Raw genomic sequence first — 72,089 nt, forward strand, 5'->3', positions numbered from 1 at the left:
TTCATGCATCGTGAGCCAAAATAAGATGTTTCTCACTCTCTTATTTTGTTTGTTATTGTTCTTATATTTTCTGCAAGTGATTATGAGTATAGTGCTAAAGATACTGGTGATGAGGCAAAGCACAAAATTTTCTCTTCATCTTCCTTCCCCACTAAAGTTACGCATCCAAACACCTTAAACAACAAAGATAAAAGGGAAAAAAATAAAGAAATAAAATGGATGAATGCATAAAAATTTAAAAAGAAATCTCATACATGTGATAAAGCAAACTAGTCATATATATACCAGTTATTCTATGTACAAGGAACTTGGATGTATAAACTTTGAGCTATATACAGCTCATGAGGAACCTAAAAAATGAAATTATTGATAAGATTTAAAGAATGTAATATTGACAAGGTAAGCTCATCTATGTTTTGCTGTACCAGTACTTTGAGCATCTTCTTTTAATTCATTCCCCAAACCTGCCATTACCAGAGATTTAGGAACTGTTAATGGAAACATCTATAATAATTTCGTTTATATGTGACTTAAAATTTGGAAGACAAAGTACAAATGCTACATGGTGTATAGATGGCACGAAAATGCAAAACTTTTAAGTCTAAAAAGTTGACCCAGAACACAATTATCATCGTTATTATGTAATTAAAATTCAAACAAGAGGTTGATTGATTGAATAAATTAAAAAAGCACCTGAATCTGTCCATCTGAGGTTCCTATTACCAAAACTTCTTCATTGCTGTCTAAAGCCATACAATTAACCTTACAATTTGTGCCCATTTGCAACGTGTCAACTCTATGGTGTTTCATCTTATCCCAAATTTCCACAGAACCTCCTTTGCACCCCAAATAGATCAATTCTGAGCTCACTGCCATAGCCCGCACTTCAGATCCAGTTTGCAGTGATCCAACCATACTGTAATTGGAATTGTTCCATATCTAACATTTATATATGCGGCAGTTAGTTAACTGTGATAATGGTAAGACATCCTTAAATTTAACACCAAGTAGCTCAAATGTTGTCTATGCTTCAGAATTCAAAAAATTATGAAGAGCCATATATATACCGCTATTTTTCTAGCAAGAATTGTAACTATTTTTTGACTTTTATATATACTGGCCCGCTAAATCATACGTGTCTAAGATACCTTTATCGCAGATCCATCTAAGGAAGCGCCAGCTGCATATATAAGTTCACCATGAATTTGCAGTGCATGAATAGGATTTGCTTTCCCAAGTAATCTCTTATAACCATTTTGAATAGTATTGACTGTTCCAGTGGCCAAATGTATCTCCTGAAATATCACGAGAATATTATTGCAAAATGTTGATATAGCATCACATTCTGTCTTGCACTTACAAAAACTTGATACCTGAACACTACTGTCATGACATCCACAGTATAGTTTTCCATGAACATGAGCCAAGCACTTCACATATTTACTAGAATTTAACAACTTTGATTCTCCATTCAAAGACAGAACCTGATGAGAGCGCAAAGTAATTTCAGTAGAAAACAATGTTGCTTATTTTAGTTAGTATGTATGAAGTATTTGTCAAGCATTTTCAGTACTAAGGGCGAAGCAGTAACAGAATCTGTTACAAAAGTTAATGGCCTGTAAATATCCCAACCGGGGATTTTGTTGTCAAAGACATAGTCAAATGGGAAGAAAATATAGTAAACGGTACAACGTGCAACTCAGAGCAATGTATCAAGCATATGTTTATGTGTACGAGTGATTGTGACAGAGAGGCATTCATAATAAGGAGACCAGTGTCATTTTACACTCTAGCATGTATAAAAGAAGTGATCAGACTCTCCCAACACCATTTAAAGAAGAACATGTATTCATAGTTTTAAGTACCTTGATACCAGTCCCCTGCGGAATGAAACAAGCTAAGCTATTGGTTACAATTAAATTATGAATCTGGTCCTTCATATCATGCACCTGTATACAATGTATTGCTGCCTTTCCAATAGACCAGACCTGTTCTTTAACGAAACAACACCTTTGTTAGTGGTCAGAGTCAGCTTGACATCGAGGCTAGAGTAACTGTAGAAAATTTTACCTTTGCAGTTCGATCAAGTGAACCACTGTATAGTCTGTCACCAGATTCTGAAATCACCAAGTTTGTCACAGCCTTAGTATGTTCTTGGATCTCTTGCAACAGATCGAATAAGTTATCCTTTAATGTCCAGACCTTCAGAAGTTACAAAGAATTTTTCAGTAAGGTCATAGTATAGTGAGTAGAGTTGTCATTTGCATCCACGACTTGAACATATTTGCCAATGATGAAGCATAACTTGGAATTTTTCCAGTCATTCAATCTTTCAAACTTGTGGCATTAAACATGCCATAAAGTACACTTTATTTTGTGACATATACATATCTCTATAATTTTACGCATTTAGGTCTAATTGCACTTAATTCTCTTTTATGGTAATAGCATAAATCGACAGTTTGATAATGTAATGATTTATTTTCCAGTAATTCTACAGAAACAAATATTTAAATAAACTACTATAGATACAATAAGAAATCTGTTTTCGTTCAGACTTAAAATCGTTATTCACTAGATTTTACAAGGCATTTAAATTCTAACTCAATTACCTTAATAGTGCCATCTGTGTGGCCTGAAAAAAATTTATCCTTAAAGCAAATGACAGACAGCACCTCTCCATTCTCGCTGCAGTCTTCTTTTATGAGCTCTTTATGTATCCAAATGTCCTGTTCCAGTCAAGAACTTTAAATCACCCACCATGCCTATACTAGAAAATGGTTTAAGAATACAACAAACATACCGCTTTAGATTCGTTTTCATCCACCAGAACCTTTTGCATTTTAGATGCTAAGGGACAAAATCTCTTTAGCTCTCTCAACCCTTTTAAGATATCCTTAGTGTAGGAAGTTAGATCGCCTAAGCCGTCTGAAATTCAAAATATAACATATGATCACCATTCACCATTGTTTTTTTTTCTATTTTGCATTACAATGACGTGTAAGAATTTGAAAACACAAATCTACAGAAAGTCTCATAGATTCATGTAGAAAGAAACTATTATGATCTTTTTCATTCCAAATAGTAGACTAATAAAGAATTCAACAATAATAATACACTCCTAAATCAATGTTGAATTTTTGTATTTGAGTGGTTTATCAGGCTTCAAGGAATTGCTGATCCGCAGTTATTCCTTCTTAGACAAGATTTTTGTTTGTCATTATCTAGCTGTATCAGATTTTTGAATGATGTAATGAATGGTTGCGTGGGTGAAACTTACCAGAGAAATGAAGAAAGCTATTGACAGCAAGCACAGAGAGGATTCTGTCTTCTACATCCTTAGCAGAATTTAATTTAGCTATGAACTGCTTCAACAAGCAGGCACGGGCTGCTACTTGTATCCCTGTATCTGGTAGAATAGTTAACATGTATATGAGCCATGTGGCTGATATAAAGCATGCTGATCGTAGTTCTGGATTTCGGCTCTTTATGCCATCTGCTAAAGCCTCAAAAAGAGTGCCAAACTCATGGCTAACTAGAACAGATGCAATTCTTCTTTCCCAATCATCAGCAGCCTTCTCTTCTTCCTGTTGATGTCAAGCAAAAAATAAGGTATCAAAGAGAATATTTGGCAAGCAAAAAGCACAAATCCAAAATACAGGAAGAATTTCGAATGACTTTACTGGAGTTATATCAATATCTGGGCTGAAGTTGCTGATCTGATCCACCTGTACAAGACTTGTGGAACTTTTTTTGATACCTGCGCGTTTAAGAAGGACTTCTCTGATTAGAGGGCTTCCAGCGAAGTCGAAACTCCCTTGCAGTGACATAATTGTATCAGCTGCTGCTAATTGGGTAACGGGGAAATCTGTGTTTCTCAGGCATGAAATAAGAGTATCCATTGCCTCTTCCCGGTATATGCTCATTTTTCTTGGCTCTACCTGAAAATGGCATGATTAAAATTAGGCCCCTATCACTTGTAAAACAGCATGTTATCATTAGTGATTTAAAGGAAGTAATACAAAGATACTGTAACAAGAAATCATACAACTAGTTCTTATATTTAAGATTTAGGGAGCATCTAAGATTCACACCAGAAGATCAAGTTGGAGTAAGAGGCCAGCCATAACTGGACATTGATCTTGAAGGGCTGTCTGCAGATAAATAAGGAGTGTATGCATTGTACTAAAAGGTCCTTCTTCCTTTATAATGTGGAGGATTTGTTCGTTAAATGTCCGCCTGTAGGGAACCCAATGATTCTATAAGGCAAACTAAAAAGTAGATAAGTTTGGTTAGTGCAATTATGAATATGGAAGATATATACCTATTTAACTTGACTAACTCAGTAAAAAATTTAATAATCTTGAAACGGTCTCCATCAGTTGCACCGATTAAGGTTTCCAAAAGAGGTGACAACTCTGCTTTCTCAGCAATGTTGTTCCTGCAAGTCCCATCTTCTTCCATGCATCTCAACAAAATCTCCACTGCAGCAATCCTCTCCTTTGCCAAGTCAGCTCCCAAACTGCCGACAATAATTCCAATTGCTTTTTCTGAGAAAAGGGTATTGACAACCGAAGATGCAATTATCTCTTCACTGCTTCCAATAATCCGTGCTAGTAAAAGCACTGAAGCTGTTTTGGGCTTTAAACACATCTTAACCAACTCTTCCTCTTTCTTATTGAAAACTGTTATGAGAGACTCCACTACTGCCATCTCTGCAAGGTCCATATTGGAAGGGTTTAGGAGATACAACAGCACAACAGCCTCTGTCAACCCGTTCTTGAAAAGAGCCATGATACACTCCATGTCAGTGTCCACACGTGTGAGAGTCTTAACAACAGCATTGTCCCTAGACCCCATTTCCGCCAGAAGGAAAACTGCTGCTTGTAGCACCTGTGGCTCAACAGAATTGAAAAGGATCTCCATAAATCCATTGATTATCGCAGGTTTTGATAGCATGCTATGGATATCCACTCCTAGATCCACTCCTCTCCAGAACTTCTCAATTTGAAGCACGGCCATTTCAGATTCCTGAAGAACCTCTGACATATACAGGTTATTGATTGCACAGCGTAACTCACTCATCATCCCATCAACTGTGGCTTGTGTTATAACGCTATTAGGAGAAGTTGAGGGCATTGTTGACTTCACTACTGCCTCGGTATCTTCGTATGGACTCTCATATGGCGGTGGGACCAAATGGGAGTTTCGTTCTTTCCAGCTAGCAATTAGTCTTTTGAGCACATAATTTGTTTTGGGTAGCTGGGTGTTTTGCAGATTCTGGCGTGTGATGGGACAGGTTGAGTTCCCTCTATTGAACCATTCCTCGATAGCTTTACGTTCATATGTCTGACCAGTTTCAAGAGTCACAGGATCATCAAATATGTGACTTGTTATTGGACAGACAAAGTCCTTGGGAGGTGCATGTTTCCCATTTCCATGCAGCGGGGTTTCGCAATCTGCCATATGATAATCTGGGGAACTACGAGTAGGAAGAATCCAAGTTAAAAAATAATGCAGCACACAACGAAATGAAGAAGAATAATGGTTGTTAAATATTGACGGTACCCCCTGGATTGTTTGAAGATGGTTAGCATTTGTTCTTGAATTTGGCTTTGTCGAGGATCCAACAATGCAATATTTTTGTCCTTTTCCTACAGGATATAGCTTTATCACTTGGCATTTCGAAAAATAAAACAACTAGCATAGAAAATTCAGTCCTCGTTGGAGTATTTTTTTCCCCTCTCGGTAGCATCAATTACCTCATTTTCTGCCTCAGAATCTGAAGAAGAACTCAGCAAACTCTCATCTAAAGAAAAATCAATTTCAGCGGTTGAGTTTAACTTTAAATAGACTGGCGTTGTCGAAGATTTTGAAGAATTCTGGGGTTTAAGGACTCCGGAAAAGACTCTTTGAGGATAAAATGGTGCGTGGGAAGATCTGCTGCTGGAACTGCGGCTCAAAAATTCAATAGATACTTCCCTTTCGGACCATATTGGCTGCAGCAATCAGTAGATAAAGAAAATGACAGAATGATCATGAAATGCAACATGCAAGTGCCTAGTATCGACAAACCTTTTATTCCCCTAACCCAATACACATCGGTAATGATACTCACATAGTTACATACTAGTTCTTATACATAATATTTTTATTTGTTTAAAAAAAATTTTTAAGTTCGTCATGAAATATTCACCGTGGATAGTATAGTAGTGATTAATCTCCTCGCTACAGCGGAGTCTGTCCTTACAAAATTTTATTCAATTCTACTATTTTTTATTTTTATAATTAAAAATATTTCATTTTAATTTCTATACATAATATTTTATTTATGTTAATTTATATAATTTCATAAACTTTATTTATGAATCTATATAATGTTAAACAATAAATAATAAAATAAAATAAAAATAATATGCATATAAAATATAATAAAATACTTTAATTATAAAATTAAAAAATAAAGTTTGTAAATCTATATATACCCAAATGATATTTAAATCTTTTTTAAAATACCTTATCGACACTTCTTTTTTCCTTTACCACGTATTTCTGTTTTTCCAGCAAATCATACTTAACATACTTATATTTTATTTTTCTCTCACTATGTATTTTGTCCAAAATAATTTTTAAATATATAATGAACAAATTACATTCTTAATATTTTTTTTCTTTTACGTATATTTCATATATACTTAATTATTTTCTAAATATTATAGTTAAAAAATCTTAATTATTTTGTTTATCTTTATTATATATGATTTACTTAATTGTCGAAATAATCTTCTATTTTTATTTTAAATTTTAAATTTAATATTTTCAAAGAAATTTTTGACAAATAAAAGTAACATTATATCATAATTTAATTATTTGTTATAAATCTAAAATATAATTATATATTTAAAATATTTATTTTTATACATGTTATTTTAATATAATTTATATATTCAATGCAATTATTTATTAGAAATCTTAATTTTATAAAAATGAAAAATATATCCTATACCTAAACCAAAGTACTAATTAATAATAATAAAATTAGAATATATACAAACAACACATCGAAAGTGAGTGAACATTATAATTCTCCAAATAATTGAAACCTTTGTTTTTTTTTAAGAAAAGCACATAGCATAAAAGATGAAAATTATGAAATGCTTAAATAAAATTTCAGAATCTTAAGAAAACAGAAATCATACTAGACTAGATGGAGAGAGGGGAAAATAATCCCACATTTTAAATAAATAGTTAAATTAAAATGAAAGTAAAATAATATTAATCTACATATTGTTGGAACAATATTTTCTTTAAATATTTATAGAAAAAAAATATTAAAAAAATTTTATACGTAAATTAATTTGTAAGTTCACTTTAAATTTTCTAAAAATTATTTTAATTTATGAATAAGTTTTTTTTTCTCTTTTTTCTTTCATGCTCTTACTATGCCCTAGGAAGACAAGCAAAACGGTGACGAAATTGATTTGAAAAGAGTAACGAAGTGGTAAACACAACATTACATTATACCGTCCGTTCGCCATCACATTCATCTGCGTCATCTCCTCCTTCCTGTCTTCCCTGCCGCTGCTCTTCAGAATCAGCGACGGTGGACTAACCGCCGCGTCACCGTTTTCGCAGGCCAAAACCTCTTTGAAGTACGTCGCCAGAACCCTGCAGTTCTGGTCCAGAACCTCCTCGTACTCCCTCTCCACCTCTCTCAGCTTCGTGGCCTGCTCCTCGCTCATCTTCGACAGCACCTTCGCGCAAGGCAGCACCACGGAAACGGAGTAATCGCAATCGCAATCGTCGGCGTCGTCGCGGCTGGAGGTGGAGAGGATCTGCGTCCTGTGGTCGTCGAACCATCGGAACACGGGGAAGAGGTGGAGAGAGAAGAGGCGCTCGTAGAGCGCGGGAGCGATTTCGGATCTGGCGAGGGAAGCGTTGTTGGAGTGGAAGATTCGGAGGAGGAATGTGGCGGATTCGGTAGGGCGGTTGCGGAGGGCGTGGATGAGAGAGAGGAGGAGCGAGGAGAGGGGGAAGTCGGGGAGAGGGAGGAGGAGCTTCTCGGCGAGGGAGAGGGAGGAGGAGCGGAGGGCGGGGCTGGAGAAGGAAATCGCGTTTTCGAGAGTGTCAGCGGCGAGGTTGAGGTGCTTTTGGTCGGAGGGTGGAGTGTGGCGGAGGAGAGTGGCGACGAGGCGGCGGCGGAGTTGGGATTGGGAGAGGAGGGCGGAAGTGAATGCGGCGGTGTGGCGGAGGATCTGTGCTCGAGTGGTGACCGTTACGGTGGTCATGGCGGTGGGAGATTGAGGAAGAGTTGGGGACGTTGGGTAAGGGTTGGTATATGAATATGACGTTAACGGATTGGATTCAAGCCTCGGACGGCAGCTTCTTAAATGACCATTCTCACCCTTGTTTAATTCTTTACTTTCCTTTCATAACTCAACACATTCGCTAAGATCGTCGTCCTTTTACTATTACCCTCAAAATTACATTCCCATGTTGCCAAAGGACACAGATAACTTAATGGATCTACAGTAACACGCTATATATATATATATATACGATTCGAGTTATGTAATTAGAAATAAATTATGATAGGCAGAATTAGACAAAAGCCAAAGTTAAAATAGCATCATCTCTCACAGCTGTGTCCTGTGTGTGTGCAATGGCCATGGCCCATGGGGGACATTTTGGTAATTCTCTTAGTTTGAAATCTGGCGGCAAAACATGAACAACGGGTGGGACCCGTTTTGCCGCCCAGCCGGCGCTGTTTGACGGTTAATCGCTACAGATCAGCACCACTTCATTATTTTGCTACTCAACACACTTTTTATATTATGCTTCCTTTTGGGCTTTTATTAAACTCTATTTAGTTTAAAATGTCAAATTTTAGTCATTTAAAAAGTTTATGAGATCTATTATCTCATTTTATTTAAGTTAAATAAATAAATATTTGTTATCAATATAACAAAATTATTATAAAGTGTTTAAATTATACATTTATTTATCTTTATAAATGATAATATATATATATATCATAAGTTTATTTAGAGATAAATTTATGTGATATTTAAACATCTTATTACAATTATATTTTAAATAAATTACATTAGACCATAAAATATGATTAAAAATATATTATGAGTGTCATATTAAACTTTAAAAATATATTGATATCATATTCAGTTTTTATAAAATGTAGTATACTTTTACTTCTATATTAGTGTTAAATTATTATAAATAGACTTTTAAACATGTTTAAAGACTAAATCAAGTTAGACTTTTATGTAAACTAAACTCATATTTTATATATATATATATATATATATATATATATATATAACAAATAAAGATGTCAGACTCAAGTAATGTATATTCAAATAAGATCGGGCCCAAGTTTAGCACTTTGATTATTTCCAACCCCTACGTATATTTTTTTTATCACAATTCTTTTTGACACAGTTTTGTCCATTTGATACATTCTTTTATATTTTTGCTCATCACATTTTATATGACCGGATTTCATTGTTAGGCTAATGGGCCTTGATACCAGAGCAGGACGTTGCCAGTAAGAGCAAGATTAGAATCCATTATGTAGAACATGGGCCAGGAGCCGATCATGTTATTTAAATTTGGCCTATGATATATACACTTCCTATTTTTATAAATATACTTCCATTCGTTTTTTTAAATAAAATTTTTAAAATATTCTTTTACCTAAATTCTTATTTTAAGTTTTTATTTTTAAACTTATTTTTTATTCATCCTCTTCTTTCATCATTCTTCTTCTTCTTTTTTCTTCTTTTTTTCATTCTCCTTTTTCATCATTCTAATCATTCTTTGATGATTTTATTCTTTTTCATTTTTCATTCTTAGTTTTTCTTCTTTTACAATCAACATAATCATATTTTATATTTTTATCTTTTAAATTCTATTTTTCACTTTCTACTCTATTTTTTCTTAAATCCTAACTTTTCATTCAATCTTCATTATTCTCTACATTCAATACAAGGTACAAATTAATATATTAAATTACATTCTATATTTATAATTTTTTTAACTTATTTAATATTACTTATGAACAACAGGAATATATAATTAACTTACTTCGATCGTAGACGACGGTGGTGGACGATAGAGATAAAGAAACACGTAAGTTAAATTTGTCATATTTCCAGAAAATAAGATTCGAAATGTTAATTTTAACATTCTGAAAACTACTTTCTGGAATAGTAAAATTATTGTTCCAGAAAGCATTTTTTAAAAGTGTGTTTCTTATATAATTCCGGAAAGAACTTTTCGGAACAGTAACTTTAATATTCTGGAAAGCACTTGTCAGAATTATGTAACAAAACATTTTCGGAATAAGAATTTACTATTATGAAAAGTATTTTCTTGAACAAAAACTTTATTATTCTAGGAAAGTACTTTTCGGAACAAAAATTTTACTATTCTAGAAATTACTTTCCGAAACAAAACAAAAAAGGAAGAAGATATTACAAAAATTGAAAAGGGTAGAAGGTAAGATAGAGATTAGAAAAGAAAGTGACGAAAAAAAGAAAAAAAAATAATAGAAAAGAAAGAAAAAGAAAGGTGTCCGGAAAAGAAAGAAGAAGGAATGTGCAGGAAAAGAAAGAAAAAAAATTCCAAAATATATTAAAAATAATTTAAGGATTTAATATATTAAAAAAAAAGTGTGTTTATATAAAAATGGAAATGTGTTTATCATCTTTAAATTTTGACTCAACACAACATAAAAGGCTCAGCCCGTGGTCACGTTTTCTTTTAATTATTTTTACATTAAATTTGTTGACAAAGCCTGAGTGCGTGTTGAAGTTCATATTGAATCATCTAGAAACACATTGAAATTTCAATTAACTTGATTTTAGAAATTGATTTTAAGTTAAAATAACTTTAGGCATTTTTTTAGTTGAATCAAAATCTTATAGTGAATTTTTTTATTAATTTATTTTTAAAATAAAGTCATTCAAACATATAAAATATAAATTAAATTTCATTTAAAAATAACTGTAACCTAAACACACACACACACCAAATAACCAAAAAAAAAAAAAAAAACAAAAAAAGCGATGGTGGATTGGAAAGTGAAATGAGTTGGAACATGTATGAGCATGTGATGTGACGTGGAAAAGAAGAATAATTAGGGTGTGGAAATGACACTGCCTCGCGTGGTGGCGATGTTTGGTAATTGCTCACCTCCAACACCATTTCCTATTTGCAACCATCATTACTTCTTTCTTTCAAAGTCATGCCAAGCCTGGACTTTCCATCATTTTATTACAAATTTCTTCTCATTTTGGAAAATACCCTATGTACACCACGCTTGCTGTCGGAGAACTGATTTATGCTTCTTTTTTTTTTTTATAATTGTAGGATTTATAATTAATAGGGTTATATTAAAACCATAATTATTTTTTAACATAGAATAATCACGTTAAAAAAATTAAATATTAAAACTTTCCAAAAAATTCAATGAACAATTGTTGCTATTAAGAAAAAAAAACTTCTTTTATACATAAGAAAAATAAACGAATATAAATAAGTTAAAACTATAAAGAAATAGAAAAAGATCGCACAAAATTTGTTAAGTATGATTTAACTTTTATATTTATGTTTATAAGAATGTTTATTATATATTTTAAAATATATTACATATATATCTTAAAAATCTTGATTTCAAATTTGTGGTTTAAATTTAAAATTTATTTCTCACACAAGTTTTATGGATGAAACTGTAAATTTTTTTTCATAAATTTCTTAACGAAACTTAGTAATCCTCTTTCTACAAGTTGGATAATTGTTTTATCATAAATGTCTATATTTATTGATTTAAAAAAAACAAATATTTAAAATAAATTATAGACAAATAATATATTTTATATATAAGAAAAATACCTAAAGATTTGAAATTGAAAACTTAAATCGAGTCTCAAACCGTTGACATTATTTAAAACATTTTGGTTGTGAATCCGTAGTATGGAATTATATTGTGAGTCTTGGTAGCTATAATAAGCGAGTACCATAATACGAACCATTTGGCCCTACTATACTATGTAGCTTTTCTTAAATTTCATAGCCATATATTGACTAGAAATATCTAGAGAGGTCATTTGGTCAACAGTTTAAGTAATCACATTCCCTACGTAACACCCGTTCCATCTTCTTCGAAATTCCTGTTCTTAACATTCTCTTTTTCTCATTGGCAAAAACCTATCAAAAAAATTTAAAAGTATATTTGAATACAAATATAAAAAATATTTTTAAAATATCTTTATTAAAAAATACTCTTTATTTTTAATTTGTACCGACTTGATTCTAATTATTTGTTTTAGGCGATTCTCTCTGATTCTCTTTCGAGCCTGTGCGGTAGTAGGGATCCCAACCAAGTTATAACAACCTCGTACTATAAGCTTTCTATCCAAATACTTTTATATACATTATTAATATGTAATTGTTATACTTTTTTTTAGGGGTAATTGTTATACTTTTAAAACAGTTTTAACGTCACTGTATATTATTATAATGTAACGTTGCAACTTAACAATTTTATGAGTGCTTTCGTTGACATTATTAATTATTCAATATATATATATATACTAGTAAAATTCAAAAGTTACAATTTTCAAATATGCAGCAAATTGTCACCGAGCTAATTAACAATGAACTTGCTAATTTAGATACTAGTTAGAAGTGATTTTCATAGTTTTTCAACGAAAAAATCTATATTTTTAATAATAAAAAAACTCCTAAAAATATTTCTTAATTCATATCCAAAACAAACTTTATGTTAATTGTTCTACAAGTCAATTTGATTTTAATGTATTTTGTAATCAGCATCTAACAATTTAAATTAATTGTATGAATACATTTAATTTTTGTATTTTTCAAGTTAACCTAGGAATGGGCTTATTCTTCCTCATACAAACGCAAATTTTTTTTTAAAAGGCAAAGATGCAATTTTATTAATTCATGCATCAGCAAGGTTACAATCAACAGAAGTGATTATAGAGATCAAAAATAAAATAAAATAAAATAAAATAAAAAAGAAACAACAATCACTACTACAATAGTTGCAAGGTTTTTTAGTTCTTGTATTTTTAAAATATGTAATCCAGTCTGCATGTAAATTTGATGACATAGGTGTATTATCGTGGAGTTGGAATGTTAATAGGTGTTGAGGTGAGTTCTATTATTTTATTGTTAGATTTTGGCTTCTCATATATATATATATATATATATATATATATATATATATATATATATATATATATATATATATATATATATATATATTAAAATGTATAATTTTGATGCATTATTCATCGATTTACTAATAAGTGTTAATTGATGTATATGTAACATTATTTTTTAAAAAATTAAATGTGATTATAGATTCAAATTTATGTAATGATCCATTAAGACCGTTATACTTCATGAAATCATTAACAGTAGCGAAAAAATTATTACTTAAAGTCATATATTTAATTAGAAATTCCTAGATATATAATATATAACATGCATGTATGTGTAAAAGCAACTATATAAATATAAAAAGTATATGTACAATCATTCGATGAGAGTCAAATATATATATGATTGAAGTGTCAATCAAACACAAATTATACAATTATCACGAAGGGGTAAACCCCAAAAACATCATCGTCCACTTGATGGTTTCTATTGTAATTTATTGCAACCTATATTTGCTCTGCACGCATATCAAATATGATCATCACAATTCACACTACATGAAAACAAGAAAGGGCACTCTAGATTTCAACAATTTTGGGTTTTGGGTTCACCTTTCTTGGAAACCCCAACTTCACAATATAGATTTCTTGTAAATCCAAAAACACAGTCACACAATCACAATTTTGATGATGATCAAACTACATGTAACTCAAAATCTAATGACAATTTGTGTTTTAACTTGACTTACCTTGATTTTGAGCTAAATCGAGAAAGTAGAAGAGGAAGAATGAATGTTGCAAGCTTTCTGACACTGAAGGAGAGGAAGAAAGAAGAAGAAAGTAACTTCAGGTTCTTTGTCTTGATATGCTATAACTCTCTGCCTCAACACACTAAGATGCTTCCAATAGTAAGAATTATGCTTTATTGATCTTGGGGTCCTAAGAGAAGAAGAAGAATAATGGTTATCAACTAAAATTTATCTACATCCAATAACAAGACTAAACATATGCTACTAAAAACCTAGTACTACAATTTACATATAAAAAGTTATTCTATTGTTTGTCTAAACTCATGTAGTAATAGGCTTAAATTAATTTACATATTCTCACTTTTTACATTTCCTAAACATTAAATTTCAAGATCTAATAAATGGATCAAATTTTAATAATTGAAAATATGAAAGTTAAAGTCAAAATATTAAAACTAACAAGAATAGAGTAATTAGAAATTTTATTCACATCATTGTCAATACAACGCCTAGGACTAAAATTGCCTAAGCAATATATTAGACGATAAAAAATAAAAGTTTTTTTTTTCTATATTCTATTTTCATTAAAGATAATCACACTTGTACCTACATAAGGGTACTCCGGTAATTTTGCTATTCTTGATGGGTCTTCGCCTTCCATAATGTATCCTAGGGAAAGAGAGGGGTACCTGTAAAAGGCACTCCAATGTTTAAGTCAGTCCTCGGTCTCAGAGATATCAATGCTAATCAAACTGGTTATCATGAAAACGTACCTTTCTTTGTCACTAATCACACTTATTTATCCTAACCTTAATGGACCTAGGCCCATATGTAGGCCAATAAAGAGGATCCATTAGTGTTTATCCATAATAAGCAGGTTATTGTAATGAGTCGAGGACTCTTCGTGTAATCATATTGAGGAGTCCCTGGTCTTTTTCTTATAATGTCGAGGACTCTTCGATCTTTTTCTTCCAAGTATTTAGTAATATTGCTAGTTAAATTAGAGTAATCTTTACTAGTTAATTCTTGTGTCATTGGTAAATTAAGTATAATAACTATAATGTGTTGTGATAATAAAAAAAAATAGAAGAATTAAAAAAATAAATCTTATTATTTTTTACATGTAAAACAGTAAAATTATTATTATTTGTTTATTTTAATGTTGGAAAACAATTTCACACTTTCTAATAATGATTTTAAAGGTAAAATTTATGTATTTTACTTTAAACTCTCTTAAAATTCAGCTTTAATTCTTATAAAATTTAATATGATTTTAGTCTTTAAATTTAGAAGAAAAAAAATACATATTTTCAGTACATGATAAAGGCGGATTAAAACAGTCATTTTTAATAAAATAGTCACTATGTATTATATTTTTAAAATATGTTGAAAAACTAAAACATATATTTATCTCTAATCTAAATATATTCTTAACTATTTAAAATAAGTTATTTTAACTTCTCACAATACCTGGAAAAACTACAAAGGCTAGACAAAACTTTTAGAAGGAATAATTAAATTTAAAAAAGTAAAAAACAAAAAAACAAAAAAACTAGGGTATTATATGTGGGCCCCAACTTTTTGCATTAAAATTGGGCTTTTTTTATGTATCACTGAGAAAAAAAGAAGTGTGGGTGTAAAAACCCTAAATTGGATGTTGATTTAATGGTTTCCATTTATTATTTTTCCTTTTTTAAGTTTTATAAAGCAAATCACGTACAAATGTTGGTATAGTTCTTAATTTTAATTAATTATATTGAGTTAATCACCTATTTATACACTGTCAGTATAAAGTTTTTTTACACTAACAACCAATTATATTTTTTAATTATGTCATGACACTGTTAAAAGTAAATGTGTTTATTGTGACATGACACAATTAAAATATATAATTCGTTGTTGGTATAAAAACACTTTATACTGACAATGAATAAATGATTAACTCAATTATATTTGTATGATGGAACTTTTCATCCTCTTACAAAGAACTAGAAATCCTAATTATTATTTTTTACATAAGATTCGAATATATATAAGATATTATTTAAAGAGATCAAGTTTATACTATTAATTTTTATTATAATAAAAAATTTGGTATAAATATAAATGTCAACAAATAATACGTATGACATACGAAAAGTACAGTTGCCTGTGTTACACAAATAAAACATGATTTTATATATTTTGTAAATGTATAACTTTTTATCTTATTTTAGAAAAACCTAGTGCGTTTTTCACGTGACGTAATTTTGTTCAAATTGAATTGGTTAACTATAGTCTATAAAACTTTATTTTGAGATATTTAACATAAACCCATGTTTAGGACTAAAATTTGATATTACGATTAAGCTAAAACTATCTAATGTCACAACTAGTAATTCCTGTAAATATCATTATATTTTTTTTTGTCTTCCAAAATTTTTTATTTACTAGTTTTATTCTTCATAAATTTTAATTGTCTAAAAATAATGTCTATTAATATTAATATTTTATAATAATGTAACATATAAGTCATCTATCATCTCAAAAGGAGCATTGATATTCCGTGATAATAAGTGCCATTTTAAAAATTCATAAAGATTAAAATTAATCGATATAATATATTAACTCAAACTAAAAATATATTAAGGTTTTCTTAATATATTTCTCACACTATTTCTAATTTTCATCTCTTCATGTAGAGGACAAAAGGCTAACAATATATCTTTATTTATACAAATTGTTGTATAGATAATGTGAAGACATGATTTAATTAATATTTAAAAAAAATTTCAAGTCCATATCGATTAAAAATAAAATAATTAAAAATATATAAGTTGATATAACACTTACCTTATAAATTAATTTGCATAGTTGAGTGTTAGATTAATAATATTATATATCTTACTCTTTATCTTGTTTACCCATTTCATTTATTATCTTAAAGAAAAAGTTGAATTAACAAACATCATCGATAATATGTCTTTTACGCACACAAACATTATATTATTATTATTTTTTTAAAATGTTGCTCAAGGGACTTAATGTCCAAAATTAAAAACCTCAAAAGAAAACTACAATTGAAATATTAGCAAGAAGTGGAGTTTGTATTCACAAGGGATATCTCTCAAAAATATGGAACTCATAACTCATGATTCCACCTTGTTTGACTAAAACATCAGTTATCTGCTTAGCTTCTCAAAAAATATGACAACAGGTCACTTTCGAATTTTAATTCACTAAACTTAAGATTCTATTAATTAAGACATAACAAGGGTGGTAACATCATTTAAAAGAAGAATCAAACTCAACTAAAACCTGTCCAAGAAGGCCCTCATGTTATTTTAAATAATATACAATAATATACATGATATATACTATAAATATAATAATATATAGTAATTGTATATTGATTTATAACATAATATATATATAGATATAAATATATTATAAAAAAATTGTTCAGGATAATAACTTATGTATATTTATAATAATTATAATTTTAAGAAAAGTAAACACACATAAAAAATAGTTTTTTATATCATACTTAAAAAATATATTTTACATATATTTTATAACTTGTAAAAAATAAATTATCTATATTAAATATTATTTAAAAAACATAAATAAACATAATTTTAACGAAATTATAACTTTGTAATTTGAAAATAATTTATATATTATTATATAGTTTGTTTTAAACACGGAACAGGAAAACAATAAAATTATTAGATTTGTGTCGTTTAAACACTAAAAAGAATTAAAATTTTATCATATATTTTTTATTATATCTGTACCGGAGAGACCGTATCGGTCACGTGGGTCAACACGTGCCATTTCGTCAGACACTCATGCATAGCCACGTACAAGCATCATCATCAACGTCGGCTCGGCATGAGGCCGAGAACCGACATCAGTCTGGTTAATGCCAATATGGACCATCATCACTCATCGAGTCGGCTCGGTCAAGTACCGTTCCGACATAGATCATACCGGAAGTATACAGGCTGCCGTATACGGACTAGACGGTTCGGTCATTTGCCGTTCCGACTAGTATTGAATAGCCGGCTCAGCCTCTTGCCGAAGGGTTAAACAAGTCATAACGGTAATAACAATTAAGAAAGGTAAGTACATGATTAAAGCCTAACGACCAATTAGTACCGTATTACCTAATTTGGTAAATATCTGAGAGGGCCCATCACGCTCAGGCCCATGTCAGATGCTATAAATAGGTCACACATAACAAGGTATGTCACTGTTCATTTATTACCCTAGAAAATCATGCTCACACTGACTTAAGCGTCGGAGTATCTTTTGCAGGTACCTCCCCCTCCGAAGAATCCACCTGAAGCTCTCGTTCGGTCCTCATATTCCCCTGAAGATTACGAGTGTACCCTCAGGCAGGTACATTTTGGCGCCCACCGTGGGGCCGAACCGATAGCTCTCGAAAAAGACGTATCCAGCACTGTTTCGACGTCATGGTGAAGACAAGGAAGACTAACGCTGAACACCAGTCCGAGGAGGAGCATCAGTCCGGGGCCGAAACGGTAGAGGAGACAAACTTGACCGATGTGGTACGACAGATGAAAGAGGAAATGGTTGCCATGAAACAGCAGCGAGAGAGAGATGCCGCCGAGATGGCTGCATTGAGAGAAGAGAATGCTGCCCTGAAAAACCAATACCGAGATCCCACATGGAAACCATCCGAGACGACCCATACTCAGGGGTCGTTTCATTCACACGGACACCACACCTCTGCCAACCACACCCCTGCCAACCACACCTCTATTGCCACCCCAGCCGCTCATGCTTCAGCTAGTCGGCCGATACTGCCGATGCCGGCCGGAGCACATCGGCATCCCTTTACATCAAATATCATGCAGACCGCGCTTCTTGATCATTGGAAGTCGTTGCCTCTCGACAAGTACGATGGGACCACTGATCCCGATGAACACGTAGATGTGTTCTTGACTCAAGTCACTTTAAGCACAACCGATGATGCCGCCCTATGTCGAATTTTCCCAACATCGCTAAAAGGACGAGCTCTGAGTTGGTTCACTCGGCTTCCGGCCAACTCAATTGATTCGTTCAGTACATTGGCCTCCCAATTCACAATTCAGTTTGCTACCAGTAGGCCTCACCAACTGACCTCGTTGGCACTGGTGAGCATTCGTCAGGAGAAAAAGGAATCCCTTCGGACATTCATGAGCCGATTCAACAAGGCGGCATTGGAAATCCGAGACCTAAACCCGGCCGTCGCCCTGCATCATCTGACTACCGCCTTGAAGCCAGGTCCCTTCGCCAACAGTATTTGCAAGAAGCCACCATCCGACATGGATGACCTTCGGCGACGAGCCGATAAGTATATGCAAATGGAGGAGCTAGTTGAGTTCCGCAACCAAGCTAGAGCAGAAGTAGCGGCAAAGCCTGAAAGGCCAGCCGAGAATAATTTTCGAGGTCGTCCGAAAGAATTGGTACCTCGGGAGAGACCCCCTCGCGGCCCAAGGTATTCCCAGTACACACTACTTAACACTAACAGAGCGGCCATACTCGAGCAAGCGCTGGCCTCGGACGTGTTGGCCGTTCCAAAACGAGCTTCGACCCCCCCCCCAGGGCCGACACAACAAAATCTTGCTGCTACCACCGCAATCGGGGGCATTCGACAGAAGAATGCGCGGCTTTAAAAGACAAAATCGAAGACCTAATCAAACAAGGCCAGCTACAAGGTTTCATCGACCGACCGCACACAACCCGGCACGCCGACCGGTCAAGACGGCATGATCCTGAGCAAAGGAGAATGGAAACACGTCAGTATAGAGAACGGAGCCGGTCCAAAGAAAGACGAGATGTCGAACCCTCGTCACAGCCTCGGCGAGTCATCAACACCATAGCAGGTGGATTTGCTGGTGGTGGCTCATCTTCCTCATCGCAACGGAGGCATCTACGGGCCGTTCGGCATGTTCACGCCGTTGAAACAGTCCGTCGGCAATTACCTACTATCACCTTTACCGAAGCCGATTTCAAAGGCATTGATCCGGAGCAAGACGACCCAATGGTAATCAGTGTAGAAATCCATAACTGCATTGTGCGTAAAACGTTGGTAGATCAAGGAAGCTCGGCAGATATCTTGTACTGGAACACGTTCAAGCAGTTGGGTATTCCAGAATCCGAATTGGTCCTCTACAACGAGCCACTGGTGGGGTTCTCTGGTGAGCGAGTGAAGACGAAGGGGTATATCAAGCTGTCCACACGGTTCGGATTTGATGAAGCTGATCACCGCGATATCCCAGTCAAGTACGTAGTGGTGCATGCCAACACATCTTATAATATTCTGCTAGGACGACCGTCCTTGAATCGGCTCGGAGCCATTGTCTCCACTCCTCATCTGGCCATGAAGTTCCCGGCTGAGTCCGGACGAATCGTCACCATACACGCTGACCAGAAAACGGCGCGCGAATGTTATTTTAGTAGCTTAAGGTTGCCGAGAATGGAGGAGCCGACCGAACCGAGAAGGGTGCACTCGGTTTCGCAGCAGTCGGCCATCGACCTCGATCCACGAATCGATCAGGATGAGAGGGTAGAGCCCATTGAAGATAAACAACCTTTCCAAGTAGGAACGACAAAATCCCAAGTTACTTACTTGGGAACCTATTTAACCGAAGGGGAGCGCCTAGCCATTCAGCGTGTGGTCCTCGAGAATAGAGACTTGTTCGCTTGGCACCCATCCGATATGCCTGGCATTGACCCCAATTTCCTGTGCCACAAGCTCTCCGTTAGCAAAGAAGCTAGGCCGATTGCTCAACGGCGCCGGAAGACGGGGGAAGAAAGAAAAACCGCCATCGAAGCCGAGGTGACCAAGTTGCTAGACGCTCAGTTTATCCGAGAGGAGCACTACACGACTTGGCTGGCTAACGTTGTCATGGTTAGAAAGTCAAATGGGAAATGGCGTATGTGCACCGATTATACCAATTTAAATAAAGCTTGCCCAAAAGACGCCTACCCACTCCCGAACATCGATCGGCTCGTCGATGGGGCATCCGGCCACAAATTCTTGTCTTTTCTGGATGCTTACTAGGGATACAATCAGATCCGGATGCACCCCCAAGACGAAGAAAAAACTGCATTCATCACCGAAACAGCCAATTACTGTTACCGGGTGATGCCGTTCGGATTAAAAAATGCCGGGGCCACATATCAACGTTTGATGAATAAAATCTTCCACAACCAGATCGGCCGAAGCATGGAAGTGTATGTTGATGATATGGTGGTAAAATCAAGTGATGTATCGGCACATACGCATGACTTGGCCGAAGTGTTCCAGGCGGTTCGGCAACATCAGATGAGACTCAACCCCGAGAAATGTGTGTTTGGAGTTTCGGGCGGCAAGTTCTTGGGATTCATGCTATCCAACCGAGGCATTGAGGCGAATCCGGATAAATGCCAAGCCATCTTGGACATGAAAAGCCCGACAACGTTGAAAGAGGTTCAAAAGTTAGCCGGACGGCTCACTTCGTTGTCTCGCTTCCTTCCCTGTTTAGCCGAGATTGCGGGGTCGATCATACTCTTGCTGAAGAAAACGGAACGATTCAAATGGACCCAAGGGTGTGAAGAAGCTTTTCAGAAGTTTAAAAACCGGCTCGGCATGCCCCCAGTATTATGTAAACCGGTCGTCGATGCAGACATGATTATCTATTTGTCGGTTTCGGACAGCTCCATCAGTGCCGTTATGATGCAAGAAAACCAAGGTCAACAGCTCATCTATTTTATTAGTCGGACGTTGCAAGACGCTGAGCGACGTTATCAAATGCTCGAGAAGGTTGCCCTAGGACTCGTCTACGCCGCCCGACGGTTGAGACAATACTTTCAAAGCCATAAGGTTGTCGTCCGAACCGACTGTCCGATCGCAAAGGTCCTTCGGAAGCCAGAAATTACCGGCCGAATGATGGCGTGGTCGGTTGAGTTATCCGAATTTGACATGTCCTTCGAGCCGAGGGGCCCTATTAAATCACAACACTTGGTAGATTTCGTCAATGAGCTCACTCCTCCAGGATCTTTCGAAGACCAACCTTGGATCCTTCATGTGGATGGATCATCTAACGCCCAAGGTAGTGGTGCGGGCATAATCCTCGCTAATCCTTCGGGCATCACAATTGAGCAATCCCTTCGGTTCGGCTTTCGCGCGTCCAATAACCAGGCCGAGTATGAAGCTTTAATAGCCGGACTTAGACTAGCAACAAAGATGAATGTTAAGAAGGTCATATGCTGGACCGACTCGAAAGTAGTCGCCGAACAAGTCAACGACAACTTTCAAGTCAAAGATGCTAATTTGTTGCAGTATTATCACCTCTTCCGAAAACTCAAAGATGATTTCACCGAGGTTCAAATTCGGCATATTCCAAGAAGTAACAACGAACGAGCCGATCAGTTAGCTCGGCTCGCCAGCACCAGAAAGCCGGGACAGCTAAGAACAACAATTCACCTCGAAGTCCCCTCTCCAAGTGTGGCCGTCGAGTGCATGGCTGCCGAGGTCGAAGTTCCAAGCTGGCTCACTCCTATTCGGAACTTCATCCTCCAAGGAGAATTGCCAACTGATTCGGTGGAAGCCAGAAAATTGCGAACCCAAGCAGCTCGGTACTCCATCATAGCCGGCGAACTCTACAGGCGCGGATTCTCCACCCCGTTGCTTAAGTGTATTGACAATCTCCAGGCCGACTATGTGATGAGGGAAGTTCACGAAGGTATCTGCGGATCCCATTCCGGAGGCCGAACTCTTGCGGCAAAGGTGTCACGAGCCGGTTATTATTGGCCGACTCTAAAAGGAGATTGTGCTGAGTTTGTTAAGAGGTGCATACAGTGTCAACGGCATGGAAATCTCATCCATGCCTCGGCCGCCGAACTACACAGTATCAGCTCTCCATGGCCGTTTGCGTTATGGGGAATTGACGTACTTGGCCCATTCCCCATGGCGAGGGGACAAGCTAAGTTCCTTCTCGTGGCAGTAGATTACTTCACAAAATGGATTGAGGCCGAGCCACTTGCTTGCATCTCTGCTGCTAACGTCCAAAAGTTTGTATGGAAGAGCATCATCACCCGTTTCGGCATCCCATATGCCATCATTTCAGATAACGGTCTCCAATTCACGGACAAAAGGTTCAACTCATTCCTCGAAAACCTTGGCATTCGGCACAGGTTCACATCGGTTGAGCACCCTCAGTCGAATGGCCAGGCCGAAGCGGCCAACAAGGTTATCCTTACCGAACTGAAAAGAAGACTCGGCTCGGCAAAAGGAGTATGGGCTGATGAATTACCAGAAGTCCTCTGGGCATACCGGTGTACACCACAGTCCACCACTAAAGAAACCCCCTTTCGCCTAACATATGGTGCCGACGCAATGATACCGGTTGAAGTAGGGGAGCCATCATTCAGACGACAACATTTTCAAGAGGACTCCAATGACGCATCTCTTCGGGCTGAACTAGATGTTCTTGAGGAAGTGCGGGACAATTCGCAGGTAGTAGCCGAAGCATGCAAGCAACGCATGAGTCGGCGCTTCAATTCTAACCTCAAACCAAGAACATTTCACGACGGAGATCTTGTATGGAGGGCAACCGGCTCGGCAAGGCGCAACCCGTCTGAGGGCAAACTGGCAGCCAATTGGGACGGCCCGTTTCGAGTACGACACGCTCTTCATAACGGGGCATACAAGTTGGAAGAGTTATCCGGCAAAGTCCTCCCACGAACATGGAACTCTACGCACTTGAAGACTTACTATAGCTAGTTGTCTATTTCACAAACTTGTAAACGTTGTAAGGGTGCACTCTTTTCCTTGAACCGGTCTTTTTCCCTCTTCAAAAATAGTGAAAAGAGGTTTTGGCCGGCAAGGTTTTTAACGAGGCATCCATTTATCAATGACAACACGATTCAATCACTCATGCTTTAATTAAATTATTCAAGTCTTCCCTCCCGAGATATCTCTCGGCCAAGGATGTGGCTTTAATTAAATTATTCAAGTCTTCCCTCCCGAGATATCTCTCGACCAAGGATGTGGCTTTAATTAAATTATTCAAGTCTTCCCTCCCGAGATATCTCTCGGCCAAGGATGTGGCTTTAATTAAATTATTCAAGTCTTCCCTCCCGAGATATCTCTCGGCCAAGGATGTGGCTTTAATTAAATTATTCAAGTCTTCCCTCCCGAGATATCTCTCGGCCAAGGATGTGGCTTTAATTAAATTATTCAAGTCTTCCCTCCCGAGATATCTCTCGGCCAAGGATGTGGCTTTAATTAAATTATTCAAGTCTTCCCTCCCGAGATATCTCTCGGCCAAGGATGCGGCTTTAATTAAATTATTCGTCTTCCCTCCCGAGATATCTCTCGGCCAAGGATGTGGCTTTAATTAAATTATTCAAGTCTTCCCTCCCGAGATATCTCTCGGCCAAGGAGACGGCTCACGCAAATTAAGTTGTTAATCACCACAAGAGTTTACGCCAGTATATAACATAAAGAACGGAGAAATTTCATTAAAAAAAAAAAAAGAAGGGTACATTATCAATAGGCGCTATCGGCCCCATAATACAAAAAACATTTAAGACACTACTTCTGGCTCCCCCTGAACTGGACCATCCTCAGGCGCAGCCTCCTCGTTCAGAGTCTCCCCTTCGTTCGGCCCAGCTGGCCGAGCCGGAGCCTCCTCGTCGACTTCCTGATCAGGTGGAATGGAGGTCATATCCACCAACTTCCCTTGGAAAAAATCTTTTGTCATGTCCAGGTGGAAGTCAGGAGGAAAGTCGCCGAAGTAGCAAGCCTGCCGAGCAGCTTGAGCAAAACCGGCCTGATGCTGACTAAGCACCAAAGGCAGTCTTTTCAGCATCCAGCTCCTTGCTCAGAGCTGTCACCTTATCAGTCTCGCCCTTCAGAGCAAGTTCGAGACGCTGTACCTTTAGGGCCAAGTCATCAGCGGTTCTTCCTCGGCGATCAATCTCGGCCTGGTACTTGCTACTAGCCGTCTGGGCGTCGGTAAAAGCAGCCAGTGTCTCTTGAAGAGACTTCTCCTGCTCAGCTAGCTGTTTGCGCAACTCGTCAGCCTCACCGTTCGGCTGCATGACAATACTCTGTGCCATGGCCACAGCGCGCACTTGGAACTCACAAAAAAAGCTCCATTTCTGCGCCGAACTCATTCGGCTCAGCAGCCCCTGGCCTACCTCGGAGGTCAGGTCTTGACTCAGGAAATCCTAAGCGTTAACATTGCCAGCCAAGAAACTTGGTGCCGACAAGCTTTCGGGAACAGGGGGGCTGGCCACTCGGCGCTGTTTCGCCCGGCGACTCTCCTCCTCGGCCCTAGAGTCAGGCCTTCTTTTTTTAGGTTGGGGCCGGGTGGTCTTCTTCGGCCGAGACGTGGGTCCGACCCCGCTACCTTGACCAGCTGGTTGATTCACGCGCGCGGCGGGCGCAGGCCTATTCACGGTATTCGATGCTAGTTGGTTCCGAAGCAAGTTGCGGATATCCAAATCATCATGAGCCGCCATTATACCTGCACATCATTAGTCAAAATCAATGATAACACTTGAATTCAAACAAGTAGGAAAAATACCATACCGATTAATTCTTCGACCACATCGGCCGAATCAAACAATCGGACAAGAGGACGGCATGGTAAGGGCCGAGGCAACTTGTCTAAAAAATCAAGACTTCCTCTCTCCTCTGGGGACATGCGTGACTTGGAAACCGTGTCATACTTGCGCGGCTTCCGGGTCCAGTAGAAGGGAAATAGTGGATTTCCCTCAGCGTCAAAGAAATATTTTTTCCCTGGTTCCGGCCGAATCATCACCTTCATAAATCCCACTTTAAATTTTTTGTAGGAGGTGGTGAAAGGTTGTAGCAGACAGTCACTGTGGCGAATCAAAGACAGCCACTTGGCCTTCCTCGTCGGCCGAGAAGTATAGAAATGCAAAAATAGATGTGGAGTAGGAGAGAGACCGAGACCCAGACACAAATGCCTGAACCCTTGCATAGCGGCCCAGGTGTTCGGGTGAAGTTGACTCGTCGCCACATTCAAAAGCCGAAGTATACCCATGAAGTAATTGTCAAACGGGAGAGATATCTTCAAATCCCGGAACATATAATCATACACATAGAAAAAGGGGTATTTAGAAGTCCCCTGACTCAAATAAACAAAGTCCGGATTTGACACCCCGTCGCCTCGGCACAGTTGAAAGAAGATGGCAGAAGGCTCCTCATCTTCAGGAAAGTCCAAAAACTTCACGGCCGATACAAAATCCACAAGAGATTTCTTACTTGTATACCGAGAGTATACACTACCAATCTCACCGTGCACCCATGAATATCCCGGAGTTGATATGGGAGGGAACACTCTTGATGATTCTCCACCCCGACTAGGTTGCTCATCGGAACCTACAGCTGATGCCGAATCACTCCCACTTTGAGAATGACCGGACCCAGAAGCCGACTCCACGGAATTGTCCCCATTAGATGCCGAAGCCGATGGTGCATCCTGGTTCGGCGTCGCCCTTAACCTAGATTCCCCTTCGTCCCCAGAAGAGTCAATGTTAACAACATCCAAATTAGCCATTACGTACCTGATGGTTGAGCTTGACCTATCGTTGATAATACTCAAAACGCTTCCAAACAACTTCGGCTCGGAGCAGCTAATGAATTTGCACGAAAGAGCCTTCACCTCCTTACACTTATTTATAGGTGTCTCTAATGAGCACCTGAAACGACACCCCCTCGTGCATACCGTTGGATCATCTAGATCCAACGGTTCAGGATACGCGACTCTTCGCATGCGTCATTAATGCCCAACGGACACAACCCTTCGCCTCCCGCCACAACTTTGCATGCGTCATTAATGACCAACGGTTATATCCCTTCGCTTCCCACCATAACTTCTCGCGTACGCCATCAAATGCCCAACGGTTACAACCCTTCATATCCCACCATCAGTTGTAACCCTTAGCTTCTTCTTCAAGACACCGACTGAAAAATCCTGTTTTTATTTCATTAACCTTTCGCGTCGCTTCGCTCCTCAAAGGCTAGGGGGCTTGTGTACCGGAGAGACCGTATCGGTCACGTGGGTCAACACGTGCCATTTCGTCAGACACTCATGCATAGCCACGTACAAGCATCATCATCAACGTCGGCTCGGCATGAGGCCGAGAACCGACATCAGTCTGGTTAATGCCAATATGGACCATCATCACTCATCGAGTCGGCTCGGTCAAGTACCGTTCCGACATAGATCATACCGGAAGTATACAGGCTGCCGTATACGGACTAGACGGTTCGGTCATTTGCCGTTCCGACTAGTATTGAATAGTCGGCTCAGCCTCTTGCCGAAGGGTTAAACAAGTCATAACGGTAATCAGAATTAAGAAAGGTAAGTACATGATTAAAGCCTAACGACCAATTAGTACCGTATTACCTAATTTGGTAAATATCTGAGAGGGTCCATCACGCTCAGGCCCATGTCAGATGCTATAAATAGGTCACACATAACAAGGTATGTCACTGTTCATTTATTACCCTAGAAAATCGTGCTCACACTGACTTAAGCGTCGGAGTATCTTTTGCAGGTACCTCCCCCTCCGAAGAATCCACCTGAAGCTCTCGTTCGGTCCTCATATTCCCCTGAAGATTACGAGTGTACCCTCAGGCAGGTACAATATCTAATTGAGATCTGTCATCAGGACTGATCTTGGGGTTGCTTAGAGGTGTAATTGTCCAAGGTTCGTGTATAAGAGAGGCCCAATTTTTTTTAAGAAAATTATATAACTTTGTTATATAATTTTATATCATGTTAAAAAAAAATCAAAATACTATTTTATATTAAAATATAAAAATATGACATGATTGTAAAGTCTTGTATTTTTTGTTAGCTTTTTTTCTTCTTATATTCATTGAAGGTAAAATCTATTTTTAGATCCTATAAAATTTTTCAACTTTAGTTGTATTCTCTCAAAAAAAAAATATCTTAATATTGTTCTTCTAATTTGGAGATACATCATTGTTGGTCTTCAAAATTATTTATATAACACTTTTATAATAAATGATAATACAAAAACAAATTGAATGAAAAATATAAAACACTTTTTTTAAAATTTGTTAGCATTGATTTTTATTAATGTAATGAAATATGTTATTTTTAATAATTAAAAGTTTAATACATCATTTTAACCTTAAAACTTTTTGGAATATTTAATTAGGCTAATAAAAAAAAAAAGTCCTTCAACTTTTATATTTTTATAATTTATAGGATTAGAAATTTGTTTACCAATCGTGAAGTATGACAGAATTTTTTTATATATATTATATATGCATAGTCACATCAATTATTATTCTATATATTATCATCTTTGTGTAACAAGTGTCAATCTACCCATAAAAATTATTATAATATCTTTGATCAAAAGAATTATTAAATAGTAAGAAATCTTAATGGGTAGAGATTAAAATCTAATACACATGGATGGTGATATGAAATAATATAATATAATTGTCCTAATATAACGATATAAAAAAAATATTCTATCAAATTTCATGGATAATAAACAAACCTCCAACCTTGACTAAATTATAAAAATATAAAAAAAAATAAAATAAAAAATAATATATATATATATATATATATATATATATATATATATATATAAAAGATCCAATTACATTTAGGTATACCTAATTAAAAATTTTCATAAAAAGTTAAAAATTAAATAATATATTAAACTTTAATTAATTCATATATATATATATATATATATATATATATATATATATAATGTTATAAATATTTATATTTAAAATATTTATATATAGAGATGTCCATATTTATATTTAATTTGGAGCTCATAAAATGCCACGATCAACTCCATCTATTATATAGTATCCAACAAATAGACATCAAGGATATAACTAGAATATATAATTTTTTTATATAAAAAATATAGAATTTATACTTACTATTGTGGTCTTTCGCTAGTAGAATAACTCTAATGGTTGTAATTAATTAGAATATATTTATGAGCATAAAATTTTCATTTGTTATTTGAAAATAAAAGTTATTAAAATGGAATAAAAGTATCTGGGAAGCTATAGTGAGTTGCTGAAAAACACGAATGCAAGAACACGTGGTTTGCCCTAGCCAAGCTAGGGCTACATATTCTGCTATATGTACAGCCAGTGACTGATACAACGAAAGAAAGGGTATACAAACAAACCCCCGCAACGCATGCGTGTTCGACTCTGTCGGTGTATTTCTATACCAAGTGTCCACATTTTTTACGTATGTGTATGTCTATTCATCCACGTACATTAATACACTGCCTCAACTGGCTCAACATAACAGCAACAACAAAAGGCAAGATAAAGTTTATGCTCACCGCAGCAATGAGCTAGTCAATGACTTTCAAAAGGTCTAATATTTTTATTTATATCACACTCTTGTTTATTAAATTATTTTTTTAATGTATCAAATGGGCAGAAACTTATTTTAAAAGCATGCATTAGTTATTGTATATATGATCCCCTGTTTAATTAATTACTTACTGCTAAAAAGCATTCAAAATGATCATATAATTATTGCATATATACATTAATATGTCTAACATTGTACGAGACCTCTTAATTAAGCTAGTGAAAATAAATAACAGCTTGATTTTCCATGAATAAAGTATCAGTCTTAAACAAAGGACTTGCAAATATATACTACTTCATTGGCAGCACACATTTTATTCAGGAATCTTGTATAGCATCATGAGCAATCAGCCTTAGGTTTTGGTGCAGATTGACTGCTAATGATGTTATACAATTTCCATGAATTTTCCTCTCTGTATGCTGCCACATATATTTAATATATATGCTAATCCAATAGTAAAATTAATTAATTAATAACCCAATCTACCGAAATCCCCCACCAAAAGCATGAGACCAATAATCAGCTCCATTCTCACTTCCAACTTGCAGTGTGCATGAAACTGGAACAAGGCACAACCCTCTGCTCTTCAGGTCCTTCTTTGGTTCTTCTTGAGAATCCTAATAAATTAACAACCAAAAAACAAGACAAGTAATTAAAATCAAAAGATATTATTCATTGAATTAGTTTGATCATCATCAGAGAACAAAAAAATTACTGAACAATTAATTAATTACCTGCTCACTAGCTGCTTTCCTCTTCAAACAGTTTTCATTCACCAACTATAACCAGAAATTGAATAAAATCAAGTTAGATTAATTTGACAAGTGTTCAAACTGTATATATAACTAATAAAATGCAGTAAATTAATCGAAGTCTCATATTAGAATGATATTATATATTATTATATCTAATAAAGCTGGTGACATTTCTCTTTAATTGTCTAGCTACTTTCTTCATTTAATATAGAATGCAAGTTGAACCGGTGGCTGAGCTTCTTTTCCAAATGCAAAATCCCCAAACCCCTTTAAGTGGTTAGTGGATCCAAGGAAAAAGCATACCTGACCAGGGTCTTCAGGGAATATACAATTCTTCTCTCCTTGAACCTAACATTAAACAATTACAATCATCACTCAATTAGTACAACATAATTACCCATTAATTAGCATACATGCTGGCGCACATGCAAGAAAGGGAGAAAGAGTGATTATTAATTTAACTTTTTCTCATTGCTTTGGGGAGTGAGAAATGGCTTTATGTATGTGTGCTAACCAGAAAAGGGTTGATATTATTTCTTACAGATTGTTGGTGCCTCATGTTTCCTGATCCACTGCCCAAGTATGGTAAGCTAAGGGCCTGCATCCAAAGAGAATATTTTTAAAACTTCAAAAACTAAAGTGTATATATATGTGTGTGGGGAAGATTAGAACAACGTGAAATAATGGACTTTATTTTAAAAGCTAACGTGGCATCACTGTTCACTGACCCTCGTGGTTGTTTGAAAAAATCAACAGAGGAGAATGAACATTAATTACCTCAATTTGACTCTGAAGGAATCTGATATACCCAATAGCTTCTAATAAGACAGACGCCGTGTCAGTCTGCAAAAGTTAAAAAAATACCACACTACAGTATATTAAACAAAGACCATATTGTTTTCTCTAAAAAAATGTGTAAAAAATATATGCTAAAGAAAGAGGGGATGGGGCAGATGAAAAACAAGAAAAAAGTATATATCGTTTTCTTCAAGATTTTTTTCATTACTATTTTGGAGCCAGGGAATTAACGAGCATGGATTTAAAAACTATTCTAGGTTTTTCTATGAAGGTATTTGATACTAGGCTTATACCTTTCCAAATGGGGAAACGAGTTGATGAAGGGCTGTAATTCTGTCACCTAACTTCTCCTTCCTAACCTGAAATGGACAATAGGCACATGCTTAATATGTTGGCTTATGTTGATTCTTTATTTAAAATAAATTATAAAAATTTAATAATTAAAAAAAATGAGTGGGAACATGACAATCAAGAAAAACAACAGTGACCACCCACACACATGTGATGTTTGTGGGCGGTTATGTGTGTTGGTTTGCCTGAAAAAGAGTTCGTCGTTGGAAGTTTCTGTCTAATTGTTTGCAATCGATGAAAATACCTTGAAGGTCGACTGAGTTGTGGTCGGTTGAACCCTAGCTTTCTTGAATGCCCCACCAGCTGCACTGCTATTGCACTTGAGATAAAAATAAAAATAAAATAAATCTTGTTAAAACTATAATGCAAAGAAAGAAGAAACCCAAAAGAAAATATAGTTTGTTTTATATAGAAAGAATAGAAGATAAGAAGCAAAGCAATCCATTTTTTGATCTATAATAAAGATAGAATATTAGAACCGTTATACATACGTATCCATTTTAAAAAAAGTAAAGTTGGAGGACCGAGGACCCATGCCTTTGGCGTATATATATATAGATATAATTATTGGAAAATAAAATTTGCAAATATTCTTCAATAAGAAAGCATTTCGGGGGCTATATTCAAAGGTTAATTCCAATTGTCTGTTGGTTTTAGTAAAGTTTCACGAAATGTGTAATCAACTGGAACCAAAACCCAGAAAAGAAAAAGAAAAATAAGGAATTAAATTGTAGATTCTGTCTTAATTAATTAATATGTAATTTGTTATTATACCTCTGAGGATGGATCTGGTGGAGGAGGCCTGGCATCTGTGTTAGAGAAATCCAACATGCTGCTGCTGAAACTTGTTACACTGGATTTAGGAGAAGAAGAAGGCACTATTTGAGACCATGTTGGCTTTGCTGCTTGAAACTCTTCATTTCCATGTCCATACACATAGCTGTTCACGGAACTTTCTTGCTTAATAGAAGCACTTGGAGCCTGACTCAGCATTTGTTCCTCCCAGTTCTCCAACTTCTTAGACTCAACCTGGCACATGCTCCCTTTCTCTTCTTCAGGCACCAATATCCCACTCCTATATATTTCCAAAAACAAAAACAAGTTAGATATTTGATCCTTAAAACAATCAAATCAACATATATACATATAAGTCTTGTCATGCAATCATGTGGGGTGTGTGAGAGAGAAAGAGAGAGTATATAATTACATGAGTAGCTGGCTCCATGACTCGGGTAGGTCTTGATTGTTGTCAAGCCAAGAAGGAAGAGGAAGAGAAGAAGTGGGGTTATAAGGAGTTAAAAAGTTGGAGGGAGTGGAGAAGAAAGGAGGAGAGGGTTGAGGAGGTTGAGGAGGAGGAGGAGGAGGAGGAGTGTTGATGTTCCACCAGTTGTTAGGGTTTCCGGCCATCATTTGTTGCACCGGTGAGCTTTGCAAGACACCTCTATTCATGCCTTTTCTTTCTTAATTTCTATGATCTCGATCTAGCTACAAAAGAGAAAAAGAAGCTCTAACTCTCTTTTTTTGATGTTGTTGTTCCAATTCCAAGCCCAAACAGGGTCTTTGCTTTGTAGATACTTTGAGAGAGGTCCACCCCTTGTGGTTTGATTAAGTAGGGGGAACACTACTACTACTGCTTGGTACTGTTTTTGAGAGAATTTGAATAATCATAGAGTTTTGAGAACCTTTTGTCTTTGTTTTCTCTCTTTTCTTTATTGCTTTTCTTTTCTTTCTTTCTTCCTTTCCCCTAGCTAGCTTGCTTTTGCTTTATCTTAAAGTGGGACAGAAAAGGTGGTAGCAATTCCCATAATTAAGAAAACCAATATATGCGTCTAACCATAGCCACTCTCCACTGCACGATTTTTGTATCACATCTCACACGTGGCGTGCTACGGACACTTGTACATTGCATTGCAAAAACCCTTTTAATAGATGAGACGTCTCAAATTTGAGAAATTTTATTTGACTTATCCAACCAAGCACTCAAACCTTCTTATCCATCGCCATTCATTGAGCACTTGTCAATCAGTTTATTAGTTGTGTCTTATATTATTATTTTTGTATCAAAAGGTTATATAGTTACTACTAATTCTTCTTTCTAGTCTGTAGAAAGAAAAAAAAAGGTTACAGGCTTACAGCTAGGTAATTAATGATTGTTAATGAATTACGAGTCATATGTATTTAATTGTGTATCATCGTTTTTTTTAATTACATATTTACATGTGCTGTTACTGTAAAAAAAATATATATATATATACCATATATTAATCAATTAAAATAAATAAAAATTGTAAAGATATATACTTCATAGTATTTTTAACAAAACAAAACAATCATATACGGTATGCATATATAACCAAATTAATTTACCTGTATTTTGGCTTGCTGATCGAAATTGGGATGGAGAAGAAATTCTACAACATATAATTACATTTAAATTTATTTATTAATTTTGGTAAAAATATATAAGAGTTCTGTATATAGAAGAAACAGAAGCCAATATCAAAGTGTACTTGCTTTTATGTAAAAGAAAATTCATGGGAGGGCGGAATATGAGAAAGAAAGTGATTATCATTTAGCTTCCAATTAAAAGTATCTAAGTAATATAATTTAAATATGTGTTATTTGTTACGAATTCTTTCCCAGGAAAAGACACGAATTTGCTGCCATTAATGTGACCAAAGCATGAACCAAACCAATCATCACTTAAAACGAAAAGCTGAAATGGCATTCATTGGTTTGTGCGTCGTTTTTATGATTTTTTTTCAATAAATATTATTTTTAGATAAACATAACTTTTAAATATATATTCTTCAAAAGATAAAAATATAATTGTTTATATGTGTTTAATGCTTTTAATTTTGTGATAAATTTTATGGACAAAATCAAATTAATTAATTAATCAATTAAAAACATGGTAACTTTTTTATATGTTCACGTGCACAAGATGTTAAATGTGACCAAAGTTACGGGGAAGTTTTCCTAACATTAAGAATAAACAAGATCTCCCAATTCTTGAATTGTTGCATATTTACAAGTGCTTATAGCAGAAAAACTAAATAAAAAAATGAAACAAGATAAAATAAAATTTTAGAAAAGCAATATGAAACACTTTCATATGGGACTCACTCATTACTTAGAAAAGAAAAGGAGAAAATAGCATGTCACAAGAGCGATTCAAGATTTGAAACCCTACAGTAAGAGAGATGCCTTGTGAGCCAAATTTCTAGAGATAAATTGTGTTTGGCAAAGTAAAATCAACATTATGCTACCAAGCCCAAGAAGAATTTCTACATATTGAGCCATTCTGTTTAGAACTAAAAATAATATTATTAAAAATGTTTTTTAATTTGAAAAAACACTACATAAACACATCAAATTAAAAATAGAAAATTACTTATTTTATTTTAAATACAAATACACATATTTATCATTATATATATAATGATAATATATATATATATATATATATATATATATATATATATATATATATCATTATATATATATATATAATAAGTATTCAACAACCAACAAAATTAGTCGCTTAATTCTTCATTTTAATTGCTATTAAGTCCGGTGACTAAATTAATGCAATTTTGCTGCTAAAAGCCTAGTAGTTGGTGTTATATATCAACAAGCAAAATTTTATTCATTGCTATTTTGACGACTGAATTAACGACCAAATGATATGATCAATAAAATATAATAAAAAAAATTAAAATTAATTTTTTAGTTACAAAAATTGGTTGCATTAAACAAGACAACTAATTTGAGAAGTACACAGTTTACCTTGACGATACTTATATTCAATTATTACATATAGTGAGGAATGAAATACTGATCTTTGATAGCATTAACAAATAGGTTTTTAATGACAAATTCTACTAGTTGTTAATTAAATCGTTGATAAATTCTGACCGTTGATAGTATTAACAAAAAGGTTTTAAATGACAAATTGTACTGGTCGCTAATTCAATCGTTGATTGTAAATTTGTAATAGCCACTAAAATAGACAATTTAGCAACTATTTTTTTTTTGGTTTCTTAATTTATTTATTTTTTTGTTGAGGACATATCCTTGAAGAGGATGGAAGATCTTTAAATATTACTAACTCTCACACGAAAGCATGAGAGAGTGAGAGAGAAAAGTTCATTGGTACTAAATTTGTAGAATTACACAAAATCCAAACCACTAAAATAAATTTGTTTTACAAACTTTTCCTATCATTATCATTAATAATTATTTTACAAACTTTTCATATCATAATCATTAAATTAAAATATAATAAAATTGGATATTTTAAATTTGTATTTCATTTAAATATGTTTTATTCTCTGTTAAATTATTAAGTTTTGATTTTATTCTCTATAAAAAAAATTATTTATTTTGCTTTTTTTTATTCTCTTTAAAAGAAAATTTTATTTTTTATTTCTTTAAAATTTGTAATTACTATTTTAGTTTCTATTATTTTGTGATCTTTGTTAATTACTTATGTGTTTATCAAAAGATAAAATAACCATCGATCCTAGATCTACGGTTGTCTATGATATTATACAATATGTGGCACTTTACAAAAGAATTATAAATTCTTAAAATAAATATTATTAATCTACTTTAAAATTAATGTTAGATACAAAAATTAGAGAGTTTACATTAATTTTAGAGAAATAAAGATCAAAATATTTTATAGAAATAAAAATAAAAATTTGTTCATTTTTCAATACTAAAAACAATTATTTCAAAATTTAAAAAGTAATTAAAGATAAATAAAAAAATTATAAAAATTAAAATTCGCTGACAGTAATAGTGAAAACTTTTTTAAATGGATGCAGTTTACCTGCGCAATTAATCCTCTTTCCGTTTTATTCTTCCACCATGATGACCCATATTGCATTGCAATTGCATGTATGATGCGTTGAAAATTGTATACATTAGTCAATGAAAATTACTTTGTTAACGATTCTATCATTCTATCATTGACCAATGACAAACAACTTGACAATGGCGTAATACTCTCAACGAGTTCTGTAATCATTTTATGTGAGGCTGCCTCTTGCATTAACTTTCAAGTGTAAACACAAAATTCAGTCTATGATAGGAGTGTGTTAATTAACTTTTCCAATTTATGTCACAAATTAACAAAGTAGTTAATCAAATCTAAGACATTAACATCATCAACCTTAGTGCACGTTGAAGAAAGCGTTGGTATACGTAAACTTGATTTGAATAATTTTTATTCTATATTGTGTTTATTTTATATAAAAGTATATTAAATAATAGATTATATATTTAATTTACTAAGAAATTATTATTTTTATTGAATAAATTTATTATTAATAATTTAAAATTATATTTAACTATAAATAAAACTTTTAAATGCAATTAACTTATGTAATAATATTATATATTGTAGTGTTAAAAAGTTTTACTTCAAAATAATAGATGCTTTAGTAGTTTGAATAATGAAGTTTACCTGGATAGTTATGAGTTATAATTATCATGAAGTCACTTTTTAGTTTAAAATTATATGAGAATAGAAATATAATTTAGTCAAAAAAAAAAAAAAACAACGACGTTGTTTTTTATTTGCATAGGTGAGTACTTCTTGCAATTTTTTTTTATCGGCAAAGATAGATATATATTATAAAGGTAAAAGTACCAAAAATTCGTACACGAGTACTTCTTGCATGCATGAGATATATATATAGTCTAAAATAGACACAAAATTATATTTTTCTTGTTTTTTAAAAAATAAATGATAAGATCGTACTTAAATGATTTACATAACATTTACACACGTTGTTTTAATAACAAATAATTATCCTATTAAAATTTATTACTTTATAATTCATATTCATAATTATTCCGTTCTGGAGGACGTATAAGATTTATTCGAAGCGAGTCATCAAAGTCAAAGTATTCAAGAATGTAATTTGTTCTCTTATTAGATCTAGAGTTTGAGATTTTATAATTACTTATTCGTGAATTTAATGGATCTCAAAAATATCATATTTTTTAAGATGATTTTAATATTGTAATATTTGGCTATTAAAGATAAGATTTTATTCCAAATACAATTTTCTATAATAAATTTATTCTAATAGAGTTAAGGAGGTAGTTTGCATTAAAAAACCAGCCTACTTTCGATCCTTTTGGTATCTCCTCTCGGCTCAATCTTCAACATGTTCGACCAAAGATCTCGACTAAGGTCTCTCAACAAAATCATCTCGAAATTTATCTGGAATGGTATACTTGCTCTCCGATCCTAAGTCTAGAAGGTTAAAGAGCTTGAGTAATAGTTACCACACTTGACACCTCTTGACAAAATCATCTCAAAATTTATCTGGGATACTACAATAATAAATATTTTTTAACATGAAAATTTGAAACCTTAAATAACTCAAAACTTAAATCAATATCCTTATCGGCTTTGTAGTTATCGTGTCCCCGAGGAACCCAAGTGGCGAGGGGAAGTTGCCCGATACCAATCCAAGATACCAAGAAATTAAGAACTGTGACGCTGCTTTAATTAAGACATTTCTTTTGGGTATGCCTAATTAACTAAAGCAAGATACCATCAACTATCTTATTACTGCTTCAGCAACTAAGACCGATTCAAACAATTAACACGTGTGGAATAATTTTCAATTTTTATATCTTTGATTTAATTATAATCTACCAACATACTTATACAATATTCCATTTCTGTAAATCCAAAAAAAAAAAACCTCAAATTTTATATTGATTAAAAATAAAATAATTAAAAATATATAAATGGAGAACAATTTTCATCTTATAAATTAATTTTATAGTGTTAAATTAAGTTTTATGACTCACATTCTAAGATAATATCAAAATTATTTAAATATATTTTAAAAGAGTTATCCACTATTAATACATGCATCAAGTTTAATAATATTGAACGTGAGAGTGTGTATTTAAAAAAATTCAAGTTTTGTCTATCTTACATTATTAAAAAGGAGTCACTCTCTATTTATCTACGTACTAAACCTAATAATGTTGAATGTGAGAAGGTGTGTTAAAAAAATTCAACCCACTTTCTTAAGATTATGAATTTTGAAAGTTTAATAAAATAGACACGAATGCTTATGTATCCTTAATTCAATAAATTGTGTAAAGTTGTGTAAAATTCTAATAATTTAATATTAAGCATAGATTACATTGATAATTATAAGTATTTTAACTAGTAAAATTCATTTAAAAACAAGGATGTTATTATAAGAATGAGTTTCTAAGCCCAATAAAATGTTAAGTAAAACATTCTCTCGATCAATATGTTATGTTATTTAGAAGTTTTAGCAGCATATATTTTAATACATTCTTTTTAATATATTTTTTTATAAGTAGAATGAAAATTTATATAATAATGTGTGAGAAAATCATCAAGGGACTTTTATGATTTTAAATGAATTTTAATCAATTAAAAATAATATTTAAAAATGTATTAAAAAGCGTGTTAATTCCTAGTATTTATATATGTTATTACCCCTCACATCCCCTCATTAAAAAAAATATATATGCCCTGGGTCATACACACACATGCTACAAAATTTCTTATTGCTGCTACGAGCATCTTGATCGCATATTTTAAAGTAGACGAATCTATAATTAACATAAACCGATGATGGGATTATTCCTTTGGTTATCTATAGTAATCACAAATAATATAATTAATACAATTATATAAAGTTTTATACATTCCAGACAAACATTCCCTTAAACCGCATTTTGATGTTACCAACAAACAAACAAATAAAACCTTAATTCTGGAGCTAAGACGCTCTGACCAGAGAGTTGGAAACAATTATAATTGATACAGCTTTCTTTATTCACAATAAGGGAGAAAAATTGCATTTGTATTTCTGTTATTGTTTTGCATAACTTTTTTACAATAAAGAAAGAGATAAGAAAAATATATATAAATGTAATCAAGATTAAAAATAATACTGCAAAAATAGTTTATGAAAATAGAACTTGGAATCATCTACATAAAAACATATAAATAATAGAGACATAGAGCAAGAAGTTGTTGGTGAAGTAGAAGTGAAAGTAAATTTAATCTCTATAAGTTATGATTTGAATTTAAATTTTGTAAATAAAAAGATGTGGCTAACTGAGAATAAACATTAATAAAATTTGACAGCAATAAGAGTAATAAAAAAATAAAAATGATAAAATAAAAGTAGGCATATTATATATAGTTAAGTAGGGATGGTTTTGTCTTTGTAGCACGTACCATACTTCCAAATCTTTGTCGTAGGTGTGGTTGTAGCACACACACATGACAGAAGCTCCTTTTCTCCACTGAGTCCCCCACACTTTTGTCCATGATTTTCCCGAGAAACAAACACCACCTCCTTCTTGTCCTTACCCTCTTTCTCATATATTCCAATTCCCCTTTCCCACCTCCCTTTTTTTCTTAATTTAGACTTAACAATAATCTTAATTTAATCACTTCAACAATATTTCTGCATTTTTTTATGTATGTGTATTTTACTTAAATTTATTTATGTTGGATCCTCCAATCCCTCTCCGTTCTCGTCTTTAATTTTAGCGGTACACGTTTTACACTTTTCCTTTTGAATTATGTTCCACTTTTCCATCTCTATTTGTATAAATATGCATAATTAAAAAATAAATAAAAACATTGACCTTGACTGTCACCATTTCTTCATCTATGTATGTTATTTTCCACCAAAAAAAAAGTTTAACAAAAAGAAGTAGTCCCCTACAATGTTTGGAAGAGATGTTTATATTTAATACTCAATGATATCTTAAATAAAATTGTATTCGGAAAAAAGGATATTTATTGAAAGAGAAAAGAAAAAAGTCCTTATCCAAACTGTATTTTGACTCTTCAATTAATGACATTTGTGATCAACATTGCTCGAACTGAATTTAAACCAAAGAGTGTACGCAACTCTCGCGAGCTATAAAGTCCTTGGTTAAAAGTAAATGCTATTCAAACACGTTACTAAAAGAGTAAAAGTAATTTCTAATTAATTTACTATAACTTTCTTTAATCTATAATCATTAATTAGCGTGTTAATAATAATATTGGGGAGTCCTCGACACCTTAGGTTTTTTTATTATCACATAACCAATGGAAGAGTTAATATTGATGCCCATTGCCGACACAAGGTTGAATCCGCGTGATGAGCAGCATGTTCTTAAGACAATATCATAATGGGCATTTGTACTCATAACTCAAAATTATTTGTGTAACACATACAAACGACAATATTGAAACTTGGAATGTCGTTTTTCAACCCCCAATATCTAGCCCAAGAAACTTAAAAAGAGTGTGCTTTCCAAATTAATTCATATCCAAAACATTTTCTTCATTGGATTCCTCGTCACATGCATGTTTTAGATTAATTACTGTATCTTTTAAAATTAATATCATTATTACGCCTCTTGATGATCCCAAGACGGCTTAGTTAACAACAATATAAATATAGGTAATAGCTTAATACGTTGCCCTACTCTACTTTCATTTCTTAATCTAAAAAACAACCCTACATAAATAACCTCCTCCCCTTCACCCAAAAGGTGAAATAGAAAGAAAGGTAAAGGGAAAATTGGGTATCTAACAAGTTGGCTATTTTCTTAGGTAAGAAACAAAAGACATGATATTGTGATATCCATGCTTTTGCATCATTTTAATTGTGATATCCTATATGAGTTCCACTACTCATCAATTTCAACTTGCTTTTCAGTTTGTATGGACCTTTTTTTTTTTCGCCTTTTGGTGTTCTAGCTAGGTTAGGCGCAATTTATAAGCAATATATACTATAACCAATTTTTTTAATAAAATTTACAAAATTTAATTATATTTGAACTTAGAATGTTATGTATATTACAACAACTTTTAATCAACTTTTAATTACTAGATTAATCTTAATAGTTTAAATAATTATATTAAATACGATTATTATTTTTAAGGATAATTATTCATTAAGAGTATTTTTAGTCATCTTCATCAACGAAAGTGTTTTTAACATTTTATTAATTTCTTAATTTTTAGCTATTTGTAGTTGTCATTTTTTTATTTCTAAAATTCAATACAATGTTTTTAAAATTATAATTAATAATTAAAAATAACCTTTTTCATAATATAAATTATTTTGTCATAAATTTTAAAATATAATGTTTTAAAATATTTATTTATTACTAATTGAATATAATTTATATATTCAAAGTATTTATTTATTATAAAATTTTAATTATACTAAATACAATTTTATCACATACCGATGAAATACTAGTTATTATTATTTCATCTTGTTATTTCCTCGTTAGAGGAGACTCATTGTTTGATTCATAATGTGATTTTACATTTTTATGTTGGGATACAAACAAGTCTCACATTGATAAAATAAGACAAAAAATAACAACTTATATAGCACAAATATACTTTAATGTTAGATAGGCCTTTTGGATGATGACCAAAAGCAAAACTGTGAGGGCTTAGGCTCAAAACGGATAATATATCATTATTGTGGAGTATGTTTGTGTAATAACCTTATAAAAATAACTCTCATAAAATATCCCTTTTTGGGTGATGACCAAAAGCAAAACCGTAAGGACTTAGGCTCAAAGCAGACAATATATCATAATTGTAGAGTATGCTTGTGTAATAACCTTATAAAAACAATCCTCATAAAATATCCCTTCAGACAAATATTAATAAAATAATCCCAACACTTTATTTGTACTTATTTTCTAAACATGTTAGACTAAAAATCAACCTCTTGGTGTATATAATGTGAAAATTAAGGACTAATTATATGTGTCATTAATTATTTGTACTTTACCTGACTTAAAATATTGTGAATATTTGTTAGTTTTACGAAATACTGTAAGTTTATGACATTATATATATAGAATGACATTTGCTAGGATCTAAATATAGGTTCTTAAAGTTCTTGTTTTCGTACGTACTACGCGTTTAAGAATAACATTTATACCTTATTTCATACTTATGTGGATAAATTCTTATCCCATATACATTGGGTTAAATATACATATTCACATATGTAACTTCCACTTTACTTATATACGAAGTTAGTAATAATAAATTAATTAAAATGATTTAAAAATTATAAATAAATTTTAATTCAATAGAACTAATTTAGTATATTTATCTTTTCAGTAGTAGCAAATTATGAAAATTAATAACGATAATTTTCAGTTGAATCTAGCACAAGAAAGAAAGAAAACAAATCTACTACAATGAAGCCTAAAGGTGAAACAAGTTTACAGTGGTGTCTAGATGAGTGGATGGAAAAGTGAAAGAACGGTGATGAGTGAATGCGTTGATAGAAGTAGATGGTATGATTTTGTGCAGCTTTAGACTTTGTGTTGAAGGTCGAAGTTGCACTGACACTCATGCTGAGGCTTGAAGTTGCAATTGCACAAGCCATGGACTTATGCTGGTGTCGTACAATCACATACTGTCACTGTCAAGGTGTTGTCGTGCAAATAGTGAAACTTGTTCACTTTGCACAATTGCACTCACAAAGACAACCAGAGATGTCACACAGTCATCACTCGGAAACGGAATAAAATTAGATTTACAGTTTTGTTTATATTGTTAGAGACTTATAGTATTAATCTTTAAATTTTAAAAAACAATTAGCTTACATATATATATGTATATATATAATATTATTTATTAATTATATTAAGAGCAGTGCTATATGTTGCCTCTCTTTTTTTTACGAAATGCAATATTAAACAATTGTGATATTTTTATTAGTTCACAATTTGAATAATAAAAAGAGAAAAAAATTGATGGAAACTATGCAGCCGTTGATATATGAATTCGTACCTTTTCGAAGAAATTCTTTTTCATACTATTTAGCATTTTTGTTATATTAATATATAACAAGGATGGTGTGGGTAATATAATACTTAAATTCGGACCCATACCTGCACAATTTTGAAAATATATTGGTCCTGTATTTAAACTTAAAATCGTGGATAAATATTCTCTCTTTGATACATTTTATCATTTCTAGTTATGTATTCTACATAAATAAATGTGTTCAGTATTTTTCTTTATTATTGTAAAAAAAATTGTAAAATTTTTGTGTAGTTTCAAATTTCAAGCAAAGATTAAATGTACAAATTGTTTTGAGCTCAAGGATTTTGCATGTTTAAGGTCATCTGTCCCCAATTTAAGTTATTGTTTATATTAGCAATGGTTGGGTACCATGTTTTTATTCTAAAAAATATGCTTATGAAGTATTTTAATCATAGTTATGAAAATCGAATCAAATCTCTTAAACAATACTAAAACATAAACATTATGCTTATTCGTATTGTTAATTTTATATAACCAAATAAACTATATATAAAGTAAAATTCTTCATATATAATATAAATTATAAGATTTTTTTATGCATTATATGTAATCAATAGCTTAATTAAGTAATTTAAATAATTTTTTTATTGAGTGGGAATTTGATAATTGTGTAATTTATTTAACCTTAAGTGTGTAATATACAATAATTACCTTTTTTTCCCTTATTTGTAGTAATGACAAACTTTTTTTTTAGTATGAGTTAGTTAATTTTGCTATTCTTGTTAGTCTTTTAGTTCAAATCTCATGAATGAAGATCTTTTAGGAAAAATAAAGGTGAAAAGGTTTGAGAACTTCAAGATCACATTTGAGCAAATGAGTGGCTAATTTGAAACTTTGCTTAGTGAACTAAATTGATCACTGAGCGAGAATGAAGGAAGGAGAATACTAAGTCACAAAATCATTCTCTGGTTCAGCGCGCGACATTAGACTACAAAAACTTTCTCTCATTGGATGAGAGCTAGGTGTTAAATGAGAGACCCTTGGAAGCAACAGAGATATTTTCACACACTAGACATTGTGACCATTGAGTGAAAATTAGTGGAGACTTGGACATCTAAAGCAAAAAGAATGTTCTCCATTAGGACAAATTTAGATATTTGAGCGGGAAGATTAAATACACAGTTGACAAGATCTTTGGAGGCTGAGAGCAACCTAAGAGAGCTCTATTTCACCACTTCCATCATTTCTCCATCATTTTGTGTGGTTCCAATGACTACTTGTAACTAAATTCTTACTAATTGGGATTGGATGTAACTAACTAAACCTCGTGTATTAACTTTGCTTTATTAATCGGTAATTTATTATGTTATTTAGTGTTTTGCTCTTTTCTAAATATTCTCTTAATTTAATTATTGTATATTGAGTTGATTATTTTACTTGAATGATCATTGAGAAATGTTTTTTGAGTTGTGTATGAGTCAAAACACCCATTGAATATTTTGTTTAAAGATAAACATGAGTTCACTAAACATTTTATATATATCCATATTTCTAATGCTTGTACGCTTGTATTTCAATCACTTTAGCCTAAAGGATTGGTGATTTGGGTAAAATATATGACTAATACATTATAGTGAACTAGTGAAATCCAATCCTAATAGTCCCCATTTGATTTTTTAATAGCTCACTGTCAAGTATTTGATAAAATCTTAAAAAAACAACCTTACATTTAATTACATCTCTTTATTGCGTTAAATTTATTTAGACAAAACTAACTTCAAACAAACTACAATTTTATTATTTTGAGTTATAATATAGTGTGTTGAGTTATAATATAGTGTGTTGAGTTATAATTATTATATATTAGACAAATTCTGAGAATTTTAAATTGGATATACTATACACAATTTGATATGCTTACTAAATGATTAACAAAATTTATTTATAAATTTCGTTATAAAAGAGTTTATTTGCGAGCTTTATTATAAATTCTATTGAAATAAGTTAAAAAATTATTTTAATAAACATTACAACAGAATTTATAAAAATATTATTATAAAAAATTTATATCCTAACTAAGCCACTCTAAAATATAAGTTTAAATAAAATCTTTTAACACACGTCTTTAATCAAACTCTTTATCGTATATTTATACGGATGAAACATAATATATTATTATTTTTAATTATATTATAAATATAAAATATTGATTATAAATAATGATTAAATAATGTCAGAAATCGTAATCTCACATAATTTAAGTATCTTTTTTCAATATAATGAATTTCATATTTAAATCAAAATTTTGGTTATAAATAATTTAATTAAAAGATATAATGTTTCACTGGATGACAAGTAGCTGGTATTACAATAATGATAATTTAATTATTAGAAATTGTGTTTATGATGATGGATATGGTTTATGGCGGAGAGAATGAATGCATTATGCATGTGGTATCTCTCTAAAAGGCTAAGAAATGAAAAGAAATAGTCACAGGTGTTTTGGGGGAGAATCATGGTAATTGGTATGCCTAGCCTACACCAACTTGACAAAATTGCTTTTTGGCGTCGCGTGCACGCATTTCAACCCATTCCCTTAACCTTATCCAAACATCATTTTCTTTATATATCATAATATAAAAACTACTTTTTAATACTATAATCATTCAAATTAACAATTTTTTATTTTTATTTTAAAATTTATAATTTTTTAAATAAACATTATCTATATATTTTTAATTTTAATTGACTACAGCAGAATCTAATCATTAATATTTATTTTGCTCCTGTGCACCCGATCACATAAATCCGTTCTAATAAGTTATTGTGCATTCTTACTTCTCCTACAAATGAAGTATATGTGCTTAATTTATTTGTTTTATTCCTCATTCTTTCCTTTTTTTTTTATTTTATTTTCATTTTCCCCTATATATAAGTTGAGAAGATAAAAAAGGTTTCCAAATATTAGCTTCTTTGGTAAGATAGCCAATAAAAGTTAGATTATCAAAGCTTTAATTGAACAAATTCCGTTGATAATGAGAGGTTTAAATGTTTTGCGTGATGCTTGCTTGATGAGATAAACGTAACACTTATTCTCAAATGAATCTATTTTATAGAAACAAATTACATAATTGTTTAGTAACTTAAAAAATGTGGAAAAGAAATAATGTTGGCAGACAAGCAAAAGGCAATATCTCAGTAGATTATAAATAAAACATTCAATCATTCTCAGTAAGAATTTGATAGTCATATTTTTAATATTTTATTTATAATTTTTTAAATACAAATTCCAATGGGCTTTTGCTGATGTTTTTCTACTCCTAGTATCTTGAATTCTTGTCCTTTTATATGTCTTAGGGAAAAATAATTGAAGCTTTCTTTATTTTAATTGCAGCGTTGGGGACTACATCAAATTTTAAATGATGCTCATACATGAAAGATGCTCATTTTCTTCATTGTTTTTTTCTTTCTAGCCTCCCATGTTTCAAAAGTGAAAGTGATCAAAGAGAAAAAAAGTCAATAAGTGAAGAATTAATTAAGAAATCTATTTGAACTAATCTTTTGGCACCAATATCTGTAATTTAGTTCTATCCTCACAGCAACGTTCAACACACGAGGCAATTATGAAAACATCAGAAACGATCTAAAACATTTTTGTAAAAAAATTAATTTAATATTTATTTAATAATTTTTATTTTTATTAAATAAGATAATTTATTCGTGTCTATATTTTTCTCTGAAATTTGGATGTGTTAAATCCAATTTAACTTTTCTCATATTTTATATACTTTTTTTTTATGTGGAGCTATTTTAAATTTAGCAGACTGACCATAATTTTATTAAAAATATTTAAAGATGTTAGTGTTGACTATAGCTCCGTATATAGTCACGCCTTTTCATAATTTAAATTTTTAAATTATAAAAAAAAAATAAAAAGTGAGTTTTATTATTGCTTCCCGTTATTAAGTGATAAAAAATTAATCATTATATATTAAATAAAAAAATTATATTATATGATAATATTTTTATAGATTTTTTAATTATTTTTTAAATTTTTTTTAATTTTATTTTATTTATCATATTTAATTATGAATTAAATTTCAATATTTTAAAATAACTTTGATGAAAAAAAATAGATTTTTTTTTATTTCTTATGTAATTTAATTTTTATTTATCATATTTATCTATAAATTTAATTTCTTATGTAATTTCACAAAGGTAAGGCGGAGTGAGGGTTTTCTTGTGTAATAATTAATTAATCTATGGATTCGGGTTTTTATCTTCCTTTTGTTTGTGTATTTGATCTTTGGAGAAATTTATGGTTCGATTGAAAGATGGAATTATGGTTTTATATTCTTCTTATGAGCATGAGATGTTAAGTTTAAGTTGCATGTATGATTGAATTTATGTGAGGTGATGTGGTTATGAATCTATGAATGCATGTGAATATTTAGAAACCCTTGTGATTGAGTAAAAGAGAATTATGTATTAATTAAGAATTATGTAAAATTATATTGTAATATGAGTTATAGTGGCATGATAATAGATGTGGAACAATAAATTAATGATTTAAACAATTAACTTGAGACTTGGGATTTCAGTATAATGGTATGAAATTCACATTTCATGCAAATTGTCATGAACTACAATGATGTCAAGTGCAAATGACGGGTCACCAAGCATGGGAATAACAAAGAGTACAAATTGCTCTTTGTGGCGACGATGTCGAGCATGGATGTAGCCACAACAAGTGTCAAAGCTCTAGGAGTTTTGTGGTAATATTACTAGGTGTGATCCTTCTAAAGAGTAGAGTGCATTCTTTGTGGAATCAACGTTGGGCACGATGTGTGTAACATCGGGTGTCATAACTAAATTAGTGATTGGTGTATGTACAATTGTATGAAACTTGAGAATTGTTGGATAAGATTTAAGAGTAATGATGACTTATACTGTGATTGCTAATCTTGTGGTTGCATGTGTAAAAATAGAGATGTTGATGTTATATGATTGAGCATGAGGATAAGCCTTCGAGCTATGAGGACATGTAATGGAATCATGAATATATTGATTGAGATTTTAACTAAATATAATTAATGTAAGTGTTATCAAATGAGTAAATATGAAACATAATGGATAATGAACTTTATAAAAATATTATTGTTACTAAAGATTATAAATTGTTATTTGTTTTATTTAACTACTTATTTTTTTATTTATTATAAAGTTATATAAAGTGTTACCTTTTTTTTTTGTTCGTCCCTGGATACTATCCAGGGCCGATAGCTAGCCCCAATATTTAACGCGGTTGCATACACAAGGCAGGATTCGAACCCCTGACCTTGCTTAAGCGTGAATCAACTCCTAACGCTGAACCACACGCTTGGGATTATTAAGTGTTACCTATAATTGTCAATAATACGTGTTAGTGAATATTGAATGACATCTCTAAATTTTTTATAAGTCCTTGAAATAAATTAATATTATTTATCTAACTTAAAATCACTGTCAGGATAAAAAAACAATTATTTTAGACATTATGAAAATCAAAAGAAACCTATTTTATAGGGACTAAAATTGAATTTTACTTATGTTACAAGAACCAAAAATAATGTTTACAAATTTTGAGAGATAAAAAAAATATATTAAGACCAAAATCAAAATTCACCTATTTATAAAAACTAAAAATATATTTAAACCTATAATTTATTATAATAAATATTTAATTTATTTGTAGCACATTTTAAAATACTAATATATAATAAAAACAAGAAGACACCTATAAAAAGGAATCAAGTATCAACTTAAAATTTAACTGAAAATTGAAAAGTTAGATGGAATTAAAAAAATTAGCTAGTAACTTGATAAATCTACAACTAATGATGGTTTATAGAGTTGATTTACATGATAATTACATTAGTTTAATGTAAATGAGTGAAAAATACCCAATAAGAAAGAATTTAATGTAATTAACGTTTCTAGTATTTTTATTTTTTTATTATAAAAAATTGTTATAATTGTTGTTTACCTTTGTGACCAATTACAAGTCATTATCTATTATGAATTCTTATTATCAATTAACGGTTGATTATATATGTTATAACATTACTTTCAAAGACTTGTCTTTATAATTTGTCTGTTTTTAAGATAGAAAAGACTCTTATCGATAATCTATTATATGTAATAAAAAGAAATTATTCTATTTGGTGTACATATATTTTAGATGATTTTACTATTAAATTTTAAAATAATAAAAAATAATATTAAAAATTAATTATTTTTATAAAAATAAGATTCAAACTCAAAACTTATAAATTTAATAAATATAAAAATCAAATATAACACTAATTAGTTTATTAAATATTTATAATTTTTAAATATTTTTATTAAATAAAATATAAAAACATAAAATGTCTCAATTTCATTAATAAATAATAAAATAATAATATTTTTTAAAATTATAAAAGAAATTTGGAATCTCACAAAGAGAGCGACAGAGAAAAGAAAAAGGTGAGAAGAGAGCTCTATTCCACACGTGAAAGATTGTTAATATTGAAAAGAAGTCACCAATTGGGGAAAAAAATCTTTCCTTTTTTTCTTCTTCTAAATTTTGTTTGAATAAATTATATTAATACACATTTAGATTTCGGAAAATTGCACATATCTCCCTACTTATTTTAATATTTACATTAGCATCTTTCGTAGGAGACAAAACACAGTTTGAAAAACATTTAGGGTGATCAATATAATATTTAAAGAATATCATTATCATGTTTTTCAAATTAATAACTAAGAAAAAATAGTGTAAAAGTAAAAGAAACAAATAATATATCTGCAGTATACGAAATTTGATAGAGTATTAGTGCAATTTACTCTTTTTGTTTTAGAATAAATTGCTTTTAATGAAAAATAATAATTTAGAAATGAGAATAGTTGGGAATTATTATTATTAATGCTACATAGAATAGGGTAAGAACCATATATACATATCGAAATTTCATACATCAGTTCTTGTGGACCTTACAACTAAAAAAGAAACAAGACAGCAGAATTTATTGTATTCAGATGTAAATCTTTGTAGAATGATTGATACCTTGATCTAGTTTTCAGGGGTTTGGTGGTGAGACCATTTTTTAATTATCTCTCACAATCGTTTTCAAGATAAAAGAGCATTAAATCCGCAATTTGATGTTAAGATATCTTAGAACTTGAATTGAGGGGTCAACTCAATGTAAGAGAGCTATATTAAAATTCTAAACAATTAAAAAATAAATCTTATCTTAATATATACTACATATAACAACCAACTACTGTCTAACCAAAAGTTATGAAAATGACACTTGGATACTGATTGATTGACAATAATGAAGAACTTATGAAAGCCAAATCACAATTTTCTTTTTTCTATATTTTTATTTTTATTGTTTTTTATAATTTGAAAAATATAATTTTTTTAGACATCGAATGATATTCAAAATCTTCAATAGTAAAAATTCAATACATTTATCTATAATAATATATAAAGTTATAATGTCTTTTAATGTATAATTTTTAAGATATTTTTATTCTTATAATAACTCTTAAATTAATCTCTTTTTTATTAGGAATTATTTATTATTTTATAATTTCTTTCCATTTTTTATTTATTAAAGTGGAGGTAATCATCAGAAATTGTAGAAGGAAGTGAAATTGATTGAAATAACTTATTATTATATATTTAAAAAAAAATGTACATAGAGCTACAAAGTGTTTATTTTACGCTAGTTATTAAATTTAAAATTAAAAAAATATAATTATACATTTAAATTGATTTAAAATTTATAAATTATATTTACATGCATCTGTTATTAATGTTACCGTAAAAACTTCAATATACCAAAAAGTTATTAGTCAAGATAATACTTGATTTGGTTCTTTTAAATAAGATTTTAAATTTTGTGTATAAAAAAAATATAGTTAAAAAAATCCTATATACACAGGTAATCAAGTTTTGATATAAATTAGTAATAATTATTAATTAAGTCGATGAATACATCATATTAATAATATATTCTTTTAACCATCAAAATGATAGTTCATGGTTAACAACAAATAATATTTCTAAATTCACTAATTAACATGTTTTCTATTTCTGTAAATATACTTAAATTTAGCAAGTGATGATAAAATAATCAATTAAAAAATTAATGAAAAATAATTTGCACTGTAAACAGATTAAATGATTAAAAAATATAAATAAAATATAATAGTTATAAAACCATAATATTTGTGACCAGAGAGGGAGTCAAATTTCTTTATTTTTTATCTAATATTTTTTTTTCGAACTTTAATTTTAACATTCCAATAAATATATCATTTCAAATATTGAAAATATGATTCAAAATAAATACTACAAGCATCCCTTCTTAAAATTTATATTTTGGCTGTAGTTCTACAAATTCAATAAAAAATATCACAATGTATATATTTTTTAAATTAAAGCATCGTGCAATTAACTTTTTTAAGCAATTAATTAATAATTTATGAATTTCTCATCAATATATATATATATATATATACACGCACACACAATTTTGTTTCTAATTTAGAAATTAAAATCATGATGCACTCGGTATAAAATTTTATTTTAATTGTATATAATATTAAATATAAAATATAATTTATAGCTCTGACAAAAATTAAGAATGCTATTACACACCACAGAAGTCAGATATTTAAATAATTTATACATTTAATTGATTTTTCATTTTATTGTTATATAAAAATAAAATCCATAACTTTATAGTTTTAATAAATTTGAATTAATAATAAAATTAATAAACTATATATAAAAACATGTTACTACTGTTTTGCATAAAAATAATAAAAGCGAAGAGTGTAAAATAGACATTAAAATGTAGCTCCTATGATTTAAGTAAATTTAATGATTTTAAATTTGTTTGAAAGAATAGTTAGCAAAACATGATTTTGAAATGCCAAATAAAGAATCCTGATAAATATATTGAAATGTAAATAACTTTACTCTACATTTATTTATTATTTTGGAATTGTTAGAGACAATGTCAAGAGTAGAACTGTAAAGAAAAAAAAAAAAATAGTTCGACAAATTGAGTTTTTAATAAAGGAGAATTAAAAATAATTAAGCCAATTGAACTCGAAAAAATCAATACTATTTAAGTTTGAAACCTACGAACTTATTTAGTCTAGTGTTATTGTTTTTTATAAAATTAAAAAAAAAGAAGAAAAAAGAAAATGAGTCAACTTACTTAATTTGATAAGCCAATAATCATACTACTTTATATGCAACAGTGATAGGTTAAATTAACTCGATTGATAACTCTCCTTAAGAAGTATATATATATATATCATAGATGATAAAAACAAATTAAATTTAGTTTTTTCAATTGACTATTGTTTTTTTTTCTTCTCATTTTATATTACATATATATGTTTAACCTAATTCCCCTTATTCTATTTGTAGCTTTACTAGCTTATACTCTCCATTACGTTTTTCATTTATTTCATGCACAAGTAAAGAGATTATACCACGTGAATCAAATAAGTGTGGTTATTTAAAATTAACTAATAGTTTTAAAATTGTGTTTTTAAGTATATAATTGCATTAAATATTTAAAAAAAATTATTGTTCATGATATTCCAACTTAATTCAAAGAAAGTTGTTTTCTAATAAAATATATTTGTAATCTATTATTGACGGGAAAATTAAGTATGTTATGATAATATCAAAACATGAAGTAATGATTAATGAGTTTTTATTTATTTATATTTTTGAAGTTGAGAGAGATTGACCTGAAAAAGTAGTTAAGGAGGTGAGATAGGCGGTTTGTGGGCCCGGGTTGGGTGTAATAGACCTGAGAGAGTTTCAGAGAAAGGGAACTCCTTTCTATTTGGGCTTTTCAATCGTAGTGGGGTGGGCCCTATTTTGGCCCACTTTGTCTCCTTCCGTATACATATGGAGCAAAAAGCCAAAAATGACACCTCTTTTTCCCTCTCCGTTTTATTAAAGAATAAAATTTCCGTATTCCAAAATCAACATCGGGTCCATACTCTAAATCTAATTATTTCTCTCGCTTTTTCGTTTTTTACTCTTAAAATTCACATACCCACAAATATTATTCACTCCTTTTTAACACATGCAATTTATTACGTCACACACACGTCATTTGTGACCTTGCATACCATTCATTCAATTTAATTCGTCGATCACTAATTCTACATTTTGTACTTTTTCTTTCCTTTTCGTTAATTCCCCTCCACAATCTTTTTTATTACTTAATTTCCTTCAAATGACTTTATGTCATCTTATAATTTTTTAAGGTTTTTTAAATCCCGAAACACTTCAAAGAATTAGATGATTAATTGAAAGAATTTGAACGTATCAATAGGATTAACTAAAGATTGATTGATAAAAATAAAATAGAAAAACCTAAGGATCTAATCTGACGCTTCATTTATCTTATCTAAAGATCTTATTTTAATTGATGTTTTTATGCTTTTATTTTGAAAATTCTATAAATATTTTTTAAAACCCAAAAAGAGAAAAAAAATAATGTTTACTATTTCAATTATTTTCTTACAGTATTATTTTTTTAAAAAAAATTATAAGATCACATGAGTCATGCGTAAGAATAATAATATCATATCGTTTTTTTTATTTAGAATATTACATAAAATTGAAAAAAAAATTAAGCAATAAAAAAGTTGAGGGGAGTTAACGAAAAGAGAAAAAGTTTACAAACATGTACCATTAGTGGTTTACGATTTTTTTTTTTTGAATTAATATACAAATTAAATTGAGTGAATGGGATGAGGGGTTTTTCAAGGTCACAAATAATTTTATATTACCATTTAATTGAAAGTTATTGAGTGATATAATAATTAATAAAAATAAAAAATATTTAATAGTTGGATATTTTTATATAATTAAAAGTGAAAAATAAATATTATTCATTATATCTTGTCATGAATAGTTATGATTAAGACACGCGAGTCATATAAGTTTTTGAAGAAGTCATGTGTCATCTATATATTTGTGTGACTTTCTGACTTCATACGATTAAATATTGAAAAGCGGACATAATTTAGTCCAAAATCATTGAGAAATTAATTAAACACTAATTTCATTATCAACAGGTATCAAATTTAAAGCAAAGGGTTAGTCTTTAACGACATGAGTTAAGAGTGAAATATTTTAAAATAGGTGTTCATTTTTAATATCCAATCATATCTCAAATACAATTATTTTTAAAAGAAGATAATTGTGATAAATAAATAATTAAAAAAAACAACTTTTAAGTTTTATTACGAAATTGAAGCACAAGTGAAGATAAATTTGTACAAGGATTTAACATATATCTATAAGAGTTTAATGGTCATGTATTACTGTGTAAAAAAAAATTATATTGTCAATTAATAAAAAAAACACTATTATTATGATTTTTAAAGAGATTATTGTAAAAGTTAATAAAATTTTAATACATGATAATTTATAATTAAATGATAACTTAAAACTGTTTTATATGTGGGTGCAGTTTTTCCTTTCTATTTATAAAATTAGTATCCTATCATGCATTTGCTGCAATTGAAGTCAAAATACTGTGCTTACAACAGAGCTAATAAAGCTTTTTGAAGGTATAAACGTGTGTTGTGTGCACTTTATATTATTTGCATTTTAGTGTGAGAGGGTTGTATTTTTACAGTCGTCTTGTCTTACGACTTATATTGACTCAAAGGTTAGTAATTAAACCATTAAAGTTAGTCTAGCGGTTGGGTGAGAAAAAATTAAGGTAGTTAGAAGCATGACGATTTAGGTTCAGTTTTCATCGAATATCTTTGTAATATTTCTTATTTAAAAAAAAAAAAGTTAGTAATTAGAAAAAGAAAAGGTTCAATTTGCATTTTGATTAACCTACGTATATAACAACCTTTTAATTGACATTGCTATCGTTAAACTCGTGCACTCGCTTTTGAGATTTAATTATCTTTATTGAATGGAACCACTTTTCTTTCATCATGGAAAAGCTCACACAGTAACCACAAAAGTAGACATTGCAATAAAGCATACATTTAATTGAAGGTAGATTCCGATCGAGCCCACAAAAAGGTTAAAACTGTTACTATAGGTATGTCTTAAAATAACTTGACGAAGCAAGTGTTTCTTAGGTTGATAAAAATGTGTGCTTGTGGAAAAAAAAAAAAAAAAAGTTAAACTCAAGTTTGGGATATAACTGTCAACTTAACCAAACCACCCAAAAGGGAGGAAATTCGCCATGAAACAGTTGCATGCTTTCTCACTCTCTCATCTCTTTCTTCGTTCATTTTTCTCTCTCATATATTTTTTATTTTGATGCACTTAGTCTTCCACTTTTTCTTTCTCGTATTCATTTAGTTGTTGAATTCCACACAAAAATTATTGTGCTTGTTGTGAGGTGTGTGTGGTTGGCGACTAATTGTCACATTTTTCTACTTAGCTTTCATCAATTTTAAATACTAATATCTAACCCAAATGTTAATGAACCAACTGTGTTGCTAACAAATTGGAGCTTTTATTTTTGTTGTTTTGTTGATATTGATTAATAAAATAATGGTAAATGACAGGATTTAAACATATGACCGATATTATCCGAACCTCACGACTCAGTAGTAGTACGTACTGGTTTGTTTTTTAAGGATGTCCGGCCCAATACAGGGCACCCAAATCACCAGCCCAAAAATGGTGTGAGCGTGATTTCGATCACAATAAGCCCAAATTAAAAAGGACAAAGAACTAAAAAAAAAGTAAAAAAAATTGAATCGACGCTGCAAGGAGGAGCTTGTGACTTGTGAGGTGTTTTCCGAACAAAAATGCAAAAAATGGGAATTTTGGGAGGAAGAAGGTGGTTAAGCAGGGGCTTTTCTTCGAACCCATTGCGTGTGTGTGTTGTTGGAAGTGGCCCTGCTGGCTTCTACACTGCCGAGAAGGTAAAGCTCGAAACTTTACGCTTTGAATTTGAAAATGGATACCTGTAACCGAAATGGGTATTTGATAGATGTTGAAGACGCACCAACAAGCACAAGTTGATATCATAGACAGGCTACCCTCGCCTTTTGGATTGGTCCGCTCCGGTGTTGCACCCGATCACCCTGAAACAAAGGTCTATTTTTTTTTGTTGTTATTTGCATCATTCATTTGTTACTGCTCAACTTCAAAATATATTAGTACTGGTATTTTTGTTAATTTATCGGATGTCATGTGATGCTAGTAGAAGCTGCTAGAGGGTAGGGAGCTAAAACAAGCTCATAGTTGTGTTCCGGCTATTTAGATATTTTGGTGTTGTAGAGAAGAACAAATAAATTTATTTCTATGCAAGTGTAATGTTTTTTTTTTGCAAAGTTAATCAAATAGAAATCATTATCTTGCTATGAATTTTAAGTTAATTGTCGTAATTTCAACCTTGTACCTTGGAACAATAAATGTTTTCTATTCATTTGCCCTTGTTAAGGACTAATTTGTCTTGGGATTAAGATGGATAAGATTTGTGACTCTTAGGGACTAGAGTGGTGGTTTTACTTTTCTAGGAACTAATGTGTCTGCTGCCAAAATTTTGAAGGATGAACATTGAGTTTTACTTGAAGAAATATTTCAAAACCCCAATTTTTAACTTTTTTTGGTGCTGGGGTTTTCAATATATACATATATATTTCACTGAGAGTAACTCCATTGAGCTTAGTTTACCAGAAAACTTGCAACAGATTGTTATCAACCAGTTTTCAAAGGTGGCACAGCATGAACGATGCTCATTTTTGGGGAATGTGACTCTTGGTTCCAGCATTTCTCTCTCTGAATTACGCGAGCTTTATCATGTGGTGAGGCTCTGGTTTTGGATTTGCTGTGTTAATGGTAACATGTTCAAGTAGATATTTGTCTGTTGTACCATCTTTACAATAATCAGTTTATGCACTTGAGCAGGTTGTCCTTGCATATGGTGCTGAAAGTGATAGAAGTCTTGGTATTCCGGGGGAGGTAAGCTCGATTTATTTATGTGCTTTTCCTGAATTTGCTAGATTTTTTGGTGTTTCATTGGTAATTTCTTGTGGTATAAGCAATAGCTTTATGTGATGGTTTTGCATTAGCTGATAGTTTGTGTTATCCTATAACTTCTTTCTATTTTTTAATATTCTTTTGCTTCTCAGAATTTGAAAGGTATACATTCAGCTAGAGAGTTTGTTTGGTGGTATAATGGGCACCCAGATGGGCGAAATCTTGAGCCAGACCTTAAGAGCACTGATACAGCTGTAATCCTTGGCCAGGTAACTTTACTTATCATGTTCTTGCATTGCCCAAATTTTATAGTGAGACGTACTTGTTGAGCAATACTGTACTAGTTTCTTTATAAAAAAAGACACATGTAATGAATTTTAAGAGTTAAGACTAAAGAACATACTTCTGTTGTGGAGATGAGTTTCCCAAACAGATAGATATAACTTTTAACTTGGATTAGGTTTTGTTTAATTTCAGGGAAATGTTGCTTTAGATGTTGCAAGGGTTCTTTTACGACCTACTACAGAGTTAGCAACAACTGATATTGCCAATCATGCTTTGGCTGCTCTGGAGGAGAGCTCTATCAGGTTTAGTTGCATTATTTCAAGCAACCAGATAATCTTATTGGTATTCCATATGCTGTTTGTCTGTAATATAAGCAATATTGCAGGGTGGTTTATTTGGTTGGAAGACGTGGTCCAGCCCAAACAGCTTGTACTGCAAAAGAACTGCGTGAAATTCTTGGTAACTTCGGCATCAACTTTTAAACCAAGTTTAATTTAGCTTTCTAGTTTTCTTATACGTATTTGTTGAATACTTTGATTTGATTTTGGTTTGTTCTATGGAACTGTTTGGAAAAGGGGGTATGCCTTGGTTATATGGCGTACTCCATAATGTTTTTGTTTATTAGACTTGGAAGATTCCTTTGTAAACTAATACTTCTTTACATGCATCCCTAGTGATCACCTTGCTTGTCAGTTTAGCTTCCAATTTTCCATTGAATTCCATGATTTCAGTCTTATTGATTTAATTTTCAAATACTTATTGCTTCTTCTTATTTGCACCTGTTTCTAGTTACTCATAAGTCATTATGATTTACAAACCATTTCCGACCTTAAGACTCAGTTGGAACTGAAAATGGAACCCTAATCATGGTTTTTGGCCTACTATGTGACGTGTTATTATTGGTTTCTCAACTTAATCTGTATTGGTGCTTTATACTTCCAATTAATTTATCGATTGTCATGTACTGTGAGTTATATGCCATTCCTGTCTCACACATGACCCTAACAGAAACTTTAACATCTCTTTTTCAGGTATTCATAATGTTGATATTTTAATTCAGGAATCTGATCTACTTTTAACCCCAGTTGATGAGGTATTAGATGAATCTAGTTTTAGTTCTTTAATAACTGTTTTATTAGTGCTATTTTCCTTTTTTGTTCTTTTCTTAATCTAAATTAAGAATGTTAACCTTTATATTTTTTATAAAAATATAAAAAAACTTATTCCTTTTCACTGATTTATCTATGTATTGTTGTTGTCACTTGGCAAAGGAAGAACTTAAGAGTAACCGAATAAAGAGAAGAGTTCATGAGTTGCTATCTAAGGCTGCTACCTCAAAACCTAAACATGCCAGTTTGAACCAACGTGAGCTCCATTTTGTCTTCTTCCGTAAGCCAGATAGTTTTCAAGAGTCTGAAGACAGAGCTAACCATGTTTCTGGCGTGCACTTTGAGAAAACAGTTCTTAAAGGTAATTTTTGTTTGTCCATATTTTCTTTTTTACTTTGAAGTTGGAACTTTATAACATGGGCACTAATGTAATATAATATATAATATTCTAAACAGTTGTAAGTTGCCATATTTCTTGTATAAGTGCAGATATGTGCACTACTTACTGGGCTTTCCTAAAATGTTTAGTATAAGCCTTTCTTGAAGTTTCGCTAAATACTAGCACATTTTAAGTCCATAATAGTCTATTTTTGTGCAAAAAATTACTTATGATTGATGCTTACTCAACTAAGTTTTGCAGGTGTTAGCCCTGGAAAACAGATTGCCGTGGGTGCTGGAGAATTTGAAGATATAAAATGCGGGTATTATCTCATTGAGGAGATCATATACAATTACCAAGATTCTTGGTTGTAAAAGTTGTCATTAAATCCTTTCTGCTGTTAGCATTATAATCTAAGATTCATTTTTTACAATACTCCACATCCACAAAGAAATTGATATTACGCTCAGCAAATGACTGAGGGCAGCCTCTAAGGATATTTATTCCTGTGCTGTTATCACAAAATGTTGAGCTTAATTAATGAGTATCTTGCAACTGGCTGGTTTTTTGTAGGATGGTACTTAAGAGCATTGGTTACAAATCAGTACCAGTTGATGGCTTGCCTTTTGATCATAAAAAAGGTAAATGAGTAACGGATTCTCTCAATCCGTTCACTTTTGGTCCATTATTTTTATTAATTCGTGTTACATGTTTTCTGATGTAGAGGCCATGTTTAAATCAATGTTTGTTTAAAAATGTCTGATTCTAGAATTTTTTCTGCTGGTTTCTGAAAATGGTGTGTGAAAGTGAAAAACAGAAAATGAAAATAGAAACATTTTCTCGAACCTAACAGCTCAAAAGGTTTGGAAATAAGTGATATAGTTTTGTTTATCCTATGGGTGAAGTTTAGGTCTCTTGAAAATCGGCTTTAGGATTTTCTTTTGGTTTTTCATGACGTGATTTTGTTTAATATTGGTCACAGGAAACGTGATTTTGTTTAATATTGGTCACAGGAAACGTGATTTTGATTGATAACAGGATTTTGTTCAATATTTGTTTGATTCACTGTGATCAAGTCAGACTTATCCGTAGATCAAAAGTTTTTAAATGACAACAAAACAATACTTGGATGGCTTAACTCTTGAACCTTAAAATCAGAGTATGGTAATTGCACTAGCGTGTTTCACTTGTGTAGTTTTTTAAGGGTATTTCTGGACAGTACTTGTAAATGAATTGGGTTGGTCTTGTGTGGATTTATTTTATTTACTTTCTTTTCTATATTCTTCTCATTGTAGCTTTTTGTTTTAGGAATTTGGAGGATTCCTTACACTCCCGCTTTGTAGTCTCTCCTCTCCTTTTGTTAATAAATTATTCTTAATAAAAAATATTGAATAGGTGTTTTTCAGACATTGGCCTGGAAACATGATGTGTGGGTGTATATAAATCTGTCAATGACAGGAACTCATAGTCTTATATATGATGGCTACCTTTCAGGTATAGTTCCAAATGATAGAGGTCGAGTGTTGAGTGACACTTCAGATCCTTCGGTTCTTGAAAAGGGCTTGTATGTATGTGGTTGGCTGAAGAGAGGACCAAGCGGAATTATTGCCACAAACCTATATTGTGCAGAAGAAACTGTATGTATCTCTTGTTTGTGTTCACATTATTCCCAAAACACTTAAACTGACAGAAGTAATGAGATGATAATGAAACCAGTCACACTAAGTGTGTGTTTTAACATTAGCACACTTTCCAATATCCGTTCAACTCAATCCATAAGTCTTGTAATTTTGGATTCAACGGACGTTTGGAGCTTCTCAACGTTAAAACAAACATGCTCTAAAATTTCTAGCTAATTGTTATACCTTAGACAACTCCTTTGTAAAACTTACAGTTCTGCATGTTTTTTCAGAATTCTTAAAGCTGTGTCCAAAGTACTGAGCTCAATAATGAGCTTTTTAGTAGTTTACTTACTGGTTTCTCAACTTGTTTCTTAAAAATTGAATGGGAGTATGTGTACATGTCAAATGATTTAGCACTGAGTTAGCTGAAGCATTAGGCTGCATTTGAATTTTGAAAGGAAGACTATCAAGAGTCTGGGTAATATTGGGTCATACATAATGCACAGATCCTGTGCATGACAATCATGTGCTTCAACTTGATGAAATTACATAGTTGAACCCAGGCTCATTGTGGATTAGTCTCTAGTTTGAGAGTTCTTTAATCGTAAATTCTTGCTATTAGAATTTTCTTGGGAAGAAAGTCAAGTTTTATATGTGTCAATGGAGAAGTTATATGAGGAAGACGCAGAAATTGATTTTAATTTGTACAGGAAATTTAATTTATTTTAGGTACCTTTTCTATTCATTTTATTTTCTTCTAAGTGTTCGTTGAGAATTTTATCTAAACTGGCTTTTAGTTACATTTGTAACGATTCTGTTGTATTAGTTAACAATTCTGCAAGGAAGTTAGTTGTATTGTAGTTCGCTATTTCTTCTGTTCTTCATCGTTCTGATGTTAATTTTTTTTTTGTTCAACCACTAAAAGTGTGGGAGGGGAAGAAGGCTTGCATTTGACTATATTTGTATTGTATCTTCTGATATATTATAGGTTTCGAGCATATCAGAAGACCTTGAAAAAGGAGGGTTGATTTCATCATCAGCCATGCCAAAACCAGGCAGGGACGGACTTCTCCAGCTTCTGCATGATAGAAATGTCAGAACCGTTTCATTCAGTGATTGGGAAAAGATAGACTCTGAAGAAAGGAGGCTTGGAAGTTCAAGGAACAAACCTAGGGAAAAACTAACTACCTGGGATGAACTATACAAAACTACCTCACAATGAATCAACTATTTCACGTGTTACTTCATTGTTTTAGCTTCATGATCGGATACACCAAGAACTATACAAAACTACCTCACAATGAATCAATAATTGAAAGAAACTGAGCACATTTGTTGAAGTCTTCCTCTTTTTTATGTTGTAATGTCCCATTTTATTTTATTATTATTTTAAAAGGGGTATCCCTTTAAAGAATTCTTTTAGATTTAATTTTATGTTCCAAATTGCATGGTTATTCTAAATTTGAATAGTAACCTGTGGAGCAGTGATAATTGTATGGTTATTGTCTTACTGAAATTCTTAATTCTTTATATACAATTATTTATTATGTTTTAAATTTTTAGAATACTTTTAAGTACTGTTTTGTATCATGTAAGTAATAACACAAGAAGATAATTTACAATAATTCTTATTTATATATAAAAAAAAAACATAATTCACAAGAATTAGGTATTTAGTGTCAAGACATTCCTTTGAAAAACTGTTTTATTAAATTTAGAAAAGAATCAATACTCATTGACGAGCTAATGAGCTATTAGGTGAATAAATATTTTCCATTTGTTGAGAATGTTACAGCTAAAAGTTTGATCTCAAAACTGAGTAGTTTAATGTAGTATTTCTCATAGTTGGTAATCATTTATTATTATAATAATAATAATTATTATTATTGTTGTTGTTATATTAATGAAGAATATTAAAAAAAATAATTTTAGCGAGACATTCTCTTACACCCCTTTCACTACACTTTGCTCTTGGTTGAGATTTCTTAAAATAGTCTCGAATAACTTTGAGTCTTAATAAATTTTAGTAAAAAAATACAAAATAATGCAAAGAGTGTAGGCTCTTAACATTTTTATTTAGAATATGAATATCTTTAAAGATTATAAATATAAGTAGGAATGAAGATAAATTTGACAAAAAATTTAGGAGATTTTAGTTAGTTAATTCCTTTGAAAGAATGTTAATAGTAATGGATTGATGATCTTGGAACTGCATGTTTTAGCTGTTCATAGATCTCTCAGCTAGCGTGCTTTCCAAGCAATTTTGAGGCTATGAGGTGAATTAACAATTAAACGGCCCTATAAATGGGAGTATTAAACCACCATTTCTATCGTGATCGCTGCCATTGCATTATACTCCAGCACCGTCCTTAACTGTAAGATAACACAAAACAAGGACTCAGTTCAGCTAGATATGATGCATGGATTTGAACTTAAAACAAACTAGAGCAGGCCATCATCAAAGGGTCTATTGCAGATTAAAATCATCGTCTTTTTATACTTCTTTTATTGCCAAAAACATTTGACTTCTAATGATGTGACCCACGTTGGCACACCTTGATTTTGTGAAGATCACGTTTGGGTGGTCTGTGCTCCACTACAGACTGTAAACACATGTTATATGTAAAAAGATCCACGCACTTGCGACTGAGAATGATTCTTAATATTCTCAGTGCAACACATCAAATGGTTTATATCTTTCTATACTTAATCCAATGGCATAAATTTTGAAGATACCCCAGTGTCAAGGTAAAGCTAGTCATCCAAGATTTATTTTGCCAAATCCCACGCATTAATTTTGATGCAATCATCATAAAAATATAGTGATCGAACATTTCTTGGTGAGTTGACGTCTTCGATCCTAGATTTTGTACAATAAATGATCCCTAGCCATAAAATAGATTTTTTTTTTTTCGTTTCTCGGTATACATTGGCCAAAGTAAAAAAAAATGAAAAACTTGGTCTTTCATGGTACATCTAAAGTGCTAAACTAGTTGATGCAGAAGGCCTACTTATTTCATGAAGCTCTCTGAAGTGGGTTTCTAGAACACGATGTGATGTCATACTAATAATAATACTATTTGATGGCTCCCTTGGTAAGAATTGCTGCTAAATCCAAGTGATTGTTTGTGCTAGCTAAATAACAGTTTGAATAGGAAAAGAAACATTGCTATCAATATTGCTCATCAATTAATTTTATTTTTATCAAGAGTTTTGTAGGCATGTACTATCAGTGTAATTATACACTATAAACCAATTATAAATTATTCTTTGTATGACTTATAGTATAGTGTAAAATATCTTTATACTGAAGGTGCATATGTTATATATTCTTTTAGTTTTTCTATTTTCGTTTTTTAATTTACATATTTTTCTTTTTAAATGGGATTTCAGTTCACAGAATAGTAAAGGACCAGCACAAGTGGTGCCGAGATACTAAAATTGTTGTCTTGGTTGAGGTGAAGTAGGGGGAACGTGAGTTTTATCTATGTGATAAGCTGGAAAATAGTACACATGCAACGAACCATTCTATAAAAATGAGGTTCCTACAATGTCCTCTTTGCATGGCTGTAAACTGATTTGATCATTTAGGCCTTTCAAGTGGTTCGCTTTTTGTCTGTTTGGTAGGCTTTTGGGTTATGAACTTTTGATATAACAAAATGTTAGAATTCAGACTTCAAGATATGGAAGAAAAAGAGGTTGGTATATATGGTATAAATTTTCTTTAAGTCAGTCATCAATAGTAAGAAATATTGGTGCCACTTGTTATCATGAACTATTCGTATCATATCAACTGTTACTGCATGTGGTGTGGACAACAATGTATACACATACAAACTCAAAAGTTCCCTTATGCAGACTTTTTTTTTTCTCCTATCAAGTTCTATCTATACCTCAACTATGTGTGACTAATCCCTGTTTCGGTAATTGATGTTGATGGTGCTCTTAATATGATAATATAAATTGTCAATTGAGTCACGTCTTCTGATTCATTATACACCTGAGACTAATGACTAATGTTGTTAAAATGCATTTACAAATGAATTTAATAACTATCCTTTTTAATCACCCGTTCTATCATTATGTCAAGCTATCTATAGGTTATAAAAATAGAGAGGAAGTGGAGGCATGTCTTTCTCGCACTTCTTTTTGAAATACCATGTTTGATGCATATTTTATTATTTATGTCAAACATCAGCATTTTTAAATTATAAAAAAATGTTTTGTTCCACTTAACTCGAAGTTTCCACTCTTTCCTTTCCTTTTTGGTATATCGTATATATGGTATATTTTAATGTGATTAGTAGGTTAGGAGCCATAGTTGTAAGTTGCTTCTATGCATGTCAGTGTGTACAAAGTCAAATTAGCACTTGCTAGAATTTCTTCATACGTTCAAGTGATTGCCCAAGTCGTCTCAAAGTCTTCCATTAATAAAGAATGCTCAAAGTCTTCCAGTCACATCCGCATGTCACTCAATGCCTTTCAAATATTCCTACACTTCCGTTTCTTGGAAAATAAATAGTGGTTGTTGTGTTACTTCACAATTGTGTAGTAAATTAAAACAATACCATAATTGGTTAAAATTGGCTCTGAATTGAGATGAACTGAAGGAATATGGGAATATTTCACTTTTGATGCAATGATCACGTTTGTCATTTTCTCACAGGATCACTAGTAGAGCTGTTTATGCTATACAACTATTACAACTTTCTATACACATTTCAAAAAACTGGCCGAACCTGGTGTTATGTCATGTTTTTTTTTTACTCCATTTATAAAATATAGTTGAGTTTGACTTTAGTTTTGATGGCTTGGTCCATTATGTAGATATCAATCCGTGGTTACCTCTTCATTAAAAATTATTTATTCATTGGTTATCAAGATACCTAGCTATTACAGATTCACGAATGTGTATAGATAGGGATAGGGATTCTGTTTCTGTTAGCTGTCATCTGTCTCTACACATTCTCTCACCTTGAAATTTAACTTCAATGCCACTAAGGTTGATTGATGGGGAATTGGTCGTTTCATTCCCTCTAACGTACTTAGTTCTTACTGCATTGAATCAATAATATTTCATCTAGTGTTGCTAAAGTTTCTTGTTTTACTATTTTAACAGTTGCCTATAATTTACATATATTAATGTTAATGTTATTTACACGCACTTTTTCCTACATATCTGCTCTGAATATCTTGTTACAAAATGCCTATTCACGTAGAATCATAATCACGTCAATCATAGTAAATGTCATTTTCACTCCATCAGCAACATGACCTTTTTCATTGTTCTATATTGATAATTAAGATTCAATAATACAATGGCTAAATCAAACTTTTCATATGTTTAATTTCAAGACTTTCGGAGGTTTTTTAACGGTGGAGAAAAAAAGAAAATCTATCGACTTGCGTAATGCAGCTCTCGTCTCCATGTTCATAGTCCATGTTCCAAGATCGATATTAGGAGAATCAATATGAGATTCCAAACTGTTTTTGGCTATGGAATGGTGTAGCATCAGCATGTAATACATTATCTTACCCACATATATGATAATTTACAGCATGTTTCATTTTATGTTTGAGAAGTATTTGTCAGGTTAATTGAGAATCAAGTAAGCCACTAGTTATAACTTCCGTATTTTAAGCAAAATCGATGTACTTTTTTTTCTTAGTAACGAGTTTATAAACACGCACTTAGTGTTCCGAGGCCCAATTTTAGTGTAGATATGATAACTGAAATGGTATGATAAGAAAAAAGAAACAGAGAAAAAATGAGTATCAACTATATATGTATATACATCGTGCAAATGTTATGTATCATAACTCTTAATGTATTGTACATCTGTTCATTGAAAGAAAAAAAAAACTCTTATACGGTAAAAATGATATCTGCAAGTAGTAGTGTTGAAAACATGATACTGCAACAAAATTTAACAGTTATCAGCTGCTTCCTCCCGAGTATATAGAGTTTCATTGCAATATTTTTTTAGAACAAATAATTTTTAGTTAAGCAAGGTTAGGGATACATATGGGTGGGATCAAGCCCAACAAACACAACCCGATTCAATTAAAAAAAAAAAGTTAGGTTAGATTAGTTTATGCTATGTATGGTTGGATGAAAAGAAAATAGGAAGGAGACAAAATAAATTAATCATGTATTTTCTTTTATTTGATTGGAGAAAAAAATAGAAAGAAAAAGAAGAGAAAAGCTGATTTAAAATTTTTAAAATTTAAATTTTTTCCTCCTGTTTGCTATTCTTTAAATTTGAATTTCAAATTATTTTCTCTTTCCTATTTTTTTGGATTCGACACATTCTTATATTAAAATTTTACTTTGATAAATACACCTAGTTAAAGAGATTTTTTAACATAAGAGACCTAACATGCCATTAACTTTATATTAAGTAGTTAAGAACTGTCATCTTTTATCGATTATTTTAAAAAAAATTAGAATAACTAAATTTTGGATGAGGATTAGTAACTTATCTAAAGAATCAAAGCTTATTAAGATATCTCATGGTGTCATCCTAGTCAAAGCCTGGAACATATATACACTTTAATGACCCAACTTAATCTAACTTAAATTTATCAGGGTATATTATGCAGCGGTTTAATTAAGAAAAAATGATCATAAGTGGCTAATCTAAGTGAATATCAGTTCATTGCATCAAGTACTTTTTCTTTTTTTCCCACTTTTTCCCAGACCCGAGCTGTGTGCATGTTAGATCCTATTATGTATGTATTGTAAATAGTTATGATTGAAAGCAAGCGTGTATGCGTCCGAAACCAATTGGCTTAGCAGAAAGTCCTTTGGGCAGAACCAGTGTTAGTGGTTACATTCTGTTCTTGTACGGTATCACGGTACACTCGTACCGCAATACCAAATTAATGATATTATAAAACAAAAGTTAAACAGAATTTTCGAACAAAATATCAACTCATATTCCATCCAAGATAGGAATAGGAGTATAGATTTTTGTTTCTAGCCACCCCCACCTATATATATATCCTACTACTCCATGCACCGTCCATCCATGTTAAAGTTAAGCTTAATTGTCTCAGCATATAAAGATGAGAGATTAACCTTGGTAAAGAGCAATGTATTTCCATCTTGTGACATTCATAATTAATCTCCCAGCCCCAGCTGGGTACCCATCATGATTGTACATAAGTTACTCTTGTTGTAAAAAATGATACCAATCTCCTGATTTTATGGTACAATGGAAGGGTGATCAATGAGCTTCAAATAAATTAAATTAAATGATAGTACATGCATGCAGGACCAATAATTGATGTTGATACAGGGGGCCCTTGCTAGTTGGAATACATTACAGAGCTGCAGGCTTTATGAATTATATTCCACAAAGCAGACGTTGATATGACTCTCTCAGTCTCTCTAGGATGAATAGGATTTCCATTTAGCACAAATAAGACCTAGTGGTGTGCTTGGATTGCACTCACAATGAGTTACTTAATTCAAATCTTCCTTGTGCCCACGCCATGTAGTAGAAAGACCCATGGTCATGAAATAATAATTTCAGAATGGAAATAGGACGTTGGTTTCATCAGCTCCTCAAAGTGACGTGCTTAAATGTTGAATCCCTGTATTTCCTTACTGTGAAAATTTTATTTTCAAAGTGAAATAATTTATGATTGAATATTTTTATTCTAAAAACAATTAAGTTATAAACATTGAGTTACTTCAACTCAGACCAATTCTTTAACAAGTGACTATACATGAATATTTACTTAAAATCACTTTAACAAATATTTCAATGTCATTTTGGACAATCCAACTTGATTCCCCCTCAAGTTCTTTCTGCAGCAGTACTGATTCAACACTTCTCTGCATTATAGCTACACAGTCTTTATTTTGGTACTCCATCCATGCGCAATCTATCAACTCCATAGTCGTTACACACCTTTGCATGATACGACTTTCTCACTTTTGCATATTAATAACATTCTTCTAACAGCACCCCTTCTTAAGTTCACAAAAACCCCTCCCCTGATACAAAAAACAAACACGTACGAATCATGTTTGGATGTGATCCCTGATTGACGTGGAAACAAGATGCTTCACTTTACCTACCTTAATTTTTACCACAACAAAATCATATCATTACATTTTCACAGCAATAGTTGCAATTCATGTAGAGGTGATATATCCAGGCCCATTCACATGCAGATACACATACATATCAAATTATGAATACTTTTTAAAAATTATTTTTGCTTATCTTAGCAAGCAACTGAAATTGTGCCTCCTGGTTTCTCTGATCTAGTGCATGTGCATCAGATGCGCAGAGTGTGCTATTGTTCATACATGAATATGATTGTCCATTTAGGACTAAAAAAAGGTAGGTTGGGACTCCACTCGGTGTTTTGTCAAATCCTTGATGGGGTCAAGAGAGTGTTATTTTGAAGATTCATGCTGTCTTCTACCCTTTACCACAAAGTCTTTGGTTCGATTATGACTGCCATTTGATGATATGTTTGAGTTAAACTTTATTCAAGTCCCTGTTTGGTAGCTGTAAACTTTTTTACACTTTTCAAGTTTCCATTATTTGGTGCTGTCCTTCTTGGCCGTTCTTTTTGGCTGGATTTTGGCATTGATAAAAAAACAAAACAAAACTTGGAATTTTATAGATTATAGAATTTCCAGCTGCATATGTGATAGGTAAAAAGGTCTTCAAACAAACAAAATTATTGCCCTACTTAGTCATTTGCTCGTCTCAAAAAATATTTAATGCACGAGGTTCTTTTTTGTTGTTCTGTTAAAAAAATAATAATAAATGATACAAATATAAAAAATAAATGTCGTAATTTGTTAACTATTAATTTCCTCATTAATCTGAACTTTTTCTCCTCTATTCAACTATGATTAATTATGAAACATTTATAATAATTTTGTACAACAACTTTGGCATAAAATAAATTGCTTCATTATTGTAATCCTTTGTATTAAATTCAATTCCACTAATAAAAAAAATTGCATCATTAATTTTAGATCTTAATTTAGCCTTCTAGCTGTAATACGGAATTGTGTTTCACACTAGTTTCAATCGAGAATACCTTTGTGAAATTGAAGGAAATCGCAAGAGTTGAAGATGTTAATACTCTCTCAATTATTGCTCTTAGTACTGAACTCTTGGTATTTGAAAAGTATGTTAAATTCTAAGTAATTCGAACCAAGTTGGGAAAACTTACTTAGGAAGTAATACTATAATTTATTTTTCCATTTATAAAATTTGAATTCAACTTGTCATCGTATGATAAATATTTAAAGGAAACTAAAGCCCTCACTACTTAACTTAAGTGTTAATTTATAATTTGCAATAGTGTGCAAAGTTTGTAGATAAATATATGGTAATCAAATATAAAAAAAAATAAATAAAAAATTAAAGAATAAACTGTCCTAGTATTAGTAGTTCGTACCATGCATGCTTGGGTAGTGAGAGATTTGATAGATACTACTTTGTAGATTCGAACAAGGCCTACATAGAAATCAAGCATTAGCAAATAGAGATAAAATTATGATGAATGAGGATTATATTAGCAGTTAAAGTTGATTATTCTAATATTCCATAGACAAATTGTATGAGATGCTTAGAGTACTGAGGAAAAAGATTAGGATCCTCATAAGTGCGAGTTAAAAAGCTGAGGCTTATCTAATTATCCAGTTAGCACTGTGGCATGACTGTAGGCAAAATGCATGACAAAATGGACCCCACAAATTGACACAACCATAGAACATACATACATAGGATTGTGATTGGGATATAGTTGGGCTTGGCCTAACTAACCACAACCCTCTTCTTACCAACAACACTATCGAATGTAAAGGATAGTGGAGTGTCATCATTGTTTTGTTTAGAGAAAGTGAGGAAAAAAAAAAAAAAGTGAGAGAAATTGAAGCACTGAACTAGCCTCAAACGATAACAAACAATGCTCATCAACAAGAAGAAAAAATTCTCATTTTTCAATAATGGGACCCATTCAAGGATGCAAGTTCTTTCTTAGAATCTCTACAAGTATGATTAACATCTACGATGTCATGTATGCCTTTAATTATTACACAACATTACTATTGTAGAATCATCGTTTATTTTAGCGTCAAAATACTTTTTGTTATTGTGCAACTCTTGTCCACGACTTTAAATCACGTAAGAGAAGAAAGCCATTGTCCATGCTTTTTAAACCTCAATCAATGACATACATATGTTACTAAAGTTACACAAATTTTTTTATCAAGTCAATCTTTCATACCTTAGACATTACATTACTATTCCAAATTGGGCTCGAGGCCCAATCCGCTTAGCAAGGCACCTCAACCCAAAGTACATAACTAACCTGTTGCATCAAGAATCGATCAAAGTCAACATCATCACTAACCTGCTATAATACACTTGGCATATAAGAAAACACATTGATATAAACTAAAGCGAAAGTGTCTTACTTTATAATAGGCTAATATTAGCTTTTAAGACCTTGGTCTCATGTCAAGAGCTTCAATTCATCTTATAAACTTATAAATATATGATCAATGTACACATTTATTATATATTAAAATCATGGTTGATATGAGCCTTGAACTGATTTTGCTAATATTTTGTGACATAATTTATACAATAAAAATATTTGTTTAAATAGTAAAGTTCTCCTATTTATATTATCAAATATATTTGAAATCATAAACTTCTAAATTAAAATAATAAATCCTAAAAAAAATCATTCAAATAATAAGGAGTCCACATAAATTTTTGTTTGCTTTTTGTATAACTATGATTTGTGCGAAAAATAGTACTCAAGTGGAGGCTTATTGTCATATAGTTAGGGGACAGCACACAAGTTCCTCTATTATCTTGTGACCAACTGTATTGTCTACCATTAAAAAATATACAGGGATATTAATAAGGGTTGAATTCTTTTACTATATATGTGTGAAAAATAAAAAATATTTTGATATTTTGTATACCTAAAAACAAAATTAAACTTACGTTTGCATATGTGTATGTAGGTCATAGTAATATTAGACAACTTTTTATGTGCGTTGTCCTTGACTTTTCAACAATTAGTAATTGTTATTCTAAGATGATTAATTATATCAATACACTACCTACTCTTGAGATTAATGCTCTTTTTTCCCCATATATGTGTAAGAGGTAATTAAAATATTTTGTTTAAACTATAATGATTTATTAATTAATTATTTAAATTTAATCAACTTCTATATATTAGAAAATAACTGTTATTTTGTGTAAAAAAAAATTAGATTTTTTTTCAACACAAAGATTTGTAGTGATTCTATTAATTTTTAATTAAATTCAATTTTTATGTATTATAATTATTGTTTATGAATTAAATATTAATATAATAAAATAAATTATCAGTAAATAAAAATATTTTTTTAAAATAATTTATCATAAATCTTAAATATAATTTATATATTAAAAATATATATTCATAAAAATTTTAAATATAATTTATATATTTAAATATAACATTTATGTATGTATGTATATATATAATTTATTATAAATTTTAATTATATAATAAAT

The 72,089-nt window shown here is 31.7% G+C and overlaps 3 protein-coding genes across 5 annotated transcripts; 1 reads left to right on the forward strand and 2 right to left on the reverse strand.

Annotated features, from left to right (window-relative positions):
- Positions 1-203: 203 nt before the first annotated feature.
- On the reverse strand, positions 204-8,488 carry LOC109804458 (putative E3 ubiquitin-protein ligase LIN-1). The gene is made up of 15 exons (XM_020366288.3): positions 7,518-8,488; positions 5,763-5,999; positions 5,569-5,654; positions 4,325-5,482; positions 4,095-4,239; positions 3,684-3,941; positions 3,281-3,587; positions 2,804-2,928; positions 2,613-2,729; positions 2,071-2,202; positions 1,866-1,988; positions 1,374-1,484; positions 1,149-1,295; positions 694-939; positions 204-464 (listed from the first exon to the last, which is right to left on the reverse strand). Exons 1-15 carry the CDS (start codon positions 8,286-8,288, stop codon positions 447-449), a joined length of 3,981 nt encoding a protein of 1,326 aa, XP_020221877.2. The 5' UTR covers positions 8,289-8,488; the 3' UTR covers positions 204-446.
- Positions 8,489-29,507: 21,019 nt separating this feature from the next.
- Positions 29,508-33,053, reverse strand: LOC109803523 (transcription factor bHLH68). 2 transcript variants are annotated; one of them, XM_020365136.3, is made up of 9 exons: positions 32,476-33,053; positions 32,043-32,343; positions 31,513-31,587; positions 31,211-31,276; positions 30,897-30,962; positions 30,634-30,717; positions 30,423-30,467; positions 30,099-30,143; positions 29,508-29,981 (listed from the first exon to the last, which is right to left on the reverse strand). In XM_020365136.3, the coding sequence occupies exons 1-9, from the start codon at positions 32,715-32,717 to the stop codon at positions 29,847-29,849; spliced, it is 1,059 nt and encodes a 352-aa protein (XP_020220725.1). In that variant the 5' UTR covers positions 32,718-33,053; the 3' UTR covers positions 29,508-29,846. The 2 variants fall into 2 exon arrangements, with proteins under 2 accessions (XP_020220725.1, XP_020220726.1); XM_020365137.3 differs by having other exon boundaries at positions 30,661-30,717; positions 32,476-33,051.
- A 22,826-nt stretch (positions 33,054-55,879) lies between these two features.
- Positions 55,880-62,087, forward strand: LOC109804194 (Pyridine nucleotide-disulfide oxidoreductase family protein). Of its 2 annotated transcripts, none has more exons than XM_020365986.3 (13): positions 55,880-56,076; positions 56,145-56,249; positions 56,848-56,961; positions 57,065-57,118; positions 57,289-57,405; positions 57,614-57,723; positions 57,807-57,880; positions 58,453-58,514; positions 58,693-58,891; positions 59,171-59,276; positions 59,483-59,550; positions 60,404-60,546; positions 61,520-62,087. In XM_020365986.3, the coding sequence occupies exons 1-13, from the start codon at positions 55,960-55,962 to the stop codon at positions 61,751-61,753; spliced, it is 1,503 nt and encodes a 500-aa protein (XP_020221575.1). In that variant the 5' UTR covers positions 55,880-55,959; the 3' UTR covers positions 61,754-62,087. The 2 variants fall into 2 exon arrangements, with proteins under 2 accessions (XP_020221575.1, XP_020221576.1); XM_020365987.3 differs by having other exon boundaries at positions 59,171-59,231.
- Positions 62,088-72,089: the final 10,002 nt, after the last annotated feature.

Source organism: Cajanus cajan, chromosome 2 (assembly GCF_000230855.2).
Source record: "Cajanus cajan strain Asha chromosome 2, NIPB_CcT2T_4, whole genome shotgun sequence".
Taxonomy (NCBI): domain Eukaryota; kingdom Viridiplantae; phylum Streptophyta; class Magnoliopsida; order Fabales; family Fabaceae; genus Cajanus; species Cajanus cajan.

Bases quoted from the DNA above. Each gene is read 5' to 3' on its own strand.
- LOC109804458 (XM_020366288.3), bottom strand. From the start codon at position 8,288: ATGACCACCGTAACGGTCACCACTCGAGCACAGATCCTCCGCCACACC. The intron at 4,240-4,324 runs GTATATATCTTC...GGTTCCCTACAG, and splicing joins GAGTTAGTCAAGTTAAATAG to GCGGACATTTAACGAACAAA. The intron at 1,485-1,865 runs GTACTTAAAACT...CGCTCTCATCAG, and splicing joins CGCAGGGGACTGGTATCAAG to GTTCTGTCTTTGAATGGAGA.
- LOC109803523 (XM_020365136.3), bottom strand. From the start codon at position 32,717: ATGAATAGAGGTGTCTTGCAAAGCTCACCGGTGCAACAAATGATGGCC. The intron at 32,344-32,475 runs GTAATTATATAC...GGAAATATATAG, and splicing joins TCATGGAGCCAGCTACTCAT to GAGTGGGATATTGGTGCCTG. The intron at 30,144-30,422 runs GTATGCTTTTTC...TTCTGGTTATAG, and splicing joins TCCCTGAAGACCCTGGTCAG to TTGGTGAATGAAAACTGTTT.
- LOC109804194 (XM_020365986.3), top strand. From the start codon at position 55,960: ATGCAAAAAATGGGAATTTTGGGAGGAAGAAGGTGGTTAAGCAGGGGC. The intron at 59,551-60,403 runs GTAAATGAGTAA...GCTACCTTTCAG, and splicing joins GCCTTTTGATCATAAAAAAG to GTATAGTTCCAAATGATAGA. The intron at 60,547-61,519 runs GTATGTATCTCT...GATATATTATAG, and splicing joins TATATTGTGCAGAAGAAACT to GTTTCGAGCATATCAGAAGA.